The sequence below is a fragment of the Rhinolophus hipposideros genome (genome assembly GCF_964194185.1).
Source record: "Rhinolophus hipposideros genome assembly, chromosome: 17".
NCBI classification, from domain to species: domain Eukaryota; kingdom Metazoa; phylum Chordata; class Mammalia; order Chiroptera; family Rhinolophidae; genus Rhinolophus; species Rhinolophus hipposideros.
The window spans coordinates 12687267-12751248 of record NC_138063.1 but is presented as its reverse complement, the minus strand read 5'-3'; the positions used below and the strand labels follow the sequence as shown (position 1 = coordinate 12751248).

The following is a 63982-nucleotide window of genomic DNA, read 5'->3' as shown; positions in this document are numbered from 1 at the left end:
CTAACCTCTTTTTGCTCATCCATATTTTTGTACTAAGAAGGCTTATTATTCGGTGACTCTTGCAGGCCCAAAGGAGGAGCAGAGAGTTCACTGGGAACGTAGGGCCATGTTATTTCCTGGGCAAGCCAACCCTGAGTGCTGCAATCCAGAGCACATCTGTCCCCAGGTAGTCGGGGTGTCTGGCATGTAATCACCCTTCCTGGTGATGCTTGGGCTTTCCCACCTCAAAAGCATACAGACCAGCAGCAACCTTACATTTTCTTATTTGCTCTCAAACACACTTTTTCCTTCTTCTCCCTTGGCTGGCTGTGCAGAGTTGAGGAAAGACAAAGGAAAAAGAGAGAAGGAGAAAATCACATTTGGTTCTAAAATGCCATTGTGGTTGAGCAAAAGTTTGCTTTGGGCAGAAGTGCCTTCTGTGGGAATGTGAACATTCACAAGCATGAATAACACTGTTAGATTTTAAATTTAGCTTTCCAGTGTCCGAAGTAAATGCCTGTCATCCTTAGTCACTGAAAACATGCAGTTTCGTTTTAATTATATCAAACTAAAGCTACATATTGCTGTCCATGAGGAAGCTGTCCATGAGGAAGCTGTCAGCACCAATTTGCAGGTTTGTTATTGAATTGTTTCTTCCAGTTGAGAGAAGCATGGTGTGGCAATGGAATACAAGTTAACAAGTTGAAAACTTAACAAGTTCTTATCTGGCTTCATGTTCTTAGAAATGTTTTGTTTGTGTGACGAAAATATAGGTCAACAGTAACACTGGTGGCAGCTCTAACTTTGATGTGAAGCGTGCCCTTGAATTCTGAAACACCAGTGTTCAGCTACAGAATGTCTTTACATTGTATGCTGCCCCAGAAACTGTGAAATATAGTTTAAGTATCTGTTTAGAAAAACTAACTTGTACGAGAACTCAACACCACTGTAGGCCTTAATAGGTATTTTCCTAAGTTAGGGTAATCTCCAAGTTTTGAGTTCAAGAAAATTCATTTACGTTTCAAACCTGCCATGGTATTTTTTTGTGGTATTTTTTTCAGTGATTAAAAGCACAAAACCTTTTCCCCTCCCCTCTGGGCACAGTTTTATTTTTTCGAGTGCCTGTCTTTTGTCTATGCTGAGATCTCCATTATTATGATCTGGGCAGATAACAAAAGATGACGGGAGAAAAGATGGAAGTGGGTGTATCATCCATGTTGCCATGGAGATGATTATTTGGTTGACAGTTGCCAGCTCAAAAGTGAAACAGGACCCAGGGAATGTGTGCTTCCCTGGGATGTTAGAAATGGTGCACTTTTCTTAATAACCAGTCATTGGATCTAGGGAGGGGAGTCAGAACACTACCCACCCACCAAATATGCAAAGATGAAAAATTCAGCAAAATATCGCAAGGATTTGTGTTAAATCCATCACAGAATGAAGGAGTATGTCATCCTCCCATTTTAGAAAAGTCCACAAAGTTATTCAGGCATGACAAAAATGAAGCTCTTATTTAAACACATCTCCATTGCCTCTCTGCTTTATTAGCAATGATACCTTTCTCCTTTCCAGCATCCTACTGAGATGATAGGCAATGATGGAAGGCAAGAGTGACCAAGGTTCTGGGAACTTCAGGTTCTAGTCCTGATTTTCCATCACCATGATTCAATTTCCTCCATGGAAATAAAGCCAAAAGCCTTGCTACTGCCGGGGAAGTTGTGCAACACAATCGCTGTTACCACTAAGTGCAAGGTTATGTGCTTGTGGTGGATATCTGGGGACCAAGTCGACCTAGCAGACCAGTGAGGAGTCAATCATTCAGGATGCCAACCCTTCAGATGGCACAGTCCTCACTAGGGTTTTGAAATTTTCTGAAGTGTCATAAGTGACTTGAAAAAGTGCTCACACTGCAAGGCAGTAAAACCTCATTTTAAGGCTCCCCAATACTCACAGAATTAATTTGCTGAGTCACATAATTAGTCATGATATCCTGATATAGGATTCCTGTTTTAAAAAATATTAGAAAGCCTTTTGTGGACCTTATCTTATTTCCAGACCTGAGAATGATTTCTAATGGCCCTGTAGTCTCAGGAAGTTCAAAGACTTCCCAGCAGTGTAATATCGTAGAGTCTGGACTGTCAGCTGATTTGAATCCTAGACGCTTTGCTTACGTGTGGGTGACCTTTGGCAAGTTGCATGTTCATCGGACTTACTACAGGGTGGATCAAATGAAATAATCTGCATTTCAACATCCTGTAAACCATACATTGCAACACACAGGCCAGCCATGAAGTCACGGTGAGGGTTTCTCTCGGTGGATGGAGCTGCTGGGAAGAGGCCTCTTTCTATTGTCAGAGACTGCGGTCTGTGGACCATCCCCTCATGCCAGTCAACATTGGAGCCACAAAGAGCTCTTTGCTTGGAAACTTTAAATCAAAAGAACCATAGTTTTATTAATATTAGAAATTTGAAAATGCGATAAAAACCATTACAGAGAGATGATGAAAAAATCAAATGAAGACAGTAAAAAAGATAATGTGAGCATATTTAAGGACTAGGCTCCAGTTAAGAATGCACACCTCCTTTTGCGCCTCCGGCTATCCCCATTGCACAATGAACTTCCACATTTGTAGTGGTTTGTCCTCCTGCACAGCAACTTTGATTTTTTCACAGGGCAGGGTGCACATCCCTGGAGCCACTGATGACTTTCACTGACTATTTGAGACATCCAAGAGAAAAATTCTGCATTTATGTGGCTGTGGAGTGTTGGTCAGAACTTGGTTTCAACTGGTTTTTCCTTACATACTTAGCAAACTGTAATTTCTAGGTGGCGCTTCCTAGATTCAATCTTGGCTAAAATTCTAAGAAAGTTTAAATGAAAAATTCCTTTGGTACATTTCTATTACCAATAAGAGGTAACCAACACCTTTCTTCTTCTTCTTCTTCTTTTTTAATCAGACGAAGAAAAGCATCGAGACTTTTCTTTTCAGCAGCAATTTAAAATTGGCTGGGGAGGATGTTTTAGACTCCACCATTCAGTTGGGAATGGAATTCGGTGCACACAGAATCGGTGATAGAATTGTAGATATGGAAGTTCCCTTAGATTTCATCTAGTCCAACCTGTTCATTTTATAGCTGAGAAATTGAAAATTGGAGAAGCTAAATGACATGGCAGAGGTCACCTAGCTAGTTAGCAGAGAGGCTGGGACCAAATCCAGGACTTCTGAGTTGCAGGTGTGAAGTTGTTCAGCGTATTGCATATTTTGAACACAGAGCAAAATCCGCCAGTCATTTAGGAACTAACTCCTAATAGTAAAATGCGATTTATCCTTCATTTAGAAGGAAGCAGCACAAACAGAATTGGGGTCCCTTCAAATTTCTCATTCATTCATTCCTGTGGGTTAAATTTGTGACATTCTGTTTTTTGTTTTTAAGTTTTATTAAATTTATTGGGGTGACATTGGTTAGTAAAATTATATAGGTTTCAAGTGTTTATCTATATATTGCACAGTGTGGTCAACATCTAGAGTCAGTTCTCCTACTATCACTATATGGTTGATCCCCTTTTCCCTCTTCTATCATCTCCCCCTTCTGTTTACAGGGCATTTAATGGGGAAAAAGAGCACAGGAGAGACCCCATATGTTTACAAAGGAGGGAGCCTGAAGCAGCAGCTGCCGGAGTACATTTTGTGGGAAGATGCTGCGAGGAATTTGCTAAGTCTCATAGAAGCAAAGGGGAAAAGCCATCAGTCATCTCCACGAGGAGCCCCTGGGTATTCGCCAGTGTACTTGGGATTCCAAGAGTAGCAGCAACGTGAAAGAGGTAGGTTCAAGACACAAAGTATGTATAAGGGACCCACTGGAGAAGTAGGGGTGGGATGGGGTGGGAGGTGTTTGGGGAGAGTTGGAAGGAGGGGACATTCCGGCAGGGGAGAATAAAATTGTTTACGACAAGCCTTCACAGCGCCACGTTCTGCTGACACCAATACATGCCGAGGAAATGAGTAGACAATTCCCATGCTTTTTTCGTTCCAACATAATAGCTTATTTTTGCTCTTAGCACATCAAAATGGTGTTGATTCAAACCTCCAATTTAGGAGTTTTCTTAGCGATTGTGCATTGATGGGATTTTTAAAAATCTGACAGGTCCTACCAGAATATTTTGATAGTAGGGCCATAGATTATTTGAGTAAATCCCTGTGATACATTTACAGATACGTTTATTTTTGATGAACACTTGGGGAACGGCCTCTTCACAGATGTTTTGAGAAGACTGCATTCTCGTTTGTGCCCTTTTATGCAAAACAGTACTTCTTTATTTTTGTTCCATGGTTACTTCGTTCAGGTTTCATCCTAATATTTCAAAACTTAGCAAACATATCTTAGGGCAACTGATTTGTCCTATGTATGATTTTATGGACGATAGGGAAAAATAGTTACACCAAACTGGCACTGTTTCAATACAAAGACAGTCAATGACATAAAGGAGAGAAAAAAATGTATGGGAAGAAAACGAGGCAACTGAAAATGAAGAGATTCTCATTAGCTTTTAAGAAGTTTTCATGAAATTTATGCTAAAAGGCTAAAATAACTGCAATACTAGAAATAATAATAGCTAGTTTTATTGAGTATCTACCATACTCCAAGTATTGGGAGAAGCAGTTTACTACCTTTAATGCCCACAGCCGTCTTAGGAGGAAGATTCTGGAAGATTCTATCATGCCCTCCATTTTAGAGGAAACTGAGATGGTCACGTAGCTTTTCACTGGTGAAGCCAGGACAAGAGCCTGTGCTGTGTGCCTTGGACAGTCTGCTGCCATGAGAGACATCTGGGGAACGGTCCTCAGTGACCTTCAATATGAAGGACGGAAGATGAAGTAGCACCCGCGCTTCTCACTGCTTCTGATAATAAATTATACTGCTTGCCACTCGCAGAGCTTGGGAAGCTGGCTCCTTCACTATTTCATGGTGTTTAACTCGTTGATTGGTGACCCCTTCACAGAGGCTCGGAGGCTTTTCTGGAGGGAGGTTTTGTGTTTCACTGCCCTTTGGTCTACTGTACATTTTCTAGGCTAAACACAAACTACAAGTTCACTTGTTGCATTATGCACCTAGAGAGAATGTTTCTAGAGCCCTTATTCAGAAAAAAAAAATATCTGCATTAAACCAACCAGTACAGAAATGAGTACCAATTCTGTACGAACGCTGAGTGAGAGTCTCTTGTTCACACCTATGATAGGTGTCACAGGTGTTACATGACCAGCACTGTTTTGTTGGTGGATTATGTGGCTCTGAGGGCTCCAGGAATTTGGACTTCTCAGCCCCCCGCTGGCCAGGCCCTTTCTTGGTCAAATGCCTCGTGGGACTTTCTGTGGGTGGAGATCCAAAAGCAGTGTCTTCTATTTGTCTGAAGAATAGCCCCAATCACTGCCCCAAAGCTCTCTAAAATCATTTTATGTACACCGGACTTAGCCTCATAGCTCACTCATAAATTACCCACCTCCAGCACACACACAATCAGTGTGTTAATCTACAGTGCTTCACTTTTGAACTAAAGAGCAATATCCACGTTGAGTTGATTTTTCCCTCAAAACCTGGCTCTGTATAGCTCAGAATGTTTTGAAGAATTCAACTCCTTCTTCAAGGATCAAAATTTCCCCACTATATTTGGAAGAATATTCTGTAAGCTTGGAGGCAATTGCAGAAGAATAGTTCCAAAAAGGTCTCCGAGTGGCAATAGTATAAAGGGGACAATCTTTATCAGTATTTAATGTGACCTGAAAAGACAGTCACCTTTTTGTAATCAGGTCTTGTTATCTACTGTATCGTTTTTATGCCTTGTTCTTCTTTTCAGAAGTTTAGAAAGCCCTCCTGTTTCATTCCACCTTAAGTTGAATAATTAGCTATTGCACACATTGGTACCATTCTTTTGAATATATTTCCTGGGAACATGAAAAACAAATTCAACAGTTAGTTTTGTATTCGCATAGACCAAAACAGCTTATTACTCCCCTTGCTTTGGAAATTCTGCCTCGATGAAAGTAGGTTGTTATGAAAATTGAAAACATCTCACAGTTGTCTTATTCACAAAGAGGGCGTACCAAGGGAATAGATCTATTAGAAACCCATATATCTCTCAACGTTAGAAAGAAGTTTAATAACTTAGCTAGGCATTGCCAGAATTAGCAGCAGGAGTTTTCAGAGGCTGAAGGACGTTTCTTAAAATTAAAAACTGTTCACATATGCTCTCCTCTCCCGCTTTAGTAATAAGACATCGAGTCCTGTTGCCAACTCTCCCAGAGCTGTAGTTAGAAGTGTTGATGTTTCGATCACAAAGATATTGACTTAATTCAGAAAAGATCTGTGTAAATGTGTACGGGATTTAGACTACAATATCATGGCAAACAAGCTCCAGAACTTTATCAGCAATTATAGCCAATCATTTCTGAGGCTAACCTTAGTCTTTCTTTTAACTGTACCTTTCTTACAAAAATTAATGGAACTTTGACCTTATGGTTTCTATAACACAAAACAGTGTTCAGCTCAGCTCCAAGGCCTAACCCGTAATCCTGGATATGGCCGTGGATTGTCCTGTGCTTTCATAAAGTCTGAAGTTGGCCTTTGGGTTCCTTGAGTAATTTGGACGCAGTCCATTGTTCTTCGCAGCCTTAGGTCTTTTCTCTTACGGGGTAGACATGAGGAAAAGGACCTGGGGAAGGCACTGCTGAGGGTGTCACAGAACGGAAGGAAATGGGCAAGTTTGCCCTCCCTTTTAAGGGACTGCTTCCACTGTCCCATCACATCAGTACGGGGAATAGAAAGGTTTTACTTCCCAATATTCTGAAATGCTCTGAAGGAAGCTCCAAAATGCAGGAAAAGCAACTCACAGTCGAGAATACAACTCCCCTGACTACCCTGACAGTTTCTGTGAAGGAGCAGAGGAAAGTCGCTCCCCCATACACCTTCTCCCCCACTTTACCGCCAGGTCCTTGATCTTCCTAGGGTCACAATTCTTCCCTTCCTTGTAGCTTGACTTCCTCTCCCTTGAGCCAAAATGCTTGGATTCAATATTTGGAGCCCATGAGGACATCTTTGGATCCTTTCCCACATCCTCAGCTGGCCCCTTTTAGGAACTCCAGCTCTACACAAAGGTGCCTGGCAGCCTCTTTAGGAAGACCGGTGACCCTTCATAGTGCAGCCTGGGCTCATGGAAAAAAGCAAAGCTATTTGGCCTGTGTGGGAATTGAATTCCAGGCCTTGGCTTCATTAGCACCCTGTCCAAACAGTTGTGCCACAGAGCAGGTAAAAACTGGCCTGAGAAGATCAGTAATTCCTTTATTAGGAACAAATGGCTGGTCTGGATGTTGGGGGACCTGAAAAGCCAGAGAATCTTGGAAACAGTAATAAGCTCTAGCCTGGATGAAAAGTGTTTTCTTACCTCAGCAGGTAAAAGGTGCTCTATGGGAACAAAGAAGTATTTTTAAATCATAGCTACTTCTTCTTTCTTCGGTCTTAACTTGAAAAGAAGGCACAACAAAGCAAGCCACAATAAATATAGGACTGGCACAAACCCAAATTAGCTTCTCTTCCAAGTTGTCCACACTACTGCCATTTACAGTCATGGGTCGATGATGTGTTACTGTGGAATTTGCAGCTAGCTTTGACTTGTGTCACAAGGCATTGACAAAACAAGCCAAGTAAGAATTAAGATTTCACGTCCCCTAAGAGTCCCCCTACCCAGCTGCTACTTTAGTGACAAGTAAGAAGAATAATGCATTTAATTTCTAACACTCAAAATACACCTGAGCCACATCAGGATACAAATTAAGCTAATAGAACAAAAAGACCCAAAAATGTAGTGGCTCCCCCAAAAGAGGAAGTTCATTTCTCTCTCTGGGACATCTGTGGTTCTCAAGCATTAACATACCGAGTCAGATTTACCTGGGGGAATTCTGAAAGCACAGATCGTGGACCCCAACCCCGGAGTTTCCAACTCAGTAGGTCTAGGTGACCTAGGAATTTGCCTTTCTAACAATTTGCCTTTCCTTGTGATGCTGATGATTTCTGGGGAATGGATTTACTTCAAATATTGGACTTTACTACATTTGTTTAACTCCTACTAAGTTGCTGATCTCTCTGTTCCAGGTTCTCAAGTGAAGGAAGGAACCCCCAGCTGAACCGACAATGACAATGACAGCCTTTCTCAAAGAAGCAAAACAAAACCCTTAAGAGACTGCGTTCCAAGGGCATCAATTCGACGGGATCATCAACAAGATTTCGTTTGTGCAAAATACTTCACTATTCTTGTACCTTTCAACCTTGACTAAATTCATGATTTCCAAGCAGCAGCATCTGCTTTGAACTTGTTTGCTGTGGATTATTGTCCGTTAAGAGTCTTCCAAATGATGCTCTTCACATCTAGGCTATTTGTCGATTACATTCCAGTCCCCAACCTGCTACCATTCACAATAAAAGCTTAAACACATTGTCCAGGGCAGATAGTTCTCTTATTTCAATTCTAAATGGGAGGACAGTGTGGCAGAGATTAACACATAGCTTGATAATGAACTTGTGTGCTCATTGATGAAGGCGGGCTGAATTTTCAGTTCTCCCCTCTGAAGGCCACTTACTGAACCCTTGTAGTGACTTATAGCCTTTCTAGAGGTTACTACTAGAAGCTCATACTCTCTCTATCATTATCATTAGATGCACTATGTTGAAAGTAGAGGCCTTATTCATCATTTAATAGTTCCCATTTCTTCAGCCCTAACCATGATCAGATATTTTGCCTATGTTATTGGTATTCTCCTCAGAACAGTTTGATGAGCTGAGAATAAACATTCTCACTTAAATGAGGAAACAGAGGGTTAGAGAGGTCAATTGAGTTGCCCAAGGTCACCTAGTAGATGGATCCAAAGTCACCAGATTTTTCTGCAGCATTTAACAGTTTCTACATTACCTAATTTTAAGCCTCCCTTTCTTCAAAATTTCATTTCCGGTCTTGGAGGAGAAGTAGTTTCCACAGCCAGATTTAGTCAGGTCCATGGCAAAAGGAGAAAATGAATTCAAGATTCCCTTCCATTTTCAGAGAACCTGGCCTGGCAGTTCGTAACACTCACGAGTTCCATTTTTATCATGACATTCACACGTTAACAGATTTTAAAGCTTCTTGCCATATGCTTCGATTTCCTTCATTTAGGGAAATCACATTTGAAACAGTAAAGAGATTCACCTTGCTCTTGTTTTCATTGCCAAAGAACCACATAAGATGTGATGTGTTCTTTCTAATTTCTTTCAAAACCATGTGGATTCACAGCTGACACAGAACCAGACCTGGAGAAATGTATGAAATGTTTCAATGTTTTACCACCTTCCACTTCTTGGGACCCTCCTGAGCCTCTTTCCCAAGAACTCAATCCTGAACTGTGTCAGCTAAAGTCTGCCACACAGCTAACAATGAAAAAGTAAGCCTTTTCTGAAGGATTTGCCCTCCAATAGGACACTCATGATGGTGGCATTTCTAGCAGGGACAGAAAAGCACTGCTCCTAGAATAAGCCTATCTAGACTGTCACTTGTTGGGTTGTCTCATGAGAGTAGATGTGATCCTGTGTTTTAGCTGCAATCATTTTTTGCTCCAAGAGTTTTGCCTGAGAAGCCAGAACAGCTCACTCAAACCTCCTGAACCTTGCAAGGCTCCTCAGTACCAAGCCCATGTCAAGATTAGAATCCCCTTACTTAAGAGCTTTCTTTATATATATATATATACATATATATATATGTATATATATATATTTATTTATTTTTATTAGTTTCAGGTGTACAAGACAAGGTAATACTTAGACGTTCATCATTCACATCTCTCACACTGTGAACCCCCCTCCCCCCACCACCCCCCCCTCCCGACCCCACACCGAGCCATCACATTATATATATAAAATTATAGTTGGCATTCATCAATGCCCAGCCTCTGGTGTACAATGCCATGATCAGGCATCCACAGTATCTCTGAGGTGGTCTCCCAAATAGGACGCATGTCCATCGGATACCCAACAAAATCTTCACAACATTATTGAATAAGTTTCCCAAATTAATTTTCAAAAATCGCTGAGGCCATCTTGTGGTTACCAGCTACTTCCTAATCCCTTCACCTTTCCCCTTATCCCCAGCCTTCCCCACCCCTGCCCATCTAACAACTCTCGGTTTTTTCTTTGTGTCCCCAAAACTGTTTCTGATTAGTTCATTCACATATTCTTTTCTTTAGATTCCGCTTAAGAGCTTTCTTGAACCTTTGTTTGCAAGTGGAGTCCCATTGCATATCTGTGTGTGCCCTTTGGGCCAGGTCGTTTTTAGCTGTAGAAAACAAGATCCACCTTGGACTGAATAGGAAAGGAAGACTTTATGAGAGGATAGTGGGCAGGAAAGACCAGAGAAATGCTCTCAAGGCTGAACTTGCAGGTTCAATGTGCAAAGCCAGGCCTCTGATCAGGTTGACAAGATGGCAAATGCATGCACTGCGACCCCTAAAGTATTCCACAACTGCCTGAGTTGGCACTGTTTTCCAAAGTCTCATCACTACTTAAGCCCTCAGCATATGTCCTCCAAAAGCCTCTTCTGTCGTTGGCTTACTTTTAAATCAATTTTGAATGTCTGTGTCTGATTGGTGGGATCTAAATCACATGCCCATATCTAGCTGTGAGGAAAGCTGGGAAACGTAGTTTTTAAGATCCTACTTTGGTAATATGGGACTAAAATTGTGGAACCCTATCGAAAAGAAGAGAGGGTGTTCTAAAGATGTGGTCAACCAGAAATAACATCTGTCCCCTCTGCCTTTTGCCCTCAAAAGAATTTCCTTGTTGATTTCTGCCCATTCCTAGTCTAGAGAACAATTAACCTCCAGCTTGGGATTCTGGGAAAGCAGGAGCCAGGTGTGTTCTTATAGCACATGGGGTAGGATAATCAGGAGGAAGAATCCAAAAGGAAGAAAGCAATAATTGCCTTCAATTTGTTTTTTAAAAGCACAGTCTTTTTTATTTTTTATTTTTTTAAGTGCTGCAGGGCGGATGGCTCTGGGTAATTTGGCAGTCTTTGAGTATGATCAGAGAGGTTCAGTAACACACCAAGCAGGCATTTCAAGCAGGTGCAGTACAATTTCCCACCCCACAATGCCCCCCTTTCTGCTCCTACTGGGGATAGTTGATCATCACAGAGTATTTTTTTACCCAGCTCAAATGCGTAGGGAGTAATCGAAGAAAAATGTGGGATTCACATTATTCATTTTCTCAGCCACAGGCTCCTTTAATCAGACTCTGTGAAATAGCTTTTCAAGGGACCCACAAGGATGAGCTATTTCCATGCCCAGAGCAGAAGGACCACGGTCACTGAGAGTACTGAAAATGCCCCTAGTTTCCCCTCTTGGGGCTTTATGTCTTTCAATCAGCCACCTCCTTCATTAGACCCACAGAAACACCTCTCTATTTCCCCCCCTCGTTTTCCTTCTACTTGACTTTGTATACTTTGTATAACATATAGGCTGATTGATAAAAGAGGTAAATCTCACCACGGGTGGATTGAGGGAGTCCCCAGGAAGACAACGTGGGGGTTTTAGTCCTTCTACTCTGAAACTGTAATCAAGCCCTGCCTGCCCTGGTTTCTCCACCCGGTGACTCTCCCCCAGCTCTGCCTCCAGAGGCCCCCAGGGGTCCTCTCCTCTCTGGGTCAGGCTGTGCTCTTGTTCCTTGGAGGAGCACATGCCACTCTTTTACACTTCTGCAGTAGCTGTGGTGTTAGAGCACAAAACACACGTTCCCTGATATTTGAACTTGTTGTTTTGTTCTTGCCATCATTAAACTTTTAGCAAATACTTGGTGAAAACAGACAAGGAAAAAAAATTACTATTGTGGGTGGGGGTGGAGTGAGCACAGGTAAGGAAACTGAGGCTTCATGGGTTCACTTCAGGCCGTAACAATACAGAATTGCTTAAAAGAGCCCATCTCTCCATACCAGCCTCCTCCATCTTTGCTCTTTCCTTGAAAATACCAGTATTCTCCATGGAGTCACAAAGATTAACTTGCTGCCAGGATTTGTGAATCACCTGAAGGGAGAAGGTCCTAGTCCTGATTTTATTTTATTGTCAAACTTAAAACAGAGCCTACATCCACATGAGAAGAAATGTGTATATGCCAGATGAGCAACGACAGGTTGTTTTTTCCTTGGGTCTTTTCTTCTTCATCTTAAAAGCTTTGCTCTTTTTTATCAATTAGCTGGATTTTTATTCTTTCAAAGCATGTGTTGTATAAGTGTTGATTCATCTCTCTTGGTTCCTTAGTTTCTTCATTTCTAACATGGGAACAATGATATTTATTGCTTCTTCAATATAATCCAGCTAAAAGCCATGATCTTTCTACCTCTTTTATGTCTTTCCAAAGAGTGTTGTCCAGATTTTTTTGGTTCATCTTGTAAAATATTAAAATTGCACTTTGAGCATGATTATTATATCATTCATGTTTTTTAAAAAATCCTCATTTGCCTCCTAACTTACTTGGTCCTAAGAGTTTTTTAATGTGTATTTTTAAATATAAAATATTTCCAAATACAGGATTTCCTCTATTGAGTTATATTGATGGTAGATAACCCAGACCCTCTCCTTTGGGGAAATGGGGCACTTGTAAGTTGTATCTGTACTGATTAGAGATTATACTCAGATACATGTAACAAAACAAAATAAAACAAAACAAAATGTCTGAGCCTTAAAGAAGGTAGAGATTTAGTTTTCCCTCATATCCTAAGAAGTCTAGGAGCTAGCAGTGCGGAGCCAGTGCGGTGATCTAAGGATTCAGAGGCAAGATCTTTATGATTTTCTTATAGGATGGCTGCCACAGCCAGCCCACCCCAACTTCATCCAGGAAAAAAAAAGCAAACAGAAAAGGATGGGGCCTACCTATATCATGAAAGCAAAACTTTCTCAGAAATCCTTAGCCTTTGCCTTTGAGTCAGAACTGTGTCACATGACCAGTACTAGCAGCGAAGGAGGCTGAGAAATGGAGCTTTTTGGCTGGGGACATCGGTCAACATCCCCCTTTCTCAATATCTCCCGCCCCAAATAAAACATGTTTTTCTTAATAAGGAAAAGGAGTGGATGGATGTTGGGTGGGCAATGTTTGCTATGCCAGCTATTACAAGATTGAATGTGGGAAAGAACGAAGCTGGAACTAGTGGGTCTTAAGCCTGACACGACTGGAAGACTCCTAGACAACAGGTCTCATGTTTAATACGAGTTTCTCTGCCCCATATCTCTTTTGACTGTTGAAAGCCAGAAAACCATGGTTTACAGACAGTGTGCTTTCTTCATGACCTCACTTACTCTTCATATTTGAAAACAAGGGACTGCAATAGAGACCATGTTTTGTTGATTGGATGTCATCTTTAATTTCTAAAAGTAAACACAACATGTGATACTTTCTAAATAGTCTTGTGCTGCTTAACGATGATGGGGATACATTCTGAGAAACTCGTCATTAAACAATTTCATCATTGTAGAAATACCATAGAGTATATTTACACAAGCCTAGATAGGACAGCCTACCACACTCTCCTAGGCTCTGTGCTATAGAGCTCTATGGTATAGCCTACTGATCCCAGGTTACAAACCTATACAGCACATTACTGTAAAAAAAACAACAAGATTAAATCAAGCAGAAGAGAAAATGATGCAATCAAGACACGAGGTAAGCACCAGATGTATGAGGTAGCTGCCAGTGTCACCCAGCGTACTATTTTACAGCAAACTTTGTTTTTATAAGCAGAAAGAGTACCCTGTAAAATAACGATAAGAAGTATGATATAGTAAATACCTAAACGAGTAATGCAGTCGTTTATTAGCACCATCAAGTACTCTACATAATTATACGTGCTGTGCTTTGCTACAACTGATGGTGTAGTAGGTTTGTTAACACCAGTATCACCACCAACACATGAGTAATGCATTGTGCTCTGACCTTATGACAGCTAGGATGTCACTAGGTGATAGGAATTTTTCAGCTCCATTGTAATCTCATGTGACCACTGTCATATATGTGGTCCATAGTTGACTAAAATGTCATTATTCGGATAGAAAAGAGACTATTTTGTAGACCCTCAGGAATGAACATTGTATCAGTTAGGCTACCTTTAGCCATTTGTAACAGAAAAACCTTCAACTCAAGTTGGCATAGAAGATTTTAAAAATGTACTGTCTCATATACAAGCAATCCAGAGGGCGGTGGGATTCAGGGTTGTTTAGTTCAATTTAAATCAGTGACTGAAATATATATCTTCAAGTATGAGGGCCTTTCCGTCTTCCCACTCTGCCACCATTGGTTCAGATTTGTCCTTAAGCTGATTTCTCTCATGATCTCAATATGGCTGCTGGAGTTCCAGATGTCACATCCAGAGTCCAGATGCTAACCATTACATGATGGAACCCAGATGTCACATCCAGACACGATAACATTCAAAGGAAGAAGTGAGGTCATCTCTTATGAGGCTTCACTTTATCACTAGTGATAACTTCTTTCCCAGAGGCCTCCGAATCCCTCACCCTTCAATGACCAGGCTTGCCCTACACCTATCACCCATGAATGGGAGTCAGACCACTGTGACCTCACCCAATTAGGATTTACCAATGAGTCATATGGGAAGAGGGGCAGAAACCTAAACAAAATCAAAGCTCTCTCAGTAAGGCAGAAGTGTGAAATTCATTTAGAATGGACATCCAACAGCATCTGCGACAAACATGAAAGTCATTTCTTGTGACTTCACACAACTCTGGATGGATCAACATAGCAATTTCATAAATTAGTCACTGCTATTAAGTATACACACGCTGGGTTTTATTGCGTTCTCAGATACTCAGCAAATCCTTTCGATAGCTTTAAGACCACGAGTCCTTAAGAACGTGTCTGTTTCTCTTGCTCGAGCACTGATGCTGTGATGTGGTCGGCGGGTTGCTCCTGTTTTGTGTGGGCCTTTCTCATCCTTGACTCCTTTCTCTGCCTTGCAAAACTAGTGGCCGTTACTGTAACAACATAATTGCTCCTCTGACTCCACTGCTGAAATAAACAGAAATGAAAAGGAAAGAGAGAGCTTCAAATTGTGCTGTCCTCCGCTTGGCCATTTCCCAAGATGCCTCAGCTAGAGACAGCCTAAATGGACAGGCTGGGGGTTGAACTCGGATTTTAAAAAAAGCCCAGACCAGTTTGTAGTTCTTTCTTCCCACTTAACAACTAGGGGTGGAGGAAGAAAAGTGAATAACGTGAAAAGCCATTTATCTTAGTAATCAGGAACGGGCGGTCTGCTGGTCAGATGACACCTGTAGATGTGTTGTTTGCCTGGTCAGTGTCTTAAAAAATTAGAATTAGCCAGAGATGTAATCAAGGGATTTCACATACAAATGTAGGTTGCAAACTTTTGCAAAATTGGAAGACCTGCACCTGGGCCTGCTTTTCCCTGAAGACAACCAGCGCCTGGTTCAAATCGTCCACTTTGCCACAGCCCCCATCACACCCTAGAGAACTGTCCCTGCCTGCTTTATTTGTTCATATTACCTGCCTCCCCACTCTGAGCATTGAGCTGATGGTGCCGGTTTCTTACATACGTCTGGGGTAAGGGGATTACTCCATGGTTTGTTGGACAATATTATTTGAATTCCTGCTCATGCTTGTGATTCTCTCGTGTGTGCAATGTTTTTTAGAAGGGTGTTGGCCACATCATGTTTGCTCTTCTGGGTGATTTTAAAGATTCACTCCTTCCTCGGCTGGTCACTGGACTAAGGAAGGAAGCCTGTTAAAGAAGAGGCGAAATTGCTAGGCAGTGCCATTCACTCTGAAAAGCTCCTGGGGAGCCATTCTTAATAAGTGAACAGGGCCAGAATAGAATCTAGCACACCTCAGACCACCTGTTCCCAGAGACCCATTTGCGAAAGCTCTCACTGTCTCTTGAAACCAACCAAAGAGCCTGTCCTAAGGAGAACCTTGCTGAGCGCCGGTCTGCATGGCCAAACCCCAGTTAGATCTCCCTCTGCTCTGCTTCATCTGGTTTTGTGGCACTTTATGTGTGTGTGAGATATCTGAAGGCACAGTTCACATAGAACCAACCAATCATTACTTAGAGATTTCAATGCCACGAATAGAAATTTCCGCTGTTCTCTGGATAATGACATGGAGAGACTGAACTTACATGAAGATTCCAAGAGAGTCCATGTGATTTTGATAGGTGAAATGTTAGGGGGAGGAAGACAAAGAGAGTCGTGTGAAGTGAAAACCTCTTTGTCATATTTTAAAGACACCAATAAATATCTGTGTCCAATCTCGACCCTGTTAGGGTGGTGGAGGGCATGGAGCCTCCCTCCATCCCTCCTAACTCTTGCCTGCTTGCTGAGGGGCTGGGCTTCATGATTGATGTATTCCCTCTCCTCTAAACCCTGAGGGCTGACTTTCTTCACTTAGGGTTGGCCAAAAGCAAAACAGGCAATCCCAGCAAACTGCCATTCCAACAAGAAACAATTTATTACTTTAAACATAAAGAAATGTGTTATAGGCAAACTGGCAAGTCATGCGACACTAAGATTCCCACAGTGGCCTGGGTGCAGCACCAGAGTAACTCCTCATTTCTGGTACTGCTAGGTAAGCCCAGGGTTTCCAGAGTGCAATCAAGGAAAGGAAATTCGTGGCACAGACATGGTTGCTGAGGTGACTTATAGATTTATTAGGTTGGTGCCAAAGTAATTGCGGGTTTTGCAATTATTTTTCATTTTAAACTGCAATTACTTTTGTACCAACCTAATAGTTTCTAGTAGACCCCAACCAGAATGTTTAAAAATCTTCTTTTTGTGTGTGTGTGTGAATTTCTCTCTTTAGCATTATAAATCCCCCCCCTTTTTTTTCATATGCAAGATATACATTTGTTAACAGTGAAAAAGCATTTACCCGAGTGAACATGACAAAATACAAAGAATACATGCATAGTCCGGTGAGGTCACAATCTTAGGTATTATCTCAACCTGTGTAGGTTCCCTCTCACTCATTTTGACCTTTTACTCCTTCTTTTATCTCTAACCAATTATTTTTATTTCACTTATAAATTAAGACAAACAAGGATATTTAATGCCTAACCCTTTAGCAATGACTGCTGGGGGGGAACGTTTGAAACAAGTTGTCTGCTCTCAAGCCCCAGGTTTTTAAAAACTTTCCAGATTTGTTTCTGAAAGTCTCTCACTGTGGGATCTTATATTTCTTTGTTTCTTTGTTTGTTTCCCCTGTGTGTACATAGTTTTCAGAGATTTAGGATAGTTGGTATTTTTGTTTTAGTGGCTACCTTTAAAAATTATACCTATATTATAGAATCTTTAGACATCTATCTCTATAGGTATTTCTATAGGCAGTCTCTAGTCGTTCCCTCCTCTGAATAATAATGTTTCCTCTTTTTTCTTCTCTTTACCCTGTTATTCAATATCAGTCAATAATATTGACTATCAGCTGTATATTCAATATCAGCTTTTTTATATTTAGCTTTGTACCATTAAGTGTACTTATAGTTCTTTCGTTTATGTTTTAAGTGATATTACTTGACTTTGAGCTACTACATGTAAATCAATTACTCTAGTTCTGATCTTTTCCCTTCAGTCTCTCGTTTTCCTGTTGGTTGCATCATTTCAACATTGTCAGGACAGGTCCCATTTGCTTTCTGTTTTGTGACCCTAAGTCTCACGTCTGCTTCATCTCTGTTCTGTAGACTGCAGATAGTATTCGTGCTCATCCACAGTTCTTTTGCTGTGGTGTCCTTAGTTAGGTCTTGATTAGCCCAAATCCATCCTTAATAGTTACCTTAAGAAGAACTTTGAAGAAGGAACAATATTCTCTGAATGGCTGCTTGTTCAAAACTACTTGTCTAAACCCTCTATTCATAAGGAAAGTCCATCTGGAGTCAAAATCTTTTCTTGAATCTCCTAAAGAGATTCAGTTCTACACAGCTTCCATGACAATCTCGGGTATTTGGGGCAGCACTTACATATTTTTTGTTCATTTTAAGACATAATATTCTTCTAGTTTCACGGGCATTGGCATTTGAGGGTTTTGTTTCTTTGGCATAATGTACAGGAAGAGAAGAGAGGAAATGAGAAGGTGCAGTCTTATAAAATTATGTTTGTACTTGAACTATCCTATGGGGTGCTTCAAAAAAGAGAATAGAAAGATGTGCCTTTGACTTCTCCTATAACATGGGGAGCACATACCACTGTAGCTTGAACAGAAGTCATGCCTGGAAATTCCAAATAGATGATCTTGCTTAGTATTTCAGAGCAACCCTTAAGACAGACATTATGCAAATTGTACAGATTAGTAGCTTGAGTTAGATAACTTAAGAACAAGATCAGGGGTACGTGGTTTATGCACGGGAAAAACCCATTGTTTTAATTCCAAGGCAACTTCCAGTTTACAATACTGCAGTGTAGTAAAGTCTCCTACAAATGCCCCAGCATCAAAAAGATAATTCCCTTCCTGGGACAGTTAATGTCTGGTCTAGGGAGCAAGTGAATGAATAGATCAGTTCTTAATATCATTTCCTGCCCATGAGCCTTAAATAGTACCAGCGTCTCACTCTCTCATGTGTGACTTGAAGGGTGGCTACAAAGGTTACCCTGCCTCAGAGTATCTCCCTACCAGATTTCTTACACACCTACATTCTACTCTTCAAGGGTTATCCTTTGGGTTGGTCATTGCAGCCTCAGAAATTTACTTTTCAAATGTAAATACTTCTAGATGGGTGTTATATTAAGACATTTAAGTCATTAATACCTTGGTATAAATACCAGGTATTAGAGACTAACCTGAGAGGCAATCCTATAGTATATAATGTCTAAATGGTAGGCATAAACTTATTACTTGTTTTCTGTGATTTGAAGGATACCAGGAAGAGGACACTATGTGTCAAATATTTTTAATGCCCAGGCATCTAAAATTCTACCCTTAGTATAATTTTTAAGTAATTAAATTTGAATTAAGAATTGCCCTACGTTAGGGCTCATTTTACTAAAATACAAATGTTTCTTTATGAAAGGTTTAAGAGGTTAAGTCAATCACACGTTGATTCATGTACAGAAGTTAGAACCAGTTCCTTCCTAACCTGAATTATGGACGGGCATGAGAACATGAGCACACAAGCTTTCTTGGCCTCTTGGTTTCTCTTAAGGTGGCTTTAATGATTTAAGAATCCCTGTGGTTGGGTTGACCTGGCCTGGGGGTGAATCTGAGTGTAAAAGGATTCACCCAAGGGGCAGCGTAAGGCCCCTGGACTTGGAAGGACTCAGAAAGGAGGGCATTACCCGACCGAGGAAAGGCGCTTCTCATTCACGCACTGCTAGCGATTCTGGGAAGCAGGCATTCTGTTAGGAAACTTCCAGGGCACGATCGGCAGGTGAAGTTCCCGAGTTAGCCATTAGGTGGCAGCCTCACCCAAGTTATTGAATATGTTCATTGGCTGGATCAGAAGTTTGCAGCTGGGAGGACGGTAGAGGTCCTCTGGTCCAGCTCCTTGATTTTACAGGCGAAAAACTTCAGCCAGAATAAGGCTGCCTTGCCTCAGGCCACATATCAGGTCAGCGGCAGAACCGAGGTTCCTGTAATCTCCTGACAAGGAATTCAATCATCTCTCTATGATAGTAACCTGAAAGGAGTGTTCCTTACCCAAATGAAACAGCATAAAGCGTAGAAAAGACAGAAGAAGCTGCTGTTTGAGCTTGAATACAGAATCTTGCAGGCTAAACCTTGAGCCTTGAGCAGAGTTTGGGTCAACTCTCAGGCAGTCACATTTACTGACGGCTTGTTTGCTCTATAAAAAAGCAGGAGATGGGAGGAGGGACTAAGGAAGGATTCACAGACTAATCTGGGGAAAGTAAGAAAACAGCCGGCAGGTAAAACCATGAGAGATTCTGGGAGGAGATGAGCTTTGAAGGAGGGATAGAAAGCTTCAAGGAGAAGAGAAATGCAATCTAGACAGGTGACATTAACATGCACCCAAGTCAGTGAAATGGCAGGAGAAAGCCCAGCATTGCAGGGGCCTGGTCCTGGGCAAATAGCAGGTCAGCCCAGCTTCCCTCTGCCTGCAGCCTCTTTCCATACTTGCTCCTCACTGGAAGCTCCCACCCCGTCCCCTGAACTTCACTGAACTATCACGGGCAGAAAATGTTCTCCAGCCAGGCTTTGACATCACAGCATGAACTTAAGCGATTTGATTGGTTCTCTTTTCCAGGAGAGCTGGCATTTTAGGTTGGTCTCTTGTTTTGGATTGAAAGGTGTTGTCCACTTTGAGCAACAGTATAGAGGGGGAATTGGGGAGACCAAGATGCTGTCAAGGTCAGTTGTTTAGAGCAGAGGGTCTCTAATACTGAGGTGGTCAATGGGAAAGGAAATAGGTGAGACAGTCATGCAGGTGAGCCTTGAAGGCAGTAAAAGGAGTTCAGATTTGAAACTGCAGATAAAGTGTGTGGATGGATTTACCATTGTGCCTAGGACAGTAGGCACACAGTATATGTTAGCTGAATCGATGCATTATTATTACTCTGAAAAGGCTCACCTGGCATAATGAAAATGGTACTTAGGAAAATTATTCCAACGTGAGTACCTGAAATGGATGGAAGCAGCAAGAGCTTGTGGGAAGCTTTATTTTTTAACAGCTTTATTGAGACATAATTCACATACTATTCAATTCACTCACTTAAAGTACACGATTCAATAGCTTTGGGTATAGTTAAAGCTATGTGCAACCATCCATCCATCATCACAGTCAATTTGGGAACACTTCCGTCACCTCAAGAAGAAATCCCATGGACTGCATCTATTACCCTCTATGTCTCCATGCCCCTGTCCCTCAGCACAAAGCAGCCATGAATCTATTTCCTGTCTTTATGGATTTCCCTATTCTGAACTTGCGTATGAATTTCTATTTATGTGGTATGTGGCCTTCTTTCACTTAACATGTTTTCAAGGTCCACTCACAGTTGTAGCGTGTATTAGTATTTCATCCCTTTTTATGGCTAACAGTCCATCATGTGTCTAAACCACACTTTGTTGGTTAATTCATCTGTTGATGGACATTTGGGTTATTCCACCTTTGGGCTATTATGAAGAAAGCTGTTATAAACATTCATGTTCAAGTTTCTGGATGGACATGTTTTCGTTTCTCCTGGCCACAATTGATAAGTCGTATATTAACTATGTATTGAATCATTTGAAGAACTGCCAGGTTTGCTTTCTGAAATAGCTGCACCATTTTACATTTTCAGCAGCAGTGTGTGAAGGTTCTGATTTCTTCACACTCTCCCCAACACTTCTTGCTACTGACTTTTTGATTCTAGCCATTCTAATGTGTGTGAAGCAGTATCTTTTTGTGGTCTTGGTTTTCATTTTTCTGATGACTAATTATATCAAATATTTTTTCATGTGATTTTTCTCTATTTTTCTATTCTCTATTTCATTTATTTCCCCTCACTTCAGGTTTAGTTTGATCTTTTTCTAATGTCTTCAGGTTTAGTTTGATCACTTCAGGTTTAGTTTGATCTTTTTCTAATGTCTTAAGGTGGAAGTTTAGGTTATTGACTTGAAAGCTTTCTTTTTTTTCAAACATAGGCTTTTATAGCTATAAAATTCCCTCTAAACACTGCTTTAACTGCATCCCATAAGTTCTGATAAGTTGCACCTTCATTTTCATTCATCTTAAAGTATTCTCTGTGAGGGAAGATAGTCCAGGTAGAAGGAAGAGCTTGGGTAAAGACATAGAGATAGGAATGCTTAGGGCAAGTTCGATGGAAAGTTGAGTTTGGCAACAGCAGAAGGGGTGTGCAGAGAGGTTGAGTGGTGGAGAAAGGTAAGTTGGAGCACATGTGTAAAGCACTAAAAAGTTTATGCTGAATGGATTTCAGATCATCGGTTACCACTTCTAGGACTATTGTGTTAGTTCACTTTCTTCCTATATGTTGAATGAGTGCAGAAGACAGATGGGGGAAAGTTTAGGGGGAAGAACAGGAATAAGGTCATTACAAATATAACAATTGGCAAAGTCTGAGCAACACCTGCCCCAACCCCCCCCCCCCCCCGCCCCAGTCTTGGAAAAGTGTCTGGTGTAAAGTATCAGTTACTGGGTGCTTTCATTGGCTCCGAGGCTGAATACACAGAGAAGAATCAGCCAACTTTAAGGATACCTCAGTCTCACCGGGGGCCACAGACAACACTGTGGGTTAAATGCTGGAATAGCTGTAAATTGACACCAACAAAGAGTTTGGGGGTCATGGGGGGTGGGGGGAGAAGCACAAAGAACTTATCTCTTTTTTTTAAGGAGGGTGAAGCTCACAGTGGCCCATGTGGGGATCGAACCGGCAACCTTGGTGTTATCAGCACCATGCTCTAACCAACGGAGCTAACCGGCCACACCTAGAACAAGGAACTTATTACTGCAGGAATGCAGGCCGGAGGGCAGTGGTACCTGGGCCAGGTCCTGAAGAGGGAGGGTAGAAAGTCCTCCCAGGCAGAAGGAACATTCATACTCAAAGCCACAGAGTGAAAAGGCATATGGTGGACCAGCGAAATGCAGAGTACTCTGGTGTCAGTTGAACAGAGGGTGAGAAGGGAAAGAAGGGTGACGGGGAGTGCCAGAGACAAGCCTGCAAAGATGGGCTGGGGTCAGATTCAGAAGAGCCTCAGATGCTGTACACATCAGGAGTTTGGCTTTGTCCCATAGGCCATAAGGAATTGTTTTCAGCAGAGAAATTGTTTGAGGCACCTAATTGTTTGAGGCACCTAATTGTGGCTGCAGTGAGAAGGATAGATGGAAAGGATTAAGGGACAAGGAGACCAATATGGAAGCTGTATCTATAGCTTCAATGCTTGGGGGGGGGGCAGGGAGGGAGAAAGAGAAAGAGAGAGAGAGAGAGAGAGAGAGAGAGAGAGAGAGAGAGAGAGAGAGACCACTCGAGAGAACTCAGTAAATGAAGAAATAACCATAAAATGGGCCCTAATGTGGTAAGTGGCATATGAGAAGCACCGTATGCCACGGAGGTCCCGTGCAGCATGGGCGAGAGATGACTGAGCCTTGAACTAGAGAACCAGCAGAATAGGGGTAGGTGACTTTAAGAGACATTCTAAAATAGACTTGATGGGGCCAAGTAACTCACTACATATAGAGGCTGAAGGAAAGGAAAGTGTGAATCAGGTTTAGGATTGGCTGACAGTGACCAAAAAAATTAGACTTAGGGGCCGGCCCGGTGGCTCAGGCTGTTAGAGCTCAGTGCTCCTAACTCCGAAGGCTGCCTGTTGGATTCCCACGTGGGCCAGTGGGCTCTCAACGACAATGTTGCCAGTTCGATTCCTCGAGTCCCACAAGGGATGGTGGGCAGTGCCCCCTGCAACTAAGACTGAAAGGACAACAACTTGAAGCTGAGCTGCACCCTCCACAACTAAGACTGAAAGGACAACAACTTGAAGCTGAGCTGCATCCTCCACAACTAAGACTGAAAGGACAACAACTTGACTTGGGAAAAAAAAGTGCTGGAAGTACACACTGTTCCCCAATAAAGTCCTATTCCCCTTCCCCAATAAAAAAAATTAGACTTAAAATGCAGAGCCCAGGCAGCAGTCCAGAGCTCGTATGGTGATCCGGTGTCAGTGCCACATACATATATGGCCCTTCTATCCTGTTCCGCAACATACTCAACACGTGGCTTCATGACCTGGTCCAAGGTGGGTAATCCAGCGCCAGCGTCCTACTTGCCTTATAGCCGACAGACTGCAGGAAAGGGAATAAGAGCAGGGCATGCTGGTGTCTTTTAAGAACTTACTTCCTAAAAGCATCCCCCCTTCCATGACATTGGTCATTATTTAATCATATCTAACTGAAAGGGAGGCTGGGAGATGTCTTTGTTCTGGGCAATCAAGTGATCCGCTCAAATTGGGAAGATATGTGGCTGAAGAACAAGGTAGAAAGGAAATTAGAAAATAACTGGCCTCAAGGGGTCAAGAGTGATTCTCATCATATCCATTGGGTGGATATGAATGCAGAGAAGGAGGAGAGGCTTCAGGAGGTTTTAGGAGGACATACAGTAAAGACTAATACATTTTGTTTTGAACACACACCTTTGGGGTGGCCTTTGGGACCAACTGGAGAAAAGCAGTAGGCATTTGAAAACATGTACAGTTGTGTCCTTATTTCCTCTGCTTAGGTAACGCTCCTTCACCATGGAGACTCACATGTACCCAGCATGACACATCCACTATGCCTTGCAAGGATGAAATCCCAAGAAAATTAAGAAGGTGAAAAAAAAACTAAGGGCTATTAAAAAAAAAAAGTACAAATAGGGAGACTGTAGAACCCAGCCACTGTTAGGACTGGAAAGAACCGTCATTAGACAACTTTCGACAGGAAGGCAGCCTTGTATTCGTACACAAGTCAATCAGAACCTACTAATATAGACACACATGCTTATGTCAAGCACAGAGCAGAGGAAAGCAGCTTCTAAAATGAAGTGCTAGATTTCAGGCATCTATGATGAAGTGATGAGGCAGGAGGGATCTTGAAAATCTAGCCCTGTTAAAGGTCACGGGACCAGGCACTGTCACCGCCACCAACGGACCACAGTGTCCGAGTTCCAGGCTGAGGGCCGCCGCTGGCCCTGCGCGTAAGAAGCCGACCCGCGGAAGCTGGGGGGCTGCGGGGGGAGGGAGGAGAGGCGGGACCTGGCCCCCTGCGCGTCTTCCAGGCCGGGGAGACGCGGCCAAGGATCTAGATGATTTAATCCAGTTTTACGAAAGGGCTTTTACAGTGAGCAATTAAGGCACAGTTAAGGAATTAAGCACTAATGAGTCATTAACTGCCACTATTGTACAGTTAACAAGCTGAGACCAGACTCTTCGAGCCGGTTCCCAATTAAGGGGACGACGTTGGCACAGAGCGCACAGGAGCCCTCCGGCCGGAGCGGCGCTCGTCCCTGAGCGGAAAGGAAGTGCCAACTTCTCATTCATGTGATTGTATCTTCCCTGAAGGTCTTTTCCCGGGGGCTTCCTGGGCGGGGGCCGGACTGGGGCTGGAGGTGTGCCGGGGGCGGGGCCGGGGGCGGGGCAAAGACTGCACGCAAATGCTAAAGTGGCGGGGGTGCCTGCGCCGGCACCCTGACCCCCTACCCACACCGCCCGCGGGAGGGACTCGGCTGTGGGGAAGGGGGGTCCCCGCCGTCCCCGCTTCTCTCACGCGGGCGCTCGGAGGTCTCTGCAAAGACTCGGTTAAGCGATGAATTTGGCGGAAGGGCGGCGACCCCCCTCCTCCCTTGGCGGGATTCTAGATTAACTGGGGCGGGGGTGCGGGACGGGCGGGGATCGGCTTCCCTGGTTGCACGTGTCCCATCTCCCCGAAATATAACCTGTATGTTTAAAACCAGTACACGCAGCGAGGCCGCCCCACCGCAGTCGCTGGCCTCGGGCGGAAGCCTGCCGCGGCCAAGGTCCCCCCCGTGCCGCCCACTGCGCCTTACCCTGCGGTGCAGCGCAGGTGAGAGCTCCGACCCTCGGGGGGACAGCACCGCGTTCCACGGGCAGGAAACCCACGAGGGAGGGACAACCTGGGCCGACCTGGGGCCGCAGCGCGGGGCCCTAGGACGCCGAGTGAGGAGGGCCCCGCGGGTCCCAAGGCTCCAGAGACAGGCGACAGGGAGAAGCGCAGCCCTCCGTGCCCCGCGTCCCCGCGGGACAGAAAAATCGCTACCAGAGGCCGGGAGCTGTGGCGCCCATCGCGGACACGACACACTCGTGGGCAGAAAGAGACTCCTCCATGAAGGGAAAACGCGAAAACGGAGGCGTCCCCAGCGCGGCGGGGGAGCAGGGGTGGGGTCGCGGGGTCGGCGGAGGGTCTGGGTGGCGCGGGGACAGGCCGCAGGCCAGAGCAGGGTCCCGCCGGACTCCGCCCCCTCTCCGCGCTGCGGGGTCCGCCGTGTCCCAGCGCCGGCCGCAGGCGGCCCCCAGACCCGCGCGCTGGAGCCGGAACGGGGCGGTGGCGCAGACTCACCAGCGTCCCTCCCGCGGCTGGCCCGAGCGGACCTGGTCTCCCGGGGAAGAGGTCCCCAAGCCTCTCTCTTTGATGTACCGGATCCAAGTCCGCTTGAATCAGGGCCTGCCTCCATCTAGGTCGCTGGGCTGGAAACAGCAGTGTCTTTCCTTCCGGAACCCCCTAAGGTCACTTCCAGCGGGTTCTTGCTCGGCTTCAGTGGACCCCCAGACTTGAGGACAGAAAAGGGGCCACATGTTAAACCTGACAAGTTCCGGAGACTGAAAATAATCACATGGGATGGCGGGAACATAAAAATTCCTAAGCCACGCGGGCCCTGGGGGGAAGTCCCATCCGTGGCCTGTAGCTTCCTTGACAAAAGGTCAGTCTTCACCTGAAGGGAGCCTGTCTGCTGCGACACGGCCATTTGCCGGAGCAGTTTCTCAACCGGTTGAGACTTTGCTTCCAGGCAACTGTTGTCAGTTTGGCTCAAATAAAATCTTATAAGCTTTCTCTTAGGCGGGATGTGTTTTTCGTTGACTGACTCTTTATGGAAGACTCAAGAACCATTTCCCAAGTGACGCGGGCTTCCTGGGGGAGGCCTTTCCCCCCGGAGTCCCAGAAAGGCGCGTGTCTGCCCCTAAATTGGAGCCAGCAGTCTCATTTTGGAAGCCGGTGCCGCACCTGGGCCGCCGCCTCTGCAAAGTGCTTCCTGTAGTCCCGGGCGCTGGAGTAGGCGCCCTACGTGTTTCAGGTTCGTCTGGGGTCCTAACGCTCTTTAACACAAGCCATTCTCACGTCTCCCAGGATGTTAAAGGATGAAAGAGAAGACAGGCCAAACTGAAAGAAACGTACTTATTCAGCCTGAGTTTACCTAAGCTGGTATCATTTGGGCCACTCCATCCATTTTCCCAAGGGACATCCTTGTGAGGGAAAGCGCAGGTATGACTCCCTACCCCTTGGGGAAAATAGCCGATTAAATAAATGCTTACTGACCAGCCTACTATGTGCCAAGCACCGGACGTGGGTCTAGGGCACACAGCCCTGGTCAATTGCCCTAGCTTCTGCGGGTCCTCATGGCGAGGCCTGAATCCCATGATCACTCCCCGTCTACCCCAGCGCTTGGGGTACTGCGGCTCCAGAGAAGTGGGTCGCAATGCTCATGGCCTCACTCGTCTGCTGGTCAGTGACACTTTACGCAAAGCCCTTACAGGTGACGATTCCACCTTTCCCACCTCCCAGGGAAGTAGGGTGCATTTAGACGAGGAAAGGGGGCTGGGTGGTTCCCTAACGTGCTAACCACCCACAACACAGCCAGTTGATGCGAAGGGTCCCGCGGCGTCTTCCCAGGAGCACGCTTAGCGAGGACCCGCGCGGCCGGAATCCTGGTTATTCCCGCCGCCGCCCAGCCTCCAGGGAGTCCCAGGACCGCCTTCACCGGGGACTCCATGAGAACCTGGGAGATTCTGAGGCCCGAGGAGCCCCCTGGACTCCTTCCCGGCCCCGAGCCGGCGCCAGATAGCTGCACATGGTGTTCACAGGCATCCTCGAGGATGTGCCCTTCGGGTCGCGGCGCCCAGCGCGCCAGGACTTTCCCTGAGAATCGCAGTTGACCCATCGTGAGCTAACCAGAACCGCTGGGTGTGGGGGGTGAGGAGCGAGTTGGGGAGGCGAGAGAGAGGCGCGGGGCTCAGAAAAGGAAACGTCGCTCTGCACCAGTCTTCGGAGGACCAATGTCATCGACCTTGGGTAGCAGTGTCGAGCACGGAGTTGGTGACCTGGACAGTGGTCTGAGAGGGGCCTTCTGGGGCTGTGGCAGACTGGAAAGAGGCAGGCGAGGTGGCCGGGGGCTTCAGTGCGTTTCCTGTGGGGAAGGTGGTACACACGCTTCCGATTGGGGCAATCCTTCAAAGGAGCAGCCGCAGCTGCTACTTGGGGATATTTGGGATATTGAGGGACTGAGAACGCACAGGCGTCTGAGCCTTAGGGCCCAAACACTCCGAGCCCCACACACTGGCACGCCCGCGCGCGCCGAGGAAGGGGCTCTTCTGGGGGAGGGCTCCGCGCGTGGGCAGTGGGGTCACTGCGTCCGCTGCAGCAGAGCCCCTGGGAGGAGTCGAAGGAGGGAGCCCCAGCTCTGCGCAGTCCTGTGCTTTCCCAGACGCCGCTGGTCCCACAGCGCAGCCCCTCCCGCCCCCCATTCACACACACGTACACGCGCGCGCACACACACACACACACACACACGCACACGCACACATGCACACACACACACACACACGCACGCACGCACACCCCTTCCTCCCGGCCACCGCAGTCCTGAGCGCGCTTAACCAGAGTCAAACCAAAACAAGTAAATCTTTAATTCTCCTCCCAAATACTTTGAAACTCATTCAAACAGCGCTTCAAACTATTTCTCTGCCGCCCCTCACTCCCAGCTGTCTTTATCTGGGGTCGCCACCCCGTCTAGGAGCGGCCGAGGCCGGGGGCTTTGGGTCGCTGGAACCTGGAAGCGCTGGCACTCTCCGGGGGAGGTGGCTGCGCCGCGGGTGACGCCGGGCCGCCCCTCCCCCTCCAGCAGCAGGGCTGAGGGTCCGTGAGGGTGTGGGGTGGCCCGAGGGTCTCAGCAGGCCTGAGGGTCAGTCCTCCCGGGTGAGTCAGGAACAGACGGGTGTCCAAGACCCAAGCCTGGCTGCAGCTTCAGCGGCATTGGAGGGAGTGGCCAAGTGGAGTCGGGGACGGGGACCCAGAGAGAAGGGATGCGTGTGTGCGGCTCCAGGTCGGTTCCCAGGACGGCTGCCTGGCTCGATTTGGTCGCCGGTGCCCCTAGAGGGCCTGCCACGGCTTCCCGATGGCCTGGATGTGCTCCTTGGCCTTCAGGCGCAGCGCCGCGATGCTGCTGTTACGCGGGTCCGCCTCGTCCAGCGGGAATTTGTCCCCGAAGCCCGGCGCGCACGGGTAGGCTGGCGGGGGCGGCACGAGCGGCTGCAGGCCCGCGCCCAGCGGGGGCGAGCTCAGGAAGGCCGGCGGCGGTGTGTAGCTGGCGGGCAGGGTCTGCGCCGGCGGCCCGAAGCCGGGCACGCTCTGCAGCGCAGTGGCGCCTCCGCCCGGCAGCGGCGGCCCGAGCCACGACTCCAGCGGCAGGGCGCCCCCGAGTGGCCCGCCACCACCGCCGGGGCCCGCCCCGAGGGGCGCCAGAGCCGCGGAGGGCGGGGAGCGGCTGAAGGAGAGGAGGGGCGAGTCCTGCAGCTTCACGGACGACACCTCTAGCTTCTCCTGCCGCCGCCACTTGGCCCGACGGTTCTGGAACCACACCTGCGGGAGGCAGCGCAGTGGCCGTCGGGCTGCGGTCCCCCAGCTCGACTCCCCTATCCCCAAGTAAAACTGGGTGCAGCGATTTCTCACCCGCTTCTTCCACTCCCGCTCCCCACTCGCATTATCCTTTCTTTCCAGTCCCGTTTTTTTTTTTTTTTTTTTTTTTGTCTCTTCCGTCCTCCTCTCTTTTCGTCTGGGTCTCTTTGTCCCCTCTTGTTCTATGGCGTTCCCACCCATTCCCCGTTTATTTCACCCACAGCTGTGGTTCTGTCTGTTTCCAGCCCTTGGCACGGAGCAGGTGCTCCGAGGAAAAGCGAAGTTAACCCAGGAATCAGACCTTAGGACTTCCAAAACTAGATCTCGCCACATTTCTGTGACCTGCTGGCTGGCGGCCCATCCCGACACTTGCGTTTAGACTGCTTCCTCCTGGGGTGGTACAGCTCTCAGGGGCCATGCTTTTGTCTCAAACTTTCTGTGCTTTACATACCTTTTGTCTTGGTTATGCACATATACAAACAAATACTCTTAAGCACTGTAACTGGCAACACTGGATGTTAAAATACAGCTATTTCCACCAACTTCTGGTTATGATAACTAATAGAAAAAAACTGGGTTTGTTTTATCCCAAGCATATTTGAATTGCAGCTTTAATAAGATTTCCGTTTTTATTTAACTGATATCCGTTTAGGATTTCTGCTGTTTCTTATAATTAGTGCTCAATGGTTAAATGGTTCAAGTTTATTATACTTACCTTTACTTTATGGAGTCAGTTCTGACATTACCCTAAGATGAACTCATTGAGTTCAAGTTTTTCTTTACATATAGACAGTCCATGCCAGAGGGAAGTCTGGTCTCTAATGATGAAACTTCCATTATTGATTTGATAAAAGCACAAGAAAGGGAATAATTAGGGTTCCACCACCAAGCTACCATCCTTGGAAACAGAACAGAAAGAATTGGTCTAGTTTAGTAGAGAATCTGGAAAGAACTTTGGCCAAATTGGTGGCTTCAGTGTTACATTTATGAAGGGAAATCGGAGAATAGTTGTGACTTCAGATGGGAGAAAGTAGTTTTGAGTGAATAAGGGTGGGGTGACATCCTAGGATTGCTGAGAAAAGAGCCATCCAGCAGCTGAGCCCAGCAGGGCAAGTGTAAGACTGGGATTTGGGGTGGGGGGAGGTGGAGAAAGCACAAAAATGTACTCCCCTGCCCTCTTCCCATCTACCTATGTGAGGCCCCGATTTCCCCAGAAACATTAGGTGTTTGCTGATCACAGAGAGAGAGAAACACTGGCCTTTGGGAGGGCTCTCATCCCCTACCTTCCTCATTTCTCTGCATGTCTCACTCCACTCTCCAAAATATCAGCTCTAGTCTTTGGATCTAGTATCCAGAATGTGTGTGTGTAAGGGGTGTGGGGGGCTAAAGACTGGGATAGTCAGCTCTTAGGCTGCTGCCGTCAACACAGTTGGAGACCTTACCTAGCTCCCCATCATCTGATTACGTCACAGCCACGTGTTAGGAACCGGCCATGTGCTGGGCACTGTGCTGGCCCTGTGGTCACAGAGAATTCACAACACTGTTCTCAAGAAGCTCACAACTTAGAGGAGAAGCCCAAATCCTTGAACAAGTAGAGAGGAAGGAAGGAAGGCGGGACAGAGGTGTCATCAGGTATGAAGCCAGCCCCTGAGTTGGCTGTGCCTGTATTCTGCAGGGGCACCGGAAGCCTCGGGCTGTCCTCTTTCTTCATCACCTTTCACTTAGATGCTTTTTCTCTTCCTACCCCAGCCTCCCTCCCTGGAAAGCAAGTGCTAATATGTCCACCCCTTCAATGAAATCATTGCAGCTTTACTGTCCTGAATTTGGAGAAATTGAAGTGTCTTTGCCAGTTAACCCGGGGTCACATTAGTGAACTATATTTTAAAACGGTGACATTTACTCTTTACTTAAAACCCTCAAACTAAGCAGAAGACACAAAGGCAAGAGCTTGTCCCCTTTGACTTTTAAGGCACGGCCAAAAGCCTGCAAACATTTGAGTATCTCACTTCCTGGAAATCAGACACAAAAATCCCATCTTAGTTCCACTGCCTTTCAGATGCAGTGAAATTTGTTCCCAACGACTCCCATTCGGGACTCTGTAAACGCTCCCAATTTGGAAATCCTCCCAGAATTTTCACAGATGACTAGCAAATATTTAAGGCTTTCAAATATTTTAATGATCAGGGATTAAAGATAATTCAGCTTTAATTAAAGTGAAAAACCCTTTACAACAAAAAGAAAAGGCCTCTGCAGCAGCCCGAAGTTGGGTTGGATGGATACCGGAGAAACAAAAGTCAGCGTCTTAAACAAATCCACCCAGTTTCAACTGCCAGGTGCCAGGCCCCTCGCAAAAAGACAGGGTTTTCTTTTTAAACACAGCGCACAGTTAGTGACTAGGGTGGCATTTGGAACCCCAATCCGTTTACCCTCAACTGCTGCCTACGTTCCCTCTCTACCCGCCCCAATCCTGACCGTGTTTAATGAGCTGTCTGTCGCCTCTTCACCTTGCCAGCCAGTCCCACTTCCTCTCTTTAGCTCAGCAGAGGGGGACCCCGAAGGGGAGATGACATTATAAATGGAACAGAATTTCCGTAGCGCGGTGCGGGGTGCAGAGGGGGGCGGCACAGGGGAGATCGGTGCCACTTCGTTGGGACTCTGGGCCAGCCAAGTCGAGGAAGGCCAACGGGTAAAGTGCCATCGTAAACGCGTGGACGCCCGTGGATTCAAGAGAGCTTTGGCTGCAGCGTGGGCCTAGGACTCTCCCGGGACAGATCTGGGCGCTTTACCTGGACCCGGACCTCGGGTAGGTTGACCTTGCCAGCCAGTTCCTCGCGGCTGTACACGTCGGGGTAGTGGGACTTCTCGAACGCGCGCTCCAGCTCGTGCAGCTGGTACGTGGTGAAGGTCGTCCGGTTCCGTCGGTGTTTCTTCTTGGGCTGATCCTCCTCGGATAGCTTCGCGTCGCGGGCGGCGGCGGGCCCAGGGCTCGGCCGCGACTCCCCCGGCTCCTTGGGGCAGTAGGGACGAGGGGCTGGGACAACGGGGTCCCGGGTGGTCAGGTCAGAGATACGCCCGGGAGTGTAGCTGGGAACATCCCGCCCACCGCTGGACACTGGCAGCCGGATGCGGCTCGGAGATGGGTCGGGGAGGCCGGGGTGAGGGCTGCGAGGGCCACCTAAGCTTTCTCTGGTCCAGGTTGGAAGCTTCTGCCATCCACACAGAGCCCAGCTCCGCGCCCAGGGGCCTTGGTTAAAGTGAAGGGGCTCTGTCCTCGTGCCTAAGTTTGGGCTCTCGAGGGCCTCGCAGCAGCCGGGGGTGCGCACTCACCTGGGTACTCTGGAGCGGGGGCCGGGGCGGGCTCGGCGCCTCCCCCGGGCGCCTTGGAGCAGGTGGCCCGCGCGCAGGGCCGCCTGTCCCGCTCCTTCGCGCCCCGAGCGCCCGGCTCCGCCTGGAAGGAGCCGAGGATCCCGTCGTCCTTGGTAAATCCCAGGATGGCTTCGATGCTGTGCAGCCGCGAGGCGCTCCCGCCGGGACTTCGGAGCAGGTGGCCGGCGAGCGAGAAGCTGGCGTCGGCCATGGAGGGGGCGCAGCCCGGCAGGTGCATGGGGGCTTTGGAGAAAGAAAAGAGGTTCGAAGTCGCTTTCCGGCGCGGACGTCCAACCCGGGGGGTTCCGACCCAAGGTCAAGCTCGCAGGGCGACGCCGGCTCCGGCTGCGCGCGCTGGATGTGCTCGAGGTCTCCGCCCGCGGCGGCCCGGGTCCCCGCAGGAGTCGGAAGTTCCGACTCCCCGGAACGGGGGCTCCGGGCGCTAAAGCCTGCGAGGCGGCTCAGCCGGCTCCTCCCCTCCCCCCTCCCCCCGCGGCTGGGCGGGTCTTTCCCCGGTCCCGCCTCAGGGTCCTGTCCCCGCTTCCCCGGGCGGGGGCGAACTCGGAACATTCCCCCTCCCGCTTGAGATCCGCTGCAAACCCTCCAAACGCACCGGGACCGGCGGCGGGCGTCTGACAGGCCTGGGGATCCGTGTCCGTGGTGTCCGTGGTCCCCGCCCCCAGTCCTGCCCCAACTCGGCTGCCGCCTTTTGTCGCATCCGCCCCCCGCGGACTTGCCTCCCGGCGTGGGTTCATCTGCCCCCCCGCGTGCCCCCACCCCAGACTCGCCCTGCGGCGTGCTTCCTCCGCAGGGCTAAGCGCCCCGCGAGACCCTTGGGACGGCTTCTTGGCTCCGCGGCGTTGGAAGTCAGTCTACGCTTCTTCCCAGTTTGAATTTTCCCCTCTGTCCTTTTTTTCTTTTTAACCTCTATGGGCATTCTTCTTTGGGCTCCGTAGTCCGAAGGCCCCGGACTTCGGGTTTATTTTGTCTGCCTATGTCTGTTTTAATTGTTCTTCGCTGTTCCCTCCAGCTGACGCGCGGGCAGGCTCCCTCACTGCAGCGCCCGCCCCCAGGAGGTAGGGGGGCCATCTGGAACCGCAGGTCCGGGGACCTCAAGTGCCCGACTGCCCAGCAGGAGGCTGGGACTCCTCGAATCGGACACGCTACCGGCTGAAGCCCGGTGGGAGACCCACTGTGTCCTGCGGGACCCTCCCCCGTCCCACCCCCACCCCACCAAATAATCCTGCAGGCTGAAATGACCCAACCTCAGGCAGACTGGGGCAGGACGGAGGGGCTCGAACTTCTCCGGGGGTTACAGGTGTAATGAGCTTGCATTGCTTTCCCCTTTGGGGGCCCCTCGAGGCTTCCGTGGCCCAGAGTGACTCACAGGCCAAGTGGAAACATGATTTCTACGGGCAAGTGTTTTTTCCACATCCCCCAGTGCTGTGAACAGTTCTGTGACCCCTGGCACTTCTCACATCTGATGCCAGACCTGAGGCAGGTGCCCAGCCTTTGCTGAACTGAAATGTTTCCGGAAAAACCTAGCATTTTTAGGAAAGGACCTCGAGTTTCTCAAAATCTTTGCAGCAGGCTCTTTGATTTCCACGCCGTTTATCATTCCTCCTTGAATTCAGACAAGCGTTTACTGCGTCCTTTCTGCGGACCCAGCTCTGATGTGGGCCGCGTCGGCCTCACAAAAGAAAGGGAAGGCCAGGGCCACTGGCCTTGAAGGGCTTAAGATCCATCCTGGGAGACAAGACAAAGGAAGAAAACAAGAGAAAAACACGTAGCTTTGGATCCTCCACCTTTAAATTGATGTTAGAAGGACATTAAAAAGGACATGTGACTATGCTAAGGATTTTTAAATGGTTAGTTCTCTGTGATGGGCACGTAGGTGGGAGGCCATTAGACAAATTACTCTAATTTTAATACAACCATAAAAAGATAAATTAAAATGGCAAGTGTGTGAGTTTGCAGCAGATGGAAACTGAGCTACTGGTTCAAGTTAAATTATTTTTAATTTTAAGAAAAAGCTAAATTAATGAAAACCAGTATGTGCTTTACAGTGTTCGCAGACATGTTATAATTTTCAGAATCCTTTCACATTCTTCCTATCATCTGATCCCCACAACCCTGTGAGGTGAGCAGGACAAATATATTTGTCCCCATCTTACAGAAGAGGACACTGAGTCTCAAAGTGATACAGCTATTAAGTGGAAGGGCCTGGTCTAGAACTCCTTGTCCAAGTGTTTCCGACTGCAGCTCATCTGTCATTACTATTGTTGAGGGTGGTTTTGAAAAGAAAGCACACCTTAGCTTGCATTCTTCCCAGAGACTGAACCCTGCACCTAAGAGGCTGAGCTAGAAAGAAATGCAGTCAGAGTCTGTAGAGAGAGGCCTTTGGGTCTGGGAGGACTGAACAAGCACTGGGGAGGTTTTCCCCAGGCCAGGGGAAGAGGCTTGCACCCAGGCTCTGCTCAGGCTTTTGAGGCTGTCAAAAATATTGTCTGGAAATCAGCCTGGGGGCAACCCACAAGGTCCATAGACCAGGTGGCTGGGGTGCCCATGACTTGGTGACTAGAGGGCAGCTTTAGGGATAATTGATGGGTGTTTGTTGTTTCCCCTCTGACTGAGAATGCTTTTTATGTAAACTTCCCCAATATTAAATTGATCTCTATAATCACCGCTAAACAAAGATGGGCAGCATTTTCTTAAGCTCCTGCCCACACGCTAAGGGCCGTATGGCCTTGTTTTCCAAAGTTAATTCCCTCTGGAACTGCCCAGCTCACCCTAATAGGTCCAGGTGAGGTTAGCTTTTATTTACTGTTTATTTCAGAGTCTCTGGAGAAAAGCAGAAAAGGCTTCAACAGTCACTGGCGAGGGACGATGGGGGAAACAGGGCAAAGCAAGACAAGGGGAGGTTGGGGTTTCCTTTGTGGGCGACATAAAGAGCTAGTCAATACTATTGTGGACACCGTGGAGGGTACTCCAAGCAATCAGCGGGGGGCATTGTTAGTGGCTAATCTACATGTGTATTTCCCAAGAACTCGATTAGGGAAGATGAATGGACTCGGCCATGTCCCTAATTCTTTCAGCAAGAAGCAGCAATTTTCCAGCAGTTACGCCAGCTCCTAATCAGCCCAGCTTCAGCAAAAGTAAGGAGCCTGGCTTCTGAACTCCACCTCTGTTTAATTCATTAATTCATTAGGTGGATCAAAGAAAACTCCTCCCTCTCAGTGCCACCCCCCCCAAGCAGGCTGAACGGAGACGCAGCTAAAGCCGCTTTAAACCTGGCATGACACGGAGAAACTTTTCCAGAAGTGAGGAGAGTGGGGTGATTGAGAACCTGAGGGGTCTCTTAGGGAGGCTCTGTGTGCTTGTGGGAAGGGCAGTTCAGAACTACAACTGAAGTTGGGAGAGAGATTTGGAGGAGAAAGAGAGTAGGGACTGCTTAATCCTATCAAACCAAAATCTAAACGTAAGCAGCAATTATGTGAAGTTGTAGCATACAGCGGCCCTTTTTCTCTTGGATGTATGCAGGAGGTCCCATTTCTGGAGGTACTGTAGGTGCTCTGCTTCACCCTGAGCACTCCTGAGAAAGATGGGTGTCTATAGAATGAGTTCCCTGTGCTCTGGGTGGGCAGGGGGCATGTTCACAGAGTGAGTGAGCTCATGCCATTCGACCTCAGCCTCTCGTCATTTCCCCTTGAAGCGATGTTTTAGGCTTGGGTGAAAAATGTCTGTGTAAGAGCCTATGTGTAAAGCAACTTGGCTGCATGTAGACCATCGTCTCAGTAGATGTAGTTTAATCCTGGAATAACTCCACCTATCTCAGAGCACATCCCACGCCCCCACTAGCTGATCCATATTTTTCAGAAAAAGGCAACTTAACTTTAGTTTTAGGCAAAATAAAACACAACTCATATAATCATGTCACACACACATGCACACCCAAGTTCAAGAAATTCCATTGTCTAGAGTTAAAAACAATAGTCGTTATTATTTATATAATACTAACTCTATACCAGCGAGCACTCTTTCCAGTACTTTACAAAAATTACGTAAGTGGTCATCACAAGAACTCTATGATGTAGACAGTTATTATCTGCACTCAAATAAGGAATCTGAGACACAGAGAGGTCAAGTCATTTGTCACAAGTTGCACAGCTGTTTTCAGGTGGAGCCAAGACTTGAACCGAGGTGTTTTTTCAGGAATGCATCCATCTAACCACTGTGTTTCTACCTCCCGATGTGGTGTGATCTGCACTGTTAGTTCTCCTGTGGCTTTAAGAGAACTAGGATATAAAGTAAGAACATTTGGAAGTCAAAGGATACAGGAATAACATGGTTTAGATTTTGAGTGATGTGGGAGTGAAAAAGGTATGATGAGCAGTCCATAATTTATTCGGTCAATTCTAATGATGACAGATATGTTTAAAAAATAAATTAAGTATACCATTCAATTTCCCAAGCCTGTCTTATAAAGTTTAGGGAATTCTCTCTCTGTGCCCAGGGTTCCAATTCACTCGCAGTGGTTTGTAAATAATATGTTTTAAAGCCTCTATTGTATCTGCCTTTGATGTTACGAATTCTCCCCTATACTATACTGTATATTGTACACCATGGGCAAGATATGCAAGTTACTGACAATAGCTGCGAAAGAAAAACAAATCAATAGCTAAACTCCCTCTTACATACTGACATTGATATGAGTCCATTATGCTTATTCGTCTCTCACTACCAAATCTTCCTCATTGATTAAATATTTTCCTACTTAAAGCATCACAGAAGGTATGTCAGGAAAATGTTCTTGAGATACTTATCAAAAACACCATTTTTACAAATAGACAACTAATAATGAATATCCTGGACCACATTTATAAAACTGGCACAAATGATAAACACACTTCCTATACACCAGTTTATGAGTCCATATGACAATCTGAATATTCTTTAGTATTTTCAGACTACATAGAAGTAAGTGTTGATATAAGGATATTGCAGCGAATAATAACCCCATCTCCTGATGTGGCTAACATACATAAATCAGTGAAAAGATGGGACTATATAGGCATTTCTGGCTGAACTGAGATCCCTCTCGGATGGGCAAGTGGGAACAGACATTTCATCTGATCACAAGATGAAACCGAGGGCAGTTGGGAGCTGTTTTGTTTCCCAGTAATACTCTGTTTGAAAGACTTCCTTTTGTGTGAGAACAGGGGCCCCGGCTCTCTGCAGACCATCCAGTAATTAGCAAGAGGTCTCTTCTCCTTTGGCACTCTCACTGTTTCCCAATTATCATATTTTTGGGAACAACATAAAACTGGTCTCCGATTTAGTTCTCTGTTATTTCAGAGGATCATGTGCTTAAGATGTAGAAGCGGGAATCTTGGTGATTATCTCGCCTGCTCTCTCACTTCTAGCCTCCACCTTTCCTTTGCAGATGTGGAAATGAAGGCCCAGAGAAGTTAAGGGATTTGCCCTAGATGAGACAGAACATCTGTGGCAGGCCTTGGACTCCCTGACTCTCCGTTAGGCGGCTGTGGCTTCGGCACTGCTGTGCTGAGCTCTCTGGATCCTACACTTGGATATCTCATGCTTGTACTTAGAGTAAGTCTGTGTAAGAAACCAGAGAAATATGTTTATCATCCAAACACAATGGAGTTACTCTTCACAAGACCCGCCCAATCCTTTACCAACTGGATTACCATAGTCCTGAGCTTGCTTTTGCAGTTGGGTCCAATCCAAGTAGCCTCTACATAAAAGAAAACAAATCTCTTGGGAATATATTTGCAGGGGATTTTGGCAAACAACTGATATTCCTACCAACTCATGTGCTGTGATTAGCTCTTACTGGTTGTGAGAGCCGATGGTTAGCACCTCTTTCCAGCTCTGAGTTCAGTGACTTTAGTAGCTTGAAATCAGCCATAGTGGGAGTATTTCCAGCACAGAAATGAACAAACATGAAACATGAGGGCATTCTCCCACCGCTCCCCCTTAATGGTTTTAAAATACTTATTAGCATACCAGTGCTCCTACTTCTTTAAAGAATGAAGAAATCAGAAAGTATTATTAAAACTAACATATGATCTATTAGATAAGTGATGTTTACCTTTTTGCAAAAAAAAAAAAAAAAAAAGGAACATTGACATTATTATCCTGGAATATGTAAATGAAAGAGGGACACTTGGAATCCTGCCAAAGAAATGGGCTTTTTTTGAGTTGCTCGGAGCAAAGCTACATTAAGGTAATTCCTCTTTACTTGTTTTCTAATTAAACTAATTGAATTCAGAGTGTCTAGGGGAAGCACAAGAGACATTTATCTTGGGGGACGAAAGTCTTGAAGCTCATGAATCCTCTTAGAGCGCTAAGAAGGCAAATCCGAGGATGCCCATTTTGCAACAACCTTGGCCCATCCCCCCACCCAGAGTTTGGCCATCTTCAGGATTCTTCTCCCCTCTTTCTTTTTCTTTTTCTTTTTTTTGAAAAGACAGTTATCAGGGAGTCAATTCTCATTTTATTGTCACAGTATGCTATGAGGTCAATATTACTAAAACACTTTCTTTCCCACACCACCCACATTCAATAAGCCTTTTTGGCTCTATTTCTGTACCACATGGTAGGCCACCATTTATCTTGCTTGGGCAGATTACTGAATTAGGCTGCTAACTGGTCTCCTTCCTGCTATCTAAAGTTCCCTACTCCCCACTTTCCACTCAGCAGCCAGACACTCTTTCGAAAATATAAATCAGATCATGCCAAAGTCCCCCAAATGCTTACTGTTAATTAATGTCATGCAGGGTCTCTGCTCCCGCTCCCCACACCAGAACGCAGGACATGGTGAGGCCAAAAAGGAACACCCACGGAGCCATAGATGGGGGAGTCACACCACTATATTCTCACTGGCGGCTGGATTGGAGACACAGGAAGCAGGAGCCACACTATCCGCAACCTGCCATCTACTTCTCTGCCAACCAACAAACCAACCCCGCTTGCCAGTGTAGCCAATGGCAGTTATATTAGTGGCTAATGGCTAACCAGTCACAGCTGATGGCCAACTAGTTACAACTAATGGCCATCTGATTAAGCTGATGGACATCTAATAACCGAGCCATCACCTTTCCACATGAGGCCAAGAGCCTGGAAACTGCTCTCTGGCACTCTGTCCACACACTTAGGATAAGATCCAAAGTCTGTGCGCTGCTCTATAAGACTTCCCCTTCCCCATTTCTCAGACAGCCTCATTGAACACTTGTGGCCAATTTCCTGTCTGCCCCAACTTGCTCTCTAAGCTACGGCCACGTTGGCCTTTGTCTCTTTTCTCAAAACCCCCCAAGCCCCTTCCTGCCTCATGACTTTGCACGGACTGTTCCCGTTGCCTGAAATGCCCTCCCCCAAATGTTCACATGATCCTTCCTGTCATTTCATTCGATCACTTTCAAAAGCCAGTTCCATCCACTCCAGTTTTGTTAGTATCAGCGCTGGCTGGGGTTCCCCCCACGGCCTTTGCTGCGAGTGTTCATCAAATGAGGAGTTGGGGCCCCATGCAATGCCCCTGCTGGAGTGCTCAGAGCCCTCCCTGCCCTGGCTTCTTCCTGAGCGGAGTGCATCATTTTAGAAAATGCCACTCTTCTTCCAAAGGGGATCCTGCCAGTCTACTGCACACTAATAGCTTCCGTTTATTTTTACAGTTGATGGCGGTTTTATGGACATTTATTTGTCAATTTTTATTGTACTTTCTCCTTTGACTCCTCAAGCCCTAAAAATGCTGATCTTCTATGTCTTGACCAATCCAATTGGCCTCTTTTAACCACCAGATGCTTTCAGTAGGGTTTTTCAAGATGCTCCCCAGAAGTATCTTCATTCAAATGCCAGCAGCTCACTGCACTTTACTTCAGGGTCTGTGCATTGTAACTTAAAGGAATGAGCTTTAAGGAAATACAACTAGAAAATCTTTTAATGGCTTCTGAAATTACTTAAGAAAACCAGCAAGCATTGCTTAGTACATTTAGGCTATCTTTCTCTAGCTCCAGGAATTAGATGCCATCTAAGAATGATACCATCAGTTTATAGATGAAGTTGTAACAATGTAGTATAGTTTTCTAAGGATAGTAGCACTTTAGGGCAAAGAAGCTAAACTTGGGTACCTGTGGATTTGTTATACTTGTATTTCTACTTTTGTAAGGTTTTAAAATTTGTCCATAATAAAAGGTTTTGTAAAAGGCAAAAAAATTCCAAGATTTCTGAATCTGAATTTAATGTGTATGATATGAAATTTTATAACATTCCCCAAACATCATTTTTGTAGCTCCCCAAACTGATATTTCTAATGTAGATAAAAACGTTAGGATGATCCAGCAATTCCACTTCTGGGTGGAATTCTACCTAATTTCACTGAAAAAAATTGGAAGCAGGGACTAGAATAGTAGCTCATAGTAGCATCATTCACAATAGTTAAAAGGTGGAAGCAACCCAAGTGTCCATGGACAGATGAATGGATAACAAAACGTAGTATCTACAGCCAATGAAATATTATTCAGCATAAAAAGGAAGGAAATTATGACACATATATGCTACAACAGATATGAACCTGGAGGATATCATGGTAAGGGAAATAAGCCAGTCATGAAAGGACAAATATTCTATGATCCACTCTCATGAAGTTCTTAGAATACTCACATTCATAGCGACTGAAAATAGAATGGTGGTGACCAGGCTGGGGAAAAGAGGAAATGGGAGTTAGCGTTCAGTGGATCACAGAGTTTTAGTTGGGGAAGATGCGAAAGTTCTGGAGATGGATGGTTCTGGACCCCTAATAATTTGTTTTATTTATGTATTTTCATAATATGAAAGTCCTTATACAGCACATTCAGGAGCTCTGGGTATGGACTAGGTTAACCCCTGACTTTTTGGTTTTAGTTCCCTTTCTTCCGATAGAGCAGTTCTTCTTCATAAAAATTTGTCTTTGAGAATTATTTAGTCTATGAACATTCATCGAAAAACCAGTATCTTGTTTTGGTTTGCTTGGCTTTGGTTAAACAAAGTGTTTCAGAAGTAAGTGTTCTAAGCCTTTTGGGTAATTCCCTTTGAAAGAGAGCAAATGTTAGGAGAAAGAAATCTGTGTACAGCCTCAAGACTGGGGCACAGAATGACAGCATGATTTATTGGAAGTTAGTCTGGAGGATTGGGACGGGGAGGGACCAGAGAGGAAAAAGGAGAGAGGTAGGGAGAGGGGGCAAGAAGGGCAGAAGAGGATGAGTGAGAAACCGGGTGGGGGAGGTGGGAGGGAGACACAACACAGAGACTGACTTAACCTCTCAGTGCTCTATTCGTCCACTCCTTTTGTCCTCACTGCTATCATCAAGTTCAGACACGAGGAAATACGCTGAATGCAGAAACAGCGACGACTTTCCCAGTTGCCCCTGCTTCTGGTGTCATCCCCTCAAGTCCATTCTTCACATGACCTCTGGAATGGTGTTCAACAAGGCATTCTCCTCTTTTGCCACATCCCTGCCACTGCCCCATTCGAGTGCCGCACTTTAGAAGCATCGGTGACGTCAAGGAGCCTGGGCGGAAGACGTGGTGTGATCTTTGCTTGCCAGTGAGCATGCAGCCTGGGGCTCGCTGGGGACACCCTGTGCTATCACCTCTTTCTCGGAAGGGACCTGGAGTCATGCTTATGGGTGGACAGGGTGAGACCTTGCCCTCTAAGGAGGGAAGTTGGAGAGGAAATCCCATGTGCTTTTGTTTCCTCTTGGCTGACCTGAAGATCATGAAGCAGATAGGTGTTCTGCATGGTTCACAGCGGAAATTCCATACGTGGCCACATGTCTAACGAAAAGGACAGTGTGTTTCCTGCTGCCAGGTGCTAGCTACGTGCTCTGCTGGGAACATGTGGAACCCACGCTGCTGTCTACACATGTAGTCATCATGGTTTTTCTAACTGTGTCCACTACTTACAGTATACACTGCTCGCAACGCTCCGCACCAGAGTGGTCACCTCCGCCGTGACCTGGACCCCGCCCGCCTGCCACTCACATCACACAACACTTCTGCTCGGCCGTCTGCTTGATTTCCGTGAAGGTGGCCTGGGCCTTTTCTTTTATGGTATCCAAGTCCACGTTCTGAAGGTTCTGTAACTGCCCAAGAATCGAATCTTTGCCTTCTTCCTCCTCTTCATCTTCATCTACCATTTTCCGGAGATCTGCTGGTAAATCCACGTCATCTCCAGCCATCTGGATTTGGTTCTCATCCATGTCACTCTAGGGTAAAACAAACACTGAGATAGAGAGACCCCTCTAACACTAACAAACAAACAAACATTAAAAGCAGCAGGAAGAAGAAGTTCTGTTGAGGAAGTGAGTGGCCCGCGGGCTGTCTCTCAGCAGAGCCTGGTAGCAGGTGTGGAGGCTGGAGGTCCCTCTTTCCATGCATGTGGGTACGTCAGACCGCTAGCACAGTGGTTTTCAAAGTGTGGTCCTCGGACCCAGCATCCGTGTCACCTGGGAGCATGTTATAAAGACACATTCTCCAGCAGCACCCCGAACCTGAGGCACTGCTGAGTGGGGCCCAGCAACCTGTGTTTCAGGAATTCCCCTCTGTGACGCTGATGCTGAAATGCTTGAGAATCACACAGCAACTTGGCCTCAGGGCAGCTCTGCAAACTTTGGTGTCTATTGGCCCCAGGCTGTGACTCAGTGGCCCTGGCTGAGCCCAGTATGGAGGGTGGGGATTGGGTTCATGGTGGCCTGACAGTGGGCCCCCATTGTGGTCGTCACTCGTCAGTGGCAACTTCTGCTTAAGCATTGCCCCTTCCCTCCCTTCTACTAGACAGGGATCCCTTCTGGGCAGGGAGTCGTGTCAACCTCAGCCTTCCGTCCTTGGCACCTGGAAGCATGTCTGGCACATACCACATATCGCGTGACTCGTCGATGGCATGGCTCCTACTTAGCCTCCTGACTTCTAGCCTTGTGTTGCTGATGCTACCAGCACAGGGTGCCTTCCCAGTCCATCCTGTGGTTCTAGGCATGGCTGTCCCCGAATTTCCCAGGGCATGATGCCCGGTGATAAAAATCCCTTTGCTTTGTAACGAGAGAGGAGAAGCTAAAGAAAAAGTTTCTCTGGGAATGATAAGGGCCATCAACATTCCCAGATGGCTGCCGTGAGATAATTTTCTGAGATCAGGTTGGAACAGGAGGCACACTGAGCTTTGGGGGCCAAGAAGATTAACGAGAGCATCCGAAACGAAAATGACCTAAGCAGATGTAAGTTCCACCTCGATATGTTGTAGCCAGCCTGGAATTTGTTACCAAAGCACATGACAAATCACAGAAAGAGAAAATGATCATCTCAGTCTTCATCAGACCGCATTGATTTGATTTTAGAAAGATTTCGACACCTGCTGAGTCCGCAGGTGGAGTTAAAGTCAGCACTTCCAGAGAGAGAGAGAGAGAGAGAGAGAGAGAGAGAGAGAGAGAGAGAGAGAGAGAGAGAGAGAGAGAGAGAGAGAGAGAACTCCCCTTGCCTGGGTGCTGAGTAGAGATAATCATAAACAAATATCGGTTGTCTCTAGGTCCAAATGGGGAGCCAGGGTGATGTGTAAACTTGTCTCTTCATCTGAAGGCCTTTCTCGCTCTAACAATCCATGGCTCCATACTTCTCCAGGCTGGAGGCCATAGCCTTTCCCCCAGAATTCCTTTTATTTGGTTCTCTGGGCAGAGTGACAGTGAGCCTGGCTACAGAAACAGCTGGACAGGCAAATTTTGATGCACAGGAGAGAAGGCCTAGGGAGGCATGGTCCTCACACAGCCCCTCCTGAAGACCTCCAAGCAGGACCACTCTCAGCGTCACCTCCTGAGGTCAGAGAAGCTTCTCCCTACACTTGGCCAGGCATTGTTCCCTCAAAGCGCTTAATGGATTAATTAGTTCCTTGTCAAACTATTGTGGGGATTAATTAGTGAGCTAATCCCTAGGGGCGCTCAGCCAGTCCTCTGTCTGTTTATTTTTTATTCACCTACTGTAAAGGTTGCCTTCCTTACCGACCATCCTCTGAGCGTTTTTGTGGGGAGAAGAGGAAACACAGGACTGCTGCCTGGAGATTCCCAGTTCGTATAAATGCAGAACATCTGCCTTCTCTTGTGCACCCCGAAATAACATGTACATGTTTTGAAAAGGCATTCCTGAGAATTCTGGCACCCTCACCTCTCTAGGTGGTAACAAGATTTCTGTGGATGTCACCAGGTTCTAACCTGGACAGAGTGGCTGCTGTGGGCATGCCCCAGAAAGCACTGAGACAGAGAATTCGGGGTCCTGGGCAGCTAGAGTGTGGTCTAAAAGAGAGGTGTGGGCTCTGGGTAGGTCTGTCCTCTTGGCCCTGCAGACTTCTTGCCCCAGGTAAAGGAGTGTGGCTGAGGAGGGACAGAGGGGAGCCCTCAAAAGCATGAGGTCCCCAGTTGCCCAGTCTAAAGGCAGTATAGGATGGGGTCAATGGCTGTGGTCAGAGTCCTACAATCATCATTCTTCTGGAAGGACAGTGTTGCTGACCACCTATCAGTAGCACAGATGCTTCCAGTGGTGTTTCCAATACTGGAATTGACTTCCCTAGGCTGCAGCCTGGGCTATGGACAATGACTAAGGGTAGGACAACCAGACAGGGCCAGGGAGTGGTTGGAGGGGTTCTGGAACCAAACCTGGGCCCTTGGCCTCACTAGCCCTGGGTCTTCACCCAGTGGGCTGGCTCAGACCTAGGATAGGCCAAGGGCCAGGGTCTCATTTGTGAAAATCCACAGCCGAGCCAGATGGCTGTCCTGCAGAGATGGCCAATGACAGTGGGAAGATTGTGGGGTTTGGAGTCAGGAGACATTGTTCGAGTCCCAGTTCTGTCATTTACTCACTGCATGATCTTGGGCACGTCACCTTACACTTCTGGTGCCCAGCGGGAGGACCCTTCAGAGGACGATTGAGCAGATTGAATGAGACATGTTATGAAACAGGCTTGTACGCTTCTAAGTCTGGGACAAACAGTAGCTATGGTTATTAATATTTCAGAGGAGGAAAAGCAGGTTGGTGTCAAGATCCCTGCTAAAAGGGTTCCTGGGATAAAGAAGGCATGGACAGCAAAACAGAGGGTGGGAGCGTATTGGCCCTTAAGAGACAGGTCCGAGACAGAGCAAGAAATTAAGGAAAAAATATGCCTAATGAACTGCCCTGCTGATGGGACTTTGTCTACAAAAATGAATGTCTTGTACAGACTTTCTGCTGCCCACTGACAGATTCCCCTGGTTGGGGAGACCAGGATATTTTGACACAGTTCACACCTCAAGAAAAGGCAGTAATGCCTCATTACACCCCACAAATACAAGTGCAATCACAGCCAATATGAATCAGCTCCAGGGAGGGAGGGAAGGTTTAGCATTGAGAACCATGGCATGAATGAATGAATGAACAAGTGAAGTAAAGCAGCGTACAATTAGGGGACTTATAGGCTACACTTTATTCTTAAGGTTCTGTTTCAGAGGGCTTTTCATACCTATAATAGAAATCTTATCAATTTCAGATATTGTTTAATGCCTTTAAGAGCTCATTATTTTTATGCAGGCTGACCAGAATCAGTTTTAATCTTCTGGTTTTTAACCGGATTTATAATATTAATTGCCAGTGCTGAATGCCCCATTATTTAAATAATCCCGGACCCTGCCTTTGTTATTCCCTGTGACTAATTTCTGACTTTTCCCTGAAGGGTAAGCACCACCCTGAAGTCAGACTTCCTATGCCCTAGATCTTGATAAACTGGCCTTCATCTTGTAGGAAACGAGATATGATGACAGACTATCGTAGATGGTTATATTGTCAAAATATATTGTCAAAAAGGTGAGCATTCACCACTTGCTAAAGCCTAGTCAATCCAGGTTTGTTTTTGGTATAAGCAAATACCAGTGTGTTTGATGCTACGTAGATTTGATTTGTTTTTGGTCTATATGATACCAAACAGCTAGATGAATGGATTTCGTTCCCTTTGGCTAGTTGCTCTAACATTTGATATTTACATACTTGGAGGATCAAGGACTTCAGCAGTCACTTGTCTTCATAAACCATCCCTCACTGTCCTGGTCATGAGTGAGGGTGCTGTACTGGCCTCTAGGAAAGGTGACAGCAACCTCTACTTCCTCTTCTACCAGAGCTGACAAGACATTTGGGGAGTGAGGATATAGAACAAAGAATACAGCCAGTCAACAAACACCTCCATACAAAGTAAAATCAAGCACGGCCCGTTATGCCCAAGATCAGGGGGTCTGAGCCAGACCAGGAGGGGACAGCTGTGAGGCCTTGAGGACCAGGCTCCCACAGACACTGATCCTCATTCTGACCAGTTGCTGCTGAAGGACAGAGCCAACTTTATGTTCTGTGCCCCCAGAACAGTGTTTTTCAACTCTTTCTGTGCCTTTGAATAATCCCTTGTGAAGTGTAGAAAAATACACATGGCCAGGCCCCACCCCCAGGATTAGGCTCCAGTGGTCTGGCGGGGCCCAGGTAGAATTTTTAAAAAACGTCCCCCAGGTAATTGTGTGAGCCATGTTGAGACACTTGTCCGGGGCTTACTGGTGGCTCCTTTTGCCATACCGCACTGTTCTTCTCTCCTTAGCTACTTAAAGAATTCTCAGAATATCCAGATTAGGATAGACGATGAGGATTTCTCAAATAATAGGCATCAGTTTATAACATTGATTGAGAGTGTGCACGTATACGGCCCTACATGGAAGGAGAATTTCTAGAAGCTGTTGAGAACATCTCACACTTCTTTCCTTTATGCAGACATTTCATAGGGACTCAAGAAGCTCTTCAAGGTCACTTATCCAGGCCTCCCTTTACAGATGATGAAACCCAGGTCTGGTGAAGATATTGAATAAATGTCATTCCGCTTGTTAGGGGATGAGAATCCGGCATGGCTGCCAGGTCTAGCAGGAAAACCTGGCCACTGGGGTCAGACGGGCTTGGGGTCTTATCTTGCCTTGCCATTTACAGGCTGTGTGACACTGGCAAGTCACTTGCCCTCTCTCAGCTGGTGTTCTTATCTATGAAGGGAAAATAATATCTACCTACCTTATGGGGTGGTTGTGAGGACTAACTGAGAAAGCTGGTGTGGCTAAACCACATGTATTACGTTCCTACTGTGCTGGACCAGGGTCCGGGGCTCTTTCTTCCCATGTCCCCTCAGAACACTCAGTCCCTGGCTCCTTCAAGGGTGTGAGTAGAAGGAGCAAACTGAACTGAGGCAGGATGGAGAAGGGAAGGAACAGAGGGCCCCTGGTGTGGCCCTGATGGCCTCCCTGCCCTGCCACCAGAAACAGCTGCTCAGAAGCAGGAGGTCCCAGCATCCTGCTGGGCAGCCCCAAAAGCTAACTCGAAGGAGGTGGGCAAAGAAAGATTCACAGCATCACATCTTTTTCTAAGAGGCAAATTCTAAAGTCAGTTCTAATGGAGCTTTCGATGTGACACGTTTAGAGACAATTCTATTGATACACTTTCTTCTAGCTTCATCTTTATTCAAAATGAATAATGCCCTTATTACAGCAGACAAACACCAGGTGTAACAAAATCATATAGCTCAGCAGGGGGTACGACATTATTTTTCAATGACTAACCTAGATTGACAATTCCGTTAATAGGATTAGGATTCATTGTGGAACTGTTTCTTCTTATTAATTTGGCTTGACTTACATATACATTTTGAATTGGCTAGGAAGAGGGGCACCTTTGTTTTCAGAAATAATTTTGTGGCTTTATTTAAAATTTACTACTTCCTCTACTTGAAGAAATATGACATCTTAATTATAATGTAAAGTAGACTTTGTATTTTGTACAAAATCGTAATTTTGTACTATAATTTTATGAGGTTAGATCTAGATTTGTTCTTTTCATGAAAATGTATTTTAATATAACTCTTATAGCAGATAGATTCTTTCTGCTGTTTTTGATACTTTGTTCTTTGCATGTGTTTCCTTCATTTTTTTTCCTGTTTCCCAATACCATTGATCATTCAACACGCCTTTTGTGTGTGTGTGTGTGTGTGTGTGTGTGTGTGTGTGTAACTTCTACAAGTTAGGCACCATACAAGGCACTGAGGACAAAGATGAAAATCTCAACCCCTTTTGTTAAGGAGCACACAGTCTAGTGGGTGAGAATTAGGGTGGTAATGATGTAAGAGACATGCACCAATTATTACATAAACATGGAGGAGGATGGGGAGAGAGAGGTCATGGAAGGCTCTGGAAGAAGTGGCACTAGACTAAAGTCTTACAGGGAAGAAAGGAGCCAGGGGAGCAGGGTATAGGGGAGAAAGTGAGAGGAAGATACAATCAGGGCAGGGAGTGGCAAAAGGTGAGGCTGGAAAAATAAGAACCACATCATGGTGTATAGGCCAAGGGGTTTGGACTTCATTCTAAAAAGTCATAGTAAGCCTTTTCCACAAACTATTCAAAGTGATGAAAAGTAAGGACCTACAACGGAGATTATTCTACCCAGCAAATCTATCATTTAGAATCAAAGGAGAGACAAAGAGCTTCCCAGGTAAGAAAAAGCTAAAGGGGTTCATCACCACCAAACCAGTATTACAAGAAATGTTAAAGGGTCTTCTTTAAGAAGAAAATAGAAAGATTAAAATATATGAATAACAAATGGCAACACTACATACCTATCAATAATTACTTTAAAAGTAAATGGATTAAATGCTCCAATCAAAAGATATAGAGTAGATGAATAGATAAGAAAACAAGACCCATATATATTCTGTCTACAAGAGACAAGAGACCCTCTTCAGATCCAAAGATGCACACAGATTGAAAGTAAAGGTATGGAAAAAGATATTTCATGCAAATGGAAACAAACAAAAAAACTGCGGTAGCAATACTTATACCAGGCAAAATAGGCTTTAAAACAAAGGCTATAACAAGAGACAAAGAAGGGCCTAACAATTCTACTTCTGGATATTTATCCGAAAAAACCCAAAACACTAATTTGAAAAGACATAGGGGAGATCCAAGGTGGTGGAGGAGATAAACACTGTGCCTGCTTCATTCTGTGAACAAATGAAAATTACAAATAAATTATAGAACAATCAGCCTGGAGAACTATATAAAGTCTGGCTGAACAGAAGTTTTACAACTAAGGATATAAAGAAGCCATGTTGAGACTGGTAGGAGGGGCAGAGATGCAGCACTGGCTAATCCCAAACCTCTGGGTGGCAGTTGAGAAGTGGGAGGGAAATCTCGACCTCAGAGGTTCCCCCCAGAGTGAGGAACCCCAGCCCCACACCAGTCTCCCTAGCTCAGAGTACTTGTGTCGGGAAGAGCAGCCCCCACAATATCTGGCTGTGAAAAACAATGGGGATTCTGACCATCGGGTGGGCAGAAGATAGTAGGAAACCCAGGCATCCTCTTAAAGGACCCACACACACACTCTCACACACCCAGGTACTCACCTTAGGCTTCAGCAGAGGCACAGTATCTCAGGGGTGGAGATGTTGGAGACATATAGGGGGCAGACTGAGTTGTGTGGTTTCAGGATGAGGGCTGGGGGTGGCGGGGAAAGTTGACAGTTTTTCCTGTGCAGCACGCAAGCGGGTGCCATCTTTCCTGTGCTGAGCCCTCCCCCTACGTTTCCGGCCAAATCTGAATCTGATTGGTCTGGTAAACTCCGAAGCTCCACCCTGCTGACTCACTGGGACCCTACCCCACCCAACTCCCCCAACACTGGAAGCACTTTCTCCAAGAGTAGCCAGCCCTGCCCACATTGCACTCTTTCTCGGAAAACTATCGGAGTCTGACAGATCCCAGGTGTGCGGTGATTGGTGTTGGTTTGCTCTGAGAATTTTGCTGAGTAGCTTCAACACAAGAATTTACATTAATCTGGTGATCACAACTCTTCCCACTCTAGTGACTCCTTGAGACCCTGCCACACGGAACTTGCATACCGCATGAGGCTTTATCAGTGGCTGAACCTTAAGGGAGTTGGCAGGTAACAACTTGGTGATTTATTGGAAGAGGGAAGCAGCAAGGGTGACTTCCAGTTGCTGGCCTGGGGGATGAACTGGCCTGGGAGCCATCAATGGATGTGAAACATACAGGAGCAGTAGGTTTAGGGGATAATGACAGAGTCTGTTCTAGATATGAGCTATGAGGTGACCAAGTAGAGGCAGATGTAGCAGTGACATTTAGGAAGAAGGTGTGGGCTGGAGGTATAGATTGAGAGTCATCAACACACAGATAGGTGATAGCTGAAAGCAACAGCCACATGCAGCCATCCAGAGAGAACATGCAACTTGAATGGGAGAAGCAGCAAATCGGGAGAGCACCCTGTAATATTCCAAAATTTGGGGGCAGATAGGGGAGGGGAACCCATGAAGAAGACAGAGAGGAAACAGTTTAAGAGAGAACTAGAAGGCTGGTGTCCAAAAGCTGAGGACAGAGAAGGCTTCAGGGAGGAAGAAATGACCAATGCTAAGCAAAACAAAGAGAAACCAAGAGGTCTGAAAAGAAAATAAGGGAACCATCTGGCTGAGTGTTTGAAGGAGGGAGGTGTCTGAGAACAGTGGGAACCAGTCATTTAGGGAAAACACCTAGAAAGGCATGTTTACTCAGGAAGTGTTGTTTGTTTTCATTGCGAGAGACTTGACTCCTTTATAAAGGAGAGACCAATAGAGAGAAAAACCTGAAAATACAGGATTAATGGAGTGAGGTCCAAATCCAACATGAGCATCATAGATTACTGTATGTATTTGAAGTTCTCTAATTTCTTGTAAATCGAAAGACAGAGAAAAATCAACAGAGAGTGGAGGTGTGTACATGAACGTGACAACGACTGATATACTTTACTATCTATACTTCAGATTATGGCAATTTGATTATCATGCTTACTTGACTCCTGATATCATTGCTGCAATTAAAAGTGGTCATCAAAATACATGGGTACAACAGACGATATCGTTATTGACAGTGAACAGTAAACTCAGGGAGGAGGGCTTTTACAGTTTGTCTGCTGGGTGAGGGCCCACATTGCTCCTTCTTGGAGCCCAAACTTCTTTTCCCGTCAGCAATGGAGTGAAACGCTTTTTCATAGGAAACACCAGCCAAATAATTTCTTTAGAAAACACAGTTCTAATTCCAAAATGGGACATAGTTAGCCTCCTTAGACCTGACACCTGCCAGGAAGACATTTTCCTCAAATCTGCACTCTGTTGGGCCCAGAACCATCTCCAACAACTGTGGTGACGTGACCTTGGGGAATTGTGAATGAGGTACCTGGGGCAGTTGGTCGTTCGCTGAAGGACATGTCAAATGTGTCCAGCTCCCGGTGAACTGTTCATACTATTAGTGTAACCACTTTCCCAATGTGGACTTTGTAAGATGGCACAGGGCTAAGAGAGGGGAAAGCTGTTATTAGGAACCCAATAAGGCCTCGGTGACCTTTGCCTTCTGCTCAGAGCCATTTTCTTTGTTAGATAGTTGTGTTCATTTCTCCAGTCCACCATCCTGGGTGGAGATACATGGATTAGAGAGGGTGTGGGGGAGGGGAATGGGACATGAAAAAAGTACCAGGTGAACAATAAGGAGGCTTAAGTCTCCATTGGTCACTGTAAGCTTTGTGATCTTGGGCAAGTCCTTTAATCTACATGAGTTTTATGATTATGCATTGAGTATACACCTATGTCATGTGTTTTTGTGTATATAAGAAGTAAGTTTAATTAAAAAGAGAAATACTACACAGACACTGGGTTCCAGGAGCCAAAGCTCTATGGTAGCCCAGGAACCCCCACCTGCTCTAGGAAGAGACTTAGGAGGTAGAGGAAGGGCCTCCAGTGTGCTCCTCAGACGACCTGCCTAGCCCAGGCTTATCGCTAATTCTTAATGACAATACCATTTGTCCTATTGATGTTCTTTGATGACCATTTTTTTATAGTCATCATGCTGTACATGATATCTGCAGGGCTTATTTACCTTCTAACTGGAAGTTTGTTGTTTTGACCCCCTTCACCCATTTCGCCCACCCCCACCTCCTGTCTCTGGCAACCCCCAATCTGGTCTTTCTGTGAATTCAGTTTTTTCAGAATCCACATATGAGTGAGATCATGCATATTTCTCTGCCTGACTTATTTCACTCAGCATAATGCCCTCAAGGTCCATTCATGTTGTCACAAATGGCAGGATTTCCTTCTTTTTTAAGGCAGAGTAAGATTCCACTGTGTGTGTGTGTGTGTGTGTGTGTGTGTGTATGTGTGTGTGTGTATACACACACATAGAGGGTGCCAAAAAAATGTATACACATTTTAAGAAAGGAAAACTGTATTAAAATTGTAATACTCAATATATACCTATAACAAAAGATGAATACAAGTTGTATTTGACTTCTGCAATTACAAGAGGTGTTCAAAGCGGTTACCATCAGCATCATTTTAATACATTTTTTTCCTTTCTCAAAATGTGTATATATTTTTTGGCATTCTCTCTGTCTCTGTCTCTGTCTCTCTGTCTCTGTCTCTGTGTCTCTGTCTCTCTCTCTCTCTGTCTCTCTCTCTCTCTGTCTCTCTCTCTCTCTCTCTTTCTCTCTCTCTCTCTCTATATATATAGCCATACTATACATATACACCATGATGCCCATTTTTAATTGCAGTAATCAGATATGTGATCAATTAAGAGTAGTGATCAAGACGCCATGCCCCATGAAGGAGATATAGATAATGACCTGATCATCTGTTGTCCATCTCCGACCTAGAAGTCCCTCGCTGGCCCAGGCCTCTGTTTGCCCTCCTCTGCTGCTCTAAGGGTGTAGCACTGGCCAGCCGGCCCCTCATTCCTTTCCTTTCAATTCACTGGAAATAGTACCATGGCCCCGAACTTTCCCAATCACCATGATGCCCATGGACACTGCCTCGCCTTCCAGGGCCTCCTTGCTTCTTATGAACGCATCTAGGCAATGAAAATGTACAACTTACATTCCGATGGCACTCTAGAGGGTTCTTCTGCTTAATCCAAGAACGACCTAAGAGTTACATGCAGTTCCGTAAGAGCCAGCAGCACGAGCCCCTCCAGACACAGCGACTCCATGGAGTCTGAGGTTCAAAGCACGGGCCTTCGGGGCCTGGGAAACGACCTCCAACTCTTCCTCGATCACTGGCAGTCCTTTCAAAATCCCTCCCCATCCTGCTTGCTGTGGAGTCAGCTCAGCCTCTCCGTCCGTCCGGACAAACCACAGGAGGATCCCGCTGGCTCAGATGGTCCCCTCCCCGCCTTGTCCTATCGGGCCCTCACTGGCGCTGTCACCTCCTGCTTTGTGACCGCCCAAGCCAGCCCTTCCAGACTTGAGGGCACAGCAACCACTTTAGAATAAAACGCACAATCTGGTCTTTAGTATGAAAAGAATAGATGTCAAAGATAAAAAAGTCACTTGCAGACATTTGTTTCCGTTCCCCCCCACCGCCGCTGTCTCTGCCGCAACTCACAGTCCCCGCGGAGGAACCGACACCAGCCACAGCGACGGTGCGTCTCCCTAGCGCTGCCCGCGCCCGCTGGGCTGCGGACACTAGAGGGCGCGAGGGTCCCGATTCCTGGGCCTCGCAGGCGCCGCTGCTGCGGGGTCCACCCCGAAGGGCCAGGGTCTGGTTCCCACAGGCGTGGCCTTTCTGCACAGACGGGAGGCGATCTGGGGGCCTGGCAAAGGCGGCTGTCCCCCAGGACCCCTTTTGACATGGAGGCGCGTATTCTAGAGGTTAAGACCCTGCGCTCTGCCCTTCCTGGCTGTGTGACCTTTGGCAGGAGCGCATTGCTTTCTCTGTGCCTCTGTATCTTCTACTGTAAGAACCTACCGTACAGGACTGTTGAGACGGTTAAATGGATTGATACACGCAAAGCACTTAGAGCAGTGCCTGGCACTGAGAGCTCAGTGCATGCCAGCTGTGGTTATCATTCCCGTAGGTACTTACTCGTATGTAGCTCTACACTTTTTAGATAAATTTACATAAAAAGGTCATCTATCAGCATTAACTTCATTTTGTTCAGATGAAATGGAAGTTCATAGAGGTAAATGACTAGCATCTAGTCTTTATAAATTAGTTCAATGCTCTTTTCACGATCTCACAATGACTCAATTAAGATTAAGACAGAGGTGTATGTATATATGTATTTATGTATTCATATTTATGTATGTGTATATAGTCCCCCACTTATCCACGATTTCACTTTCCATGATTTCAGTTACCCATGGTCAACCATGGTCTGAAAATATTAAATGAAAAGTTCCAGAAATAAACAATTCTTAAGTTTAAATCTTGAGCGGTCCTGCTCCATCCCTTCAGGGACATGGATCATCCCTTTTCCTTCATCTCCATGCTGCAGATGCTCCCCACCCAGTAGTCACTTAGTAGCCAATTCAGTTATCAGATAGACTGTTGGGGTATCATGGCGCTTGTGTTCAAGGAACCCTTATTTTACCTAATAATGCTACGTTCACATAACTTTTATTACAGTATATTGTTATAATCGCTCTATTTTATTACTTTTATTACAGTATATTGTTATGATTGCTCTATTTTATTATTCTTGTTGCTAATCTCTTACCATGCCTAATTTATCAATTACATTTTATCATAGGTATGTACGTATGGGAAAAAACAGTATCTATAAGGGTTTGGTACCATCTGTGGTTTTAGGCATCCATTGGTCCATTGGGGGTCTTATCCTCCATGGATAAGGGGGGACTACTGTATATATATATATATATATATTCATGAGCATGTCCCTTTGTTGATAATCAGTCTTAATTTTTTATTATGTAAGAAGTGACTGGATGTTTACTGTGTTAAGAGTGTCTCACCTTTGGGAGTCTGTACTTCTCTCGGAGATGACCTCTCAGGCATGCCCTCTCTGCCTTTTTTTGTTTAAATGCAGCATCTCTTTCCATCCTAAAAGGAAAAGAAGAAAGGATCAAACAACATAGAAAGCTAAGGACATTCCAGTCCCTGCTCAGAGGATCCAGACACTGGAATACACCTCCTGAGTCTCCACTGCCCGCAGACATGGGAGGTGGGGCATGGGAGCTGCGTTTCCAACAAGCTCCTGACAGACTCTTCAGCCAGCTAAAACATCCAGGCCTGGGGCACATGGTATTTGGGGATGTAATGTAAAGCTGTTTCCTTTTATTGTCATCTCAAGACCCCAATTTAGGTTCAGTGTCCTATTCCCCGTTTGGAAGGAGGCATCCCAAACAAGATGGAGAGGACTGCACAGTGCTCTGGGGAACGTCTAATTGGCCTCATGACTATGCTGGTCTGCAATAAACTCCCTTGCTCACGTTGATCCAGGCAGAAGCAGACACCTTTGGGGATGTATGCAAAGTTCCCAGTACAGCTGCCCACAGAAGTACATTACTGGGGGCTAAATGTACGCACATGGCCCTACCCTCTGGCTGTTCTGGATTGGACCAAGCTCGGTAAATGAAATCTCTTCTCTGGGAAGTTAGGATTGGAACTGAGGCACACAGCATGGCTGGAGCTGTAACAGGTGAACGTGGAGGTCATGGGCTGCCGTTTGCCATCAGTCTTGGGGTCTGGGTAACAGATGGAGAGAGCGGACTGCTGAGAAAGAAGAACAAAGCCACCAGACAGAGACAGAAGCAATGGCAACAGATGGAAAAGAGTGCTCGTGGCTCCCCAACAGCTTCCATCCCTAGTTTAGGCCCATGAGGGACCTGAGGGGATTTCCGTTAATGGGTTTTGGTTTGGTGAAACATCTTTGCATGAAACATTACTTGCATTAAAATAAACTCCCTGTTTTCATTTTCAGGTGTCTAAATTGGTTTCTAGTTCTTGACCCGAAGTTTTGAAATCATCTTAACCATTACATAGAAGGCTGACTGCAGGAAGGGCTGGGTGTGAAGCACTCAGATTAAACTATTTATCACTGGGCCCTGGGCTCAGGCACTCAGAACTCAGTGCCCTCCGCCAAACGTCAGGCCTGGAATAGGCCGCGGAGAACACTGGGTTCAATCTTGTAGTTTTGGAGAGGGAAATAGAATACGCGATTTACACAAGAGGCCAGTGACCTGTGGTGTGGAGCGAAGCAGGTCTTCCCCCTTGCCCAATATTTTATTATGAAAAGTTTCAAACATACAGAAAATTTGAATGAATTTTACAGTGAAACCCGTATACTCACCATCTAGCGTCTACAATGTGCGTCTACTAGACATGTTTTATCACATATCTATTTCTCTCTAAACATTCATTTATCCATCTTATTTTTTTGATGCATTTCAAAGTTGTAGACATCAGTATTCTTCCCCCAAACACTTCAACATGCATGCCATTAACCACAGTTATGTATTTAAGTTTTATCATCTACAGCTACTATCTATCTACCTATCTATCTATCTATCTATCTATCTATCTATCTATCTTCTCTCTATCAATCATCATCTATCTCCGATTGGTTCTGCTTCTGTAACCCCTCTTAAGATACAAAAACATTGTTCCTTCCTCCCCATTCCCAATCATTGCCTGCTCCCCAGACCTAGAGATAACCACTGTCTTTCCCACCATAGATTGGTTTTGCCTGTCCTAGAATTTCATATAAATGTAAACATGCATTATGCATTCTTTTGTGGAAGGCTTCTTTCACTCAGCATAAAAAACTCTTGCGATTTACCTAGGTTTCTATTTATCAGTACCTTGTTCCTTTGCATTTCTGAGTGTAGTCTGCTATACGAATACATCACGTTTGTTCCTCATTCTGCTTTGGTGTGCACCTGGGCAGTTCCCGTTTGGGGCTGCAGTGAAGGAAGCTGCTGAGAACATTGTTGCACAAGTTTTTTTTGCGATCATGTGTATTCCTTTCTCTGCAGTAACATCTAGGCATGGAATTGATGAGTTGTAGGGTAATTGGGGTTAGTGTAGTTTTGTTAGAAACTGTCAGACCTTTTCCCAAGTGATTATATTATCTTACATCTCATCAGCTGGAAGAATTCTAGTTGGTCTGCATTCTGGCCAACATTTGTCATTGTGTCTTTTTCATTTTAACCGTTCTAACATGTGTGCAGTGGTACCTTAGTGTGGTTTTAATTTTCATTGCCATGATGGCTAATGGTATTACGCTGTTTTTCGTGTACTCATTGGATATTAGTATATCTTTGTGAAGTATTTGTTCAACTCTTTTTGCTCATTTTTAAATTATTATTGAGTTTCAGAAATTCTTCATATATCCTAGATCCCAGTCTTTGTAAGACATACGTGTCGCAAATATTTTGTCTGTGGTTTGCCTATTTATGTTCTCAGTGGTGTCTTTCGATCCACAAAAGTGTTTCATTTTAATAACATCTAATTTATCATTTAAACATTTTATGGTTATTGCTTTTGGTCATGTTGAAGAAATCTGCCTATTTCCAACTTGCAAGGATAGTCTATAATTTTTTTCTAAATGCTTTAAAAGTTTAGCTTTTATGTTTAAATCTGTGATGCACATCAAAGTTTAAGTTACAAATGGAACTGTAGCAATTGCACCATAACTAAGATAAAGGGACATTTTAATATGATTGAGAGACGTCGTGGCCTAAACAGATTATTATTTTATTTCTACCTTTCCAAATATTCTATTTAGGTATAGATTTCATTCTAGTGCTAATGTTATCAGTAACAAACAAAAAATCTGAACATAGAAGTAAAATCCAAATGAATGTGCAGTAGAGTGCTTTGTTAAGTAGTTTTTAGTTTACAGTTATTGGAGTCAATCCCACAACTTTTCTAAAATGATGAGGACAGGTTCAGAAGGCTTTTATTTGCTAATACTCATTTTAATGATTATACATACTATAATGTCTGTAGCTCTCTCTACATGTAACTTATGATGAACCATTTTTGATGCCTAATTCTTTGTGCCTATGTTCTAGGTAATGAAGCTCCTGAAAACTCAAGCAATGGACTGGAAGTCATGCCTCTTGTGATGGGGAAGCAGGTTGGCCCTATTGTCTTGCTACAATTTCTTAAGTTATGTGAATACATAAATTTGTAATACACACACACACACACACACACACACACACACACACACACACAATGAAGGGTAGTTGGCAAATAACCCAATGCATTGATGGATCACACCATTTGGGCATTTTGATCTTTGATCTGTCTAGATATGAAATTAAGGAAAACTAGGACATTAGTTAATCAAACAGATGCCACATCTGTGACCAGATTTATTGCTTCGACATATTAATGATATTTTACGTGATCAGGTGCACAGTCTAAATTTCTGACCATTTTCTTTTTATAAGCCCACTTGAGGTGAGAACATTGGTGCTATTGTTGTACTTTTAATTCTTCATTATGCTTGTTTTTTTACATGCCATGGCCAAAACTAGCCAATCTTCAAGAAATGCTGCCTTTTTTTTGCCCAAGTATTATTTCAGAACCAACACAATTTTTGCAGTTGCATTTACTTTTTAAACTGACTTTAATTTACTGCAGAGCCAAGCATAATATATTCTAGGTAGTTTATAAGCCATGATTTCTTTCAGAAAACAATACAATAGACAAGGTTTCCATTACATGGAGGACTTTTGTACTTTCTTAGTTTCCTCCAGGTTATGAATCTTTTCACTTATAATCACCTTAGCGATAGGTCACCTTAGGCAACTATTATGTAATTGATCGTTAGCAAAACAGCCACGGTGGCAAAAAAAAAAAACTTTTCTTTTGTAACATATGATGAACATTTAACCTCAAGATTTATGCTTCAAATCTTAGCTGATTAAAACTCTTAAATTAATTCTATGTTAAACTGAAAAAATTACATGGAGACTGCACTTATTTGAAGATCCGTCTTCAGCAATGAAAAATTGTTGGCAATATTCAGTCCATATACTGAACTACAATGTTACCAATATTTTATTTTTATTACATTTTATATAGCCAGGAGAATGTCCTTATTTTTTGGAGGTATATGGTTGAAGTATTTGGGAGTGAAGTATCATGATGCCTGTAATTTACTTTGAAAATTGTTCTCTATCTCATCTGTCTATCATCTATCTATCTATCTATCTATCTATCTATCTATCTATCTATCTATCTTCTATCAATCATCATCTATGCAAATAACCTATCTATAAGCAAATATGGCAAAATGTTAACTGTTGACCTTATGGCATAGGTGGATATAGGTATTTGTTATACTGTATATAGGTATATATTCATTATACTGGTCAACTTTTCTGTATCTTTAAAATTTTCATAATAAACAGTCCACAAATTTATTCATAGTATTAGAGAAGCCAGGTCTTAGGACACAATTGTTACGTTGTGCTTTCTAAGCTTTTCTGCCCACGTGCGATCAAGAAGTTTGCGCTATATCTTGTGTAAGGCCCTTCCAGGTGGAAAGTCTGAATTCAATTTGAAAGCTTTTTGCTTGCCAGGAGGGTGAATTTCTGAAAGGCTGTACAGATAGTTAAGCTCACAGTTTTTCCTCTGAACAGTTAAACGGAAGTCAACTAAAATGTGCCTAGATCCGAAAATGATCAGCTGCACTAAAAATGACATGTAGATTCATTTTGTCTTCATTTCCATTCAGACAAAGAGGACACAGTAACTGCTGATTCTACAACCTTGTTCACTTTTACAGAACCCATTTTCCTAAGGTTAGAGACAAAGAGCTCAAGGAAAGACACTGAAACAGCAAAAAGAGAGAAACTGGGAGCGGAAGAAGGCCAGCCTTCATTTCTTTTTGCTTTTAAAGGGAAATGAAGCTGCATGTACTCACTTCTCCTCAATCATTTGCTTTTGATACTCCTCATATTCCTCTCTAGTCATTCCTTGAGCGGCTGCAGGATCAGATGGACCTCCTTCTTCTTTTCTTTCTTCAGACCCACCACCAAATCCTAGATTCTTTACCTGGTTACTTATCATAGTTTTCATAAAGAAAGCCATTGTTTCTGCCCCAGAAAAAGAAAACCCAAACTCAGACAAAACCTAAAGGAAAAACATAAAAGACAAAAATCTCCAAATATCTGTTAATGACAGCCACACACTTAAGAGCAAAGAACCTTGCACGTTCTCATCTCTGCAAGGGCATAAAGATAGAAAAGGGTGGCTTGTGGGCTGTAAGCTGGATTAAAGAGGTGAACTACCTCGGATACAGAGCCAGATGGTCCAGATTACTAAGGCATACAATCAGATGGACCCAACTGCTTTCTGAATTAATACACTAAGCTAATTTCAGAGGGAAAGACATCCTTCCCATTATCTACCCCTCCCTCCCCATCCATTTCTAAATTTTAAATTATAAGCACAGCAGGGCTTCCTCCAGAGTCCTGCTTCAATTAAATTAATCAGCGCTGACATTATGTGGCAGTAGTGGAATTTCCAAATTCCAGCCTTTGAACACAACATCCTGCTGAAAACTGACTCCAATGAAACGCAAAACCCAAAATGCTCATTAAGCAAAAATAATCCTGTGACCCATTATTTCCTCTCATTGGACTCGAAGCACTATGTGAGGATTTGCCTTTGGTTTGCTTGGATTCTGAACTGCTTCAGTGATTCTGGTGTCCCATATGCAAATATCCAACTGAGACGAGTTCAAAGGGCTGGGCAGTGGGTCCTTAATTTACATCTGCAAGATTACCTCAGCTTTCTGCCCTGAAATGTGACGTTTCTGCATGGAAGTGATGCGCTCGGCACTTCCAAGGCTCCCACCCAGAAGGTAGGGACAGATGTGTACAGGGTCACCTTTTCCTCTTACATACAGTCCACTTCCTCGGTGCTCTCCTTAAGCTCACTGGTGTACTTGGAGAAAACCTTTGACAGTATTTTGTCACGCAGCAGATTCTCAATGGTGGTGGTTTTCCTCAGGTCGAGGGAGGAATTGAGTATGGCTAAGACTTTAATCTGTGTTAGTATCTTTCTAATTAACGCACTCCAAAGCGGTGTGCGTGTGGATGGGGGGAGGGGTAAGAGATGTAGGCTATTTGTAACCTATGCTTATTATTTTATCATAGGCACGAGCCCTCTCAGGAAAGAGATGACTATCCTTCAGATTGTACAGAACTATATGATCTGGATTTTTGCCTAAACTGCTTGTTTCATGATGTATTTTGAGATCTGCTTTTCCTTTTACTAACCCATTTTGAAATGTTGCTAAAATGGTCTCAATTTGAAAGATGAACAGATTTAGGGTGAAGTAGAAGTGCTGTTCAGAGCTGATTGAGAAGGTACAACTTAGCTCCACTTTCGCTTTTAGGTGCGTTGCTTAGAACTCAGCACATTCAAACCATTATCGCTAAGTTACCATTTATCATAAATTGTATTTCATCTTCATTGAGGGGTTACTTATTGATAAGGTTTTACAGAACTTTTTAGATAGAAAGCCAGAGAGCCTGTGCTTCTGTCTGTTGCTTTGTTTTCCCAGTTCTGCACAACTCTCTCCTTTAGAAAATACTGTACAGGTGTTCCATGATATTAAAAAAATGTTCATTTTCCAAAGACAAGGACAATTTGATGAGGGTCTGTGCTATATAATAGTTTTGGTCAGAAAGAGAAATCCCCAAAGCCAACTTGGATTTGATAGGTCTGAATCAGGTTAATATTATCCCTTAAAGAATAAAACCCCCAAATAAAAATCCATTTCATATTTTATTGTAAATTACTATTCATATTTATTATGAAACTGTATTAAAACTCCATTTTATTAGGAATTAGGAACTATTATGAATGGTGATGGTGTCAATTCTAAACTCTAAAGCCAGTTTGTAAAGCAGCCTGTCCTATCCTTTCCTGTGTGTGTTGGGGGGAGGGAGACCTTTAGGTCGTAGCTACACTCGTGTGACAACTGAATATTCTCGCTATTGCTTTGTTTTAGAAAATCAAGTCTCTCATTGTCTCCCCAACAGTTAATTCCACTAAAAATGGAATCATATCTTTAAAAACTTTTTATTCCTTTATTTACTAGAATGGCCTTTCAACTTAGACAGCTATCAACTATTTGCTGCTGTGTGTAGAATTGTTCACGCCTCCAGAAGAGGAAGGTAAGTGTCAAACAGGGAGTCATGCGGGGTCTCTTGTCCCATTCCCCACGTAAGAATGCAGGATATGGTGAGGCCAAAAAGGAACACCCACGGAGTCATAATAGGGGAGTCATACCACTATATTCTCGTTGGTGGCTGGGTTGGAGACACAGGAAGCAGGAGCCACACTATCCGCAACCGGCTGTCCACTTGTCTGCCAACGAACCTCACTTGCTAGCTGCAATCTGCCCTGCTAACTGCAATCCACGCTTGCTAGCTCAGCCACCATCTTCTTGCTAGGCCCCATTTTCTGCTAGCGTAGCCACAGCAGTTATATTACTGGCCAATGGCTCACTGGTTACAGCTGACGGCCAACTAGCCACAGCTGATGGCCATCCAATCACAGTTGATGGCCATTTACTACCTGAGCCAGCACCTTTCCACGTGAGGCCGAGAGCCTGGAAACTGCACTCCTAGCTCTGTCCCCACAATAAGTACCCCACTTGTGAAATGGGCCCACTAGGTTTTAGCCCTCCAAAGGCTTCTCATCACCCTTGAATAAGATCCCAGACCTTGACTATGGCCTGCAGGCCAAGGCCACGTCCCCACTGCCCAACTAGTGTCTAGAGCTTCCACAGCCCCTTGTTTCCACCATCCCATCCCTGTAGGTTCACTGATCAGGCTTTAAGTTTCCTTTGATTTCTTTCAAACCCATCTATTTAAATCTTTTATTGTATCCAGTATTTCTCAGAAGAGGGGGGTCCATTACCTTAGTCTAGTCTACCAATTTCTAAAACCACATTCGACTCTCTTACAATGCTACCAACCCTCTGAGGTAAGTATTATGAAAAAACTGAACGTTATCTTTACCGAATGGCACAGCCAAGATTCAAACCCAGATTTGTCTGACACCAAAGCTTTATGACCTCAGAATTAGAATTACTTGGTTAAATGGTGCTTGCCAAAAAGATTAAAAGATTTTTTAACTGCTGTTAGTAATGATTAAGAGTTCCAGCTTAACTATACTTTTACCAGTATTTGGTTATTAAAAGTGAAAACATTAAATATTAGGTTGGTGCAAAAGTAATTGAGGTTTTTGCAATTTTTAACCTTTTAAACCGCAATTACTTTTGTACCAACCTTTTTTTCATTACCAGCAAGGGTAAGCATTTGTCCAATGCCATTTCTCTTCTCTTT

General features: G+C 45.2%; 3 protein-coding genes across 3 annotated transcripts in view; 1 reads left to right on the top strand and 2 right to left on the bottom strand.

The window, feature by feature from the left end:
* Positions 1 to 8455, top strand: part of GRP (gastrin releasing peptide) — a 10227-nt gene extending 1772 nt beyond the window's left edge. The window contains exons 2-3 of the mRNA XM_081078418.1: positions 3581 to 3802; positions 8125 to 8455. Coding sequence (XP_080934544.1) covers positions 3581 to 3786 — 206 coding nt within the window. The 3' untranslated portion in view covers positions 3787 to 3802; positions 8125 to 8455. The remainder of the gene's footprint in view (positions 1 to 3580; positions 3803 to 8124) is intronic.
* A 20406-nt stretch (positions 8456 to 28861) lies between these two features.
* On the bottom strand, positions 28862 to 32990 carry RAX (retina and anterior neural fold homeobox; the record flags this gene model as incomplete). Its single annotated transcript, XM_081078444.1, has 3 exons — positions 28862 to 29350; positions 32173 to 32417; positions 32714 to 32990. 3 exons carry the CDS (start codon positions 32988 to 32990, stop codon positions 28862 to 28864), a joined length of 1011 nt encoding a protein of 336 aa, XP_080934570.1.
* Positions 32991 to 42786: 9796 nt separating this feature from the next.
* Positions 42787 to 60710, bottom strand: CPLX4 (complexin 4; the record flags this gene model as incomplete). The annotated part of the gene is made up of 3 exons (XM_081078442.1): positions 42787 to 43014; positions 55616 to 55703; positions 60544 to 60710. 3 exons carry the CDS (start codon positions 60708 to 60710, stop codon positions 42787 to 42789), a joined length of 483 nt encoding a protein of 160 aa, XP_080934568.1.
* Positions 60711 to 63982: the final 3272 nt, after the last annotated feature.